Genomic DNA, 62,227 nt, shown 5'->3' with positions numbered 1-62,227 from the left:
CAAGAATCTCACCACTGGCCAGATTTCATTCTGGCTCTTTCAAGCCATGGCAGTGGTACCTACCTCCTCAGTTTCTGGAAGGGCCTCTGCTCTTAAAGAACAACAGCTGGGGAACTCCTGCCACTGCTGCCCAAGGCCCTCAGCACCTCCTGACATGAAGGTTAGACATCATTTCACCCAGAATGTGCTGCTTCTGTTAGTTTTGTTTCTTAAAGAACTATCAAAGCTCCTGAGGTTCGTTCCCATTCTCTCCTAAAGCAGCATACAATGCTGCCCCGTGTCGCCTCTGTGCTGTCCTTCCCCCTCCATGCCAGCCATGCAGTCTTAGGTAAGCCACTATGTCTCTTCCTGTAGCCTCAATCACTACCCACTATGGTCCCACCACACAAGCACCTAGCAATGTTCTATTGACCTTAAAAAATGCATATATGTATGTGTGTGTATATGTGTATATATATATGTGTGTGTGTGTGTGTGTGTGTGTGTGTGTTATATAGACATATGTCCAAGAGTACAAGGTTTCCCTGATATATATGCAATTAGCAAACAGTGGCCACTCTTGCAGTGATGTGGAAAGCCACCCAGCAGCCCCTGCCCTTGCCACACTGCCCTTTAAGCAGAACAATCACAATGCCACCTTGTTGTGCACACCTGGAATACCTCCTCAGTCTTGTGGGGACTAGGGGTAGCTGTGCTAACATCTTACCTAGAGAGAGCAGCCACTCCCTCAGGTGTGAAGCCTCGTGTCTCTGGACACTACTGTGTTGGGGAAGGACTGCTGCTGCTGTTGCTTTCATCCGGCACACAGTCATGTTCTCAGGCCCTCCGCCCTCCACCCTTTGCCATCCCCTGCACCTGCCCATTTCACACCTTACAGCAACATGCCAATCTAAGACAGCAGGCAAGGACTTTTGTATCTTCTCCCTGCTAATCAGTAGTGGCCTTGAGGTGGCAAATTGGAGTGTTCCAGAACTTTTAGAACCTTTCAATTGGAAAGTTCACTGGTGAATTTAGTGGCACTTCTAGCATTCTCAGGAGTTGTTCCCAGAGCCAGAGAGGAGCTCAGGGCACCTACCGGGATGGAGGTGGTGGAGACCCAAGGGGCCTCTCAGACTGTCCCTTAACTGGGGGGTGGTCATGGTTGGTGCCATCGGAAAGGTGATTATGATTACCCTTAAGTTCCTGCCTTTAAAGGATACTCTGGAAATCATCAGAAGGAGAAGTAGGAAACCTAGTCCCTGCACTCTGCCTTCTTAACCCAGCCCTGTCAAGTAGAGTGTGGGGTGAGGATAAATACACTTACCAGTACTGGTCTCTCCTAGAGTCTCCCTGACCATCTACTGTTAGAATCTAACAGACAAGGCTGTGCATAAAATCTCACTGGCAGAGGGGACACACCACCCAGACGTGAGAGGGCCTTTGAGGAAATCCGCTTTTAAGTTCCCTATATATAACTGCGCCACTTAGAAACAGTCGACAAGAAGCTTTGTGTGGAGAATTAGGACAGTTTATTGTTTGACCAACATGCTGAGTCTTTTCCACATATTACACAGTTGAATGTAAAGTCAATATGGCCGCTTTGCCTTCTGAGCCCATTACAGATGGAAATGCCACCCTCGGTGTTCCTCACTTTAAAGAACAAGTGAGGTGAGAAGTCAACACACAATAGGCAGGCTGGCCTTCGTTGCTATGGAGGCTTCTTGCCTCCTGAAGAGACCATCTGAACTCCCGCTGCAAGGTTTTCTTGATATCAAACCCTGTGGGGTGTCAATCAGACAGGGCCCGGAGTCCAAGGAATTTGCACACTGAAACTGCAAGATTTTGGAATACCGAAGAAGTTGATTTCAAACAAGAATTAAAAGGGTGCCCTGACTGCTCTGTGTGTGTGTGTGTGTGTACACAAGACAATGCAATTAGATTTGGGGACCACCCTTTACAGTGAAGAAGTCCCAAATGCACCTATATTCTCTCTGGCTTCTCAGGCTGGGAGTAACCTTATGTTCTAGCCATGGAGTAGAGATGGCTGAAGGGACATGAGCACAGATGCAGTCCTGTCTGTACACCTGGGTCGGAAGAATGCCAACACCGGTTTGGATCATTCCTGGTTTGCAGGAAACAGGAAGGGTTTGGCTCTCAGTGCTGTGGCCTGGTGACAATGCCTCCCATTCTTGGGGGAGAGGTAGTTTGGAAACTAGTGAGCACTGAGCCCTGAGCATTGACACACTCAGACATACTCCTACTCGCTGGCTCTTGTCTCTGTCTCACCATCTCCAGCTACCTGGTCTTTCTGATGGCCTCTCCCCCTTCCATATGGAGAAGGAATAAATGCTCTACCTGTAGGACACTGAAGCCAGCAGTGCTGTCCCCATACTGTCACACCGGATATTGGACGACATGCACTGGTTAGAGCTTGGATAGTAGTTAACCACTGGGTAACTGAGACTCTGTCCAGTTGTCTACACTACTAGCTACCACCTCGCAACCCTTATCTCTGTTGCCTGAGACATTTAACTGATATGGCCATGGCTTCTCCAATCTTGGGATACTGCTGAAATGTTTAAGGATGGTGACAGGAAGGGAGCAGTGAATGGGACAGCAGTGTGGCTCTAACCACCAAGCACTGTAGCCTCTGAGCTCACAGCACTCAGGACACTGCTGTCACACCTTCATTTTGGTGTGCCTGTGGGTATAGCTACGCCACCTGCCTTTTCAATCTTGGACTATCCCAGCAATGCTCACAGAAGTTTTGCTGGCAACTCTCCCTCAGGACTCCTGAAGAAAAGGAAGAGGGCCATGCCCATTCCTTTTTTTTTTTTTTTACTAAGTTGAGAACATGAACTAAGAGGAACCTTCCACTTTGTCTTCTGACTGATCTGGATTCAGCAAAGATGGGGACACGGAGATAATTTCAGGACATTGTTTAAGAGAACCTGACCAGATCCTACCCTAGGAGGGGTGGTGGTGGTGGTGGTGGTGGTGGTGGTGACAGCCCAGGAGCAACACTTTAGGGAAGGAGACGGGCTGAGGAAAAGGCCAGGGCACCACTGGGGTGGGAGAGCAATGGGGCCGTACCCTCACATTCTGAGGCAACTAGGCTGGGGTATCCTAAACTTAAGAGGGGGTTTTACAAGCTGGGAAGGCGGGGGCTCCTTAGGCCACATCAACCAGGAATGGCATCCGCCATGGCTTCTCTGTCTCTAACAGTGGGCCATGATGCCTGAGACTGTGTGCGCTGGAGAAGGGGACTCATCTGCTACTTGGAGTTACAGGTTATTCTTCAGTGCCACGAAGATTAAAATCTATCCTACATTCACCCCTTGAGACCCAGTACAGAGGCCTGCCAGTGTGCTCTGCCAGAGGCTGCCAGCAAAGCCTGTCACTGCCAACCAGACTGCTGTCATCACAGGGTAAGTGCGCCTTCCTTCAACAAGCACCACTTAGGTGGGGTGCCCACGCTGGGGGAACACTGGCCCACAAAGGCATGCACACCTGTGCACACAGGTGCATAAAGCAGTGGTGACGGTAGTTCTGTGGACTGGTTTCCATTGTAGTTCAACACATCTATGCACTATTTTATTGAAGGCAAGACAACCACAAGTTATTTGACAATATTGAGTATTTCTTATTTCAATACACGGCAAACTTTTGAACTTCCAAAACTGGAATCACAATGCAAGTTCCAACTTGAGAGCGGGAGCAACAAGAATATACATTGAGCACATGTATGTGTGAGGATGTGTGTGTGTGTGTGGGGTGTATACACAAGTCTATCTATGTATAATTATGTACACACATATAAAAGCTAAACACGCGACGTTTCAATTACGCTTGTACATTGCTCCTTGCCTTCTGGAATAGGTACCCAGGAGGATCCTGCTTGCTCTCTTCTCCACCAGAACTGGCTCTGACACTCTCCCAGGATGGAGGAACACAGCAGGCCCACTCACAAAATCAGCCCCTGCCATGAAGGCTGCCATTTTGAACTCATTTCTGAGAAGTTCCATAATTCATTCCAACCCTCTTGTTGGAGTCCTGCCCTGTGGCTGCATTTACCTGCTCATCAGCGGTCTGGAGAAAAGCCAATGCTATGGGACTGGGATGTCTGATTAGAGTCGCTGCCCCTGTCTGTCTTTGGGCAGACCTGGGACAGTGAGTCTAGGAGCATTGAGAATGTGAGTTACTTTACTTGGAGGAGAGCACTCTGCTAGAGCCTTTGAAGGTTTTTAAGACTAAAACAGTCTCAGGAATGAGTGGAAATACAAAGAAAGCTTGCTGGGGGCATGTTGCAGTGCCCTGGGCAACCTCCTGGAAACCCCACAGTAACCCCAAGATGCCTGTGGTGCAGCCACAACACTCCCAAAGGTATTCATACAAAGATTTCAAATATACCATGCCAGGGGGTGAAAACACATCAAGGAACCAACGTTTCCACAACAGAACTCAGCAAGATCAGTAGAGGGTCTGAGGACACATACTGTTCAGTCAGGGCAGACAACCCTCACTTCTCCAGTCATATAGGTGGACCAATGCCGTGTGCCCCAGGCTTCAGCATCCCTGAGCCACCCAGACTCACACATTGAGTTGGCTAGTCAGCCTAACTACATGTGTCAACTGTTGGGCCAGTAAGTTACAACATTTGAGAACCCCACACTGCCTCAGCCCTCAGCTGCCAGGAGCATCTCATTCTTCCAGGAACTTCTCACTCTGCACGTCACTGGGTCAGCACAGAGAACACACGGTTGGTTGCCATGTTTTTTCAGGGGAGGAGACAGGCAGAAGCAGTCCTAGGGCTTGCTGCTGATGCTACAATCCACGGGCTTTCATTTCCGAAACTCAGGGGCCAGCTAATGTGTCCCACTCTGTCGAGCAAGGACTGATCAATGCCCCCTCTAAGGCTCTTTTGATAAACTAGGGTCTGATTTGACTGAGGGGAGCCTAGGTAGAGGGCTTGGTTGGTTTGAGTCATGTGACCCAGGACGGGAACCTAATTACTATTGTTCAGTTAATTGCTTTAATTTACAGGGCTGGGGGTGGGAGGAAGGCAGAGATGATACAGTTCCAAGAGAACAGGAAGGAAGAGGTGTGTGGAGAGGTTCTCTATAAGTTTACAAATATACAAAAACAAAACCAAAAAAAAAGCACATCTTTCAAATAAAAATGACTACTTTTTTTATCTGGCAAAAAGTTTGTATACACATGATTTAAATTTTTTTTAATTTTAACAGTTTTTGGCAATCTTAATAAAGTACAATATATTACAACCAAACCAAAAAATAGTTGTTTAGGTAACAGCTGTTAAGAGTGACGTGGTCCCTGATGCCCAGCCTCCCTCCCCATGTCCCACCCTACTCCTAGAGAGAGAGAGAGAGAAAAGAAAGATCCTCCCGTTTGATAAACTCATTTCCCACCCCTTTAGGAAGCTAACCATTAGGAGGCAACACAAGTGAGTAGTGAGTAGAGGAAGCCGAGTGAGCTCTGCATTAGCAGGAGCAGCCACCCTCGCTGGCTGGGGGCTCCTGGGGCTTGTCCAGCTTGATGTCAATCACTGTAGGAGGCTGGCTAAGGAAGATAACGGTCACCAAGATGCCACTCTGTCCCTCTGCAAACCTCCAGACTCAGCTCTTAGCTTAGCTGGAGTGGGAAGGAATTGCCCATCTCCCACCCTCCTCTCTACCTCTGCCTGCCTACATCCCCCAAACTGTCTGCCCAGAGCAAAACTTGGGCTGTGACATAGGCGAGGGAGGGCCTGTCTCAAAAGCTTTCCCCAGTAACTGCTGAATGGTGCTCAAACTCCAGCACCACACCTTAGTCTCAGACTCATTAACTGCTAGCCCTACTCCAAAGTGCTCTGGTAAGGCAGAGTCGCCCTGGCCAGGCTCCGACCGATGTGAACGTCCACATCATAAAGTACAGGAGGATGTGGGGATGTCCTGGTGAGCAAGGGGTGGTCCTTACTTCTCAAGGCCACCACAGTGAGAAGCTGCATCAATGGGGGCCTAAACAGAATGCCCTTTCTCCTGGCATTCTGGGGACCGGGGGCTAAATCACACTTGCCAGAAACACCAGAGTGGATTCAAAGTGTAGGGCAGCCTGTTCCCTCCCATCGTCTCTGGCGGCAAACCAGACTAACTCCTTGAGACTTCAGCTTTGCATCTGGCCAGATCATCTCACTGCTGCTGAGCACCAAGCCCTTAGGTGTTCTGCAGTCTCCCTGATCCTTGGCTGAACTGTGGTGCTGGCTGCACTGTTGTAGTAAATGGGAGTGAGAGGTGGGGTGGTGATGGGGCTTGCTTCTGGCATTCAAAGGGTGCCTCTGTGTCCCCTATTTGGGGATAATAGGTGAGGTTCTTTAGGAATAATATACCCCAAAGTTCACATTGTCTCTCCTTGCCTCAGCTGTTAGGAAGCTCACAGCCAGTATTTTGCCCCTTCTAACAATCACTCAGCATAGTATGTATTTTGAGTGTGATTTTCCCTATATTGTATGTGTGTACATACAAAGCCGTAAGGTCTACCTTGTTGGCGTGTGTATGTATGTTCACCTACACTTGTAACGCCATGCATGGCAAAGGATACATAAGTCAGCAGGTTGTAGACACTAGCTCTCCTTCCCGCTCCCACTCAGCCCAGCTCTGTCCTCTCCTGTTCCACAGTCCTCTTCCACACCCTAAATCTCTACAAATACTGCCCAGACTTTCCCCATGTTCTCTGCCAGCTGGGGTTCTTTGGTGGCCCTCACTGATCCTCGTACCCTCTCGTTCCTAGGCTTGCACTGTTGGCTCTGGGGACAGGCCTCACTGGGGTCTCCTCATTTTCCCAGCTGCCCCTCTGAGCCTTTCCACCCACTCTCTCAGCAGAGTGGCATCCCTAAGCCAGCTCAGTGGCACCCACACCATCACCTCGAGCAGAGACACAGCATCCAAGGTCTCTCATACTAGCATTCAGGTCTTCCCTCAATCTGGCCTGACCCCTGCCCTCCGCCATACATGGAGGTTCCAGTAGTCAAAACTGTCTCCTTCGACACTATACTTTCCTTCCTTCTAGAAATACTTCACACAGCCCTGCCCCATCCAGATTCCCGCCCCTTCCCTTACCTGTAAGTGTCCTCATTCTGGGCTTGTGCCTATGTCACCCCCTTTGTGGAGTATCTTCAGGCTGCAGTGAATACCTCCTCTGATCCTGGTGTGAGGCACAGAAGATGTGTCCTCTAACTTTAGCATCAGACTTCAGAGTGGCAAGAAAAACACCCATCATCCAGACTGGAGGCTGAGGGGTCTGGGTGAAACCCAAGGCTACCTGCCTTTCCCACCAAGAGTTTGTCTACTTACTTACTTGTACTGGGAATTGAACCCAAGGCCTCAGAAACATCAAGCATGTACTCAACCACTAGCTGTACCTCCTGCCCAGTTTTGCTTTCAATGAGTGGGTTTTTCTAAAATCCTTCTTGGATGGGCTCCTCTACATCAATCTCACTCACTTTGTTGTGGTACCCTCTGAGGGTGAAGGATGCTTGCAGTGTCCCTGATCTCTACCCGCCAGATGCCAGATACACCTGCTTCCCAGTCCCCTAACTTACCATAACCAAAGTCATCTGCAGACATTGCTCAATACCCCTCAAGAAGGAGGGATCAGAGTCAATCAGCTGAGAAGCACTGGTCTAGCTGGAAGGCTGGCTGCTGCTACAGTATGACATTCTGTCCCATTCGGGAGTGGCCTGACTACTGTTCCAAAGAAATCTACAGTGCAATCTGAGGCATAATACTTTTGTACACCACATGGTGTTTTTGGACTGTCTAAAATCTCCTGAGAAACCTATTAAAAAGTACATTTTCATGGGTCCCACATTGGTGGATCCGGAGAAGGGTATACAGGGTGAATTATTAAAAAGTTCTCTGGAACATTCCAATGCACGACACCTGGGAAGTCATTCCTATAGACACTGGATAATTCCAAAATGGCACTGTTCAAAAGGGCTTGTGATTGATAGTGGGCACTCTATATTTGCATGTCCAGTGGCCACTAGCAACACTGGCAATTGAGGGCTTGGATAATGCTGGCACAATCAAGGAACTAAACTTTTTAAAGTGTGTGTGTGTGTGTGTGTGTGTGTGTGTGTGTGTGTGTGTGTGTGTGTAAAATGGGCTCTCTCACTAAATCTGGAGCTAGGCTGGTGGTCAGCTGAGCCTTCTCTCTCTGTTCCCCACAGTATTGGGGTTACAGTTGTGTGTGGCCTTGTCTGGGCCACACGAGTGTTGGGGATTCAAACTTGGGTCTTCAGGCTTTTGCTGCAAGTGCTCTTACCCACTGACTCATCTCCACATCCTGAAACTTAACTTTTATCTTAACTCAATTTTAATTAATTTATGTGGAAACACTCATGGAAGACTATAATATTAGAAAGCACAACTTTAAATAATTTGCTGCAAGCTTTTGTACATATTAACATTGAACGTTTCTGTTTTGTAATGCTACGTGCCACTGAAATACTGTGCACAAGGGTTGCTTTTGACTGAAAAGATGGGGACAAACAGGACTGACTTCTCAACAGTCCCCAGAAGAGTGCGGAGATGTGCCATAGGACTTGGGATGAGCATACCCCATGACTTCTGTAGGCAGAACAGAGTGTGGCTGCTCATCCCTCTTAACCCAGGATGGTGCACGGGCCACGCTCAGGACCTCAGGTATGGCCCATCACTAACCACATCAAGGATCACTGTCTAATGGTTCCTGAAACAGTGATGGGCCCAGACGGCCTGTTACCATCTTGTCTCCAACTGCTGGTTATGCTTCTCTGCCCAGCAGAGACGTGCTTCTGGTGCTATGGGGGGCACAGCTCTGTGTTTCTGGGGTGTCAAAGCTCCTCACTGCTCTATCAGAGGACGGTGGCTACAGGATACAAACATTTGGACTTTGTCACAGCTCTGCAAGTTTACCAGCTGGGAGGTCTGGGGCAGGCTCTGCCCTGCTTGGGAGACGTAAGCATCCTCTCTCCATAGGGCACATAGTTACTGCCAGGTCACTGCCAGAGAGGAAAGCTCTGTGTGTGTGGACCCAGCAAGGGGCTCGTGGCTCTATCATTCTGTGGTCCCTTTGCCCAACTCTGTCAGAGTGAGAGCTGCTATGGAGACAGAGCTGGGACAGAGGTGGGGTGGGAGAGGGAGAGAAGCTGCTAGAATGGCTCTAGGGAGGCTTCCTGTGCCGGGTAGAGGTGAAGTGCAGTAACTCTCTGGGGATCCGGAAGCAGGACAAAGAAATGACACATCCACATATCCATTACCCCCCCCCCCCGTCCAGGGAACAGAGCCACACAAAAACCTTTCACACAGCATCACTAAGTGGCACTTCTGTGTGCTTGCTCCTTACGCTGATGCAATCCCAAGCATAACCCCAAGGACACATCCTCAAAACATCTGGGTTTGAACCATCAGTAAGCAGATGTGTTAGCCCAATACCCCAGCTGAGCCGAGTGGCCACTGCTTCCACCTGGTCCCTTCTGGGCTGACTCTAGTCTGTTCCAGGCTGTTCTAGTCTTGCCTCCTAGGAGTCTCCAGCCATTGGGCACCTGGGAAAGGTATGGCTGCATCTGCCAGATGGGATATAACACAGCACAGACAGACATAGCCCAGCCTGCTCTGTGTGATCCACTTGCTATAGGCTCAGCACTCTTCTCTTAGAGCTGAGTGAGATGCTAGGTACACTAGGGTGCCATGCTAGTAGTCACCCTGAAGTGGGAGCCCATGTGACCTGATTGTTGGTCCAGCACAGAATTCCACGTGGACCATGCTCTGGGAGAACATGAATGAATGGCCACCACTCACCCACGTAGGTTGGCTTTGCCTTTGGAATGGGCAGGACAGAGGGCAGCTATCTGTCCCTCCCAGTGGGCACACTGGGGGTCACCACATCTCTTGCCTTCCTGATCTCTTCTTGACCTTACAGGTAGGTTTCTGACTTCTATGGCAACTCAAAGGCCCCACAAATGTCTGGTGACACTGGGGGTGTCTTCCCCGCAGGGAATGCAGCCCAGCTCAGTCATGCAATGAGAGTGGGGAGACACTCTCTGTAGCCTCAGAGTCTGTTTCTGTATCCTTACCTGCAGGTGAGGTTTTGTGACTGACCAGCCGGGTGACACACCTGAGTCTGCCCCCTTGGTGCCCTGTTGGTCTCAGAAGCACACAGATACTGTTTGTCCTCGGGCATTATTGGGATGGATACCTGTTCCTTGGGGGCTTGAGTCTGTCTCAGGCTCACCCTTGTGGCAACTGTTAGGTCCTTATTTTCTACCCCACACCAGGTGCACTGAGCAGAGGAAAGGGACAGGGACAGCAAAATCATCACTGTGGCCTCTCACATCAAGCTAGATGTTTCTTTTGTTTTCACCCTCATCAGCCTGAACCACTACCGGTAAGTGGAGTGGCTGGGAAGCCTTGCAGGGGCAGATCACATTATGAAAGACGTATGCTGGGGTGTGAGTGTCCAGTCTCTCAGCCCTTACTCTGGCAGGGACATCTGACTAACTTCAAAGGACGCCTATTTGTGGGCTTCTAATTGTATCCTCTCAGGTGCCCTTTGAGAGACAGCACCCCAGAACGGAGTAGGGGTAGCTATGAAAGAAGCCTCAGTGTGAATCCTAATTCCCTAGGTTACATACAATGTGCCTTTAAGTAAACCATTCTACCTCTGTGAACCCCAGTTTCAGCATCTGGGTGTTAGCTAAGTTTCAGTCACTGTGGGTGTGCTGTGCAAGCTTGTTCCACAGAGCAGTGGGGAGACGGAGGAAGCACTGACAAGCCGGAAGCAAGTGCTCACCGTATGGAGTCATCCTTGCCTGGGATCTCCAGTGGACTCACGAAACGCACATTGTGTTCACCACAAAGCAAAACAGAGCCACTATTTCTCCTCCGCTCCCCTCACCTCCCCACAACATGGCTGCATAGCCCTTGCTTCTCTTCACTGCTGGGAAAGAGGAGGCAGCCTTGGTTAGAGCTGGGCGGGGAGCTCCAAGGCCTTGGAGCCTATCCTGCTGCTGAACAGAGGTGGCCTGGCTATCTCTGTCAGTCCAGGGAAGGCTGGGCTGGAGGCAGGTGGTATTCGTTTGCTCTACTGAAACACCAAGTGAAGCATGGACTTTGGGAACCGTCTTTTCACCTACGTGTTAAAGGAAAAGGATACTCCCTTCTTTGCTCTTCTCCTGGACGTTCTCCATGCCGGGCAGAGCCGATGCCACACGTCGGAAGAGCTGCAGGCAGGAGATGCAGGGTGATGCTCGCCCAATCCCCCTCTTCCCCTCTCCTGGTCTCCTCCTGCACCCCTCTCCTCGTGTGTATGGATCTTAGGCATTAATTGCCCAACTGTCCACTGAATGTGCCCTGGAGTGCAGGCTGTTCTAAACCCTTTGCTATCACCATAGTACCTCACAATGCTGGGCCTGGCAGGTCTCAAGGTGTTTGCAGGAAGAGGGAACAGGGGTTAGGGAGACAGTTCAGTCAATAAAGTGCTCACCACACAAGCAGAAGCCCCATCTTCAATCCCCAGAACCCACGTTAAAAGCCCGCTACATGGGGGTGGCAGAGACAGGTAGGTTCCCAAGGACTCACTTGCCTGCCACCCTAACTGAACTGGTGCAGTCCATATAAAACCGGACCCTGTCTCAAAATACAATATGGATGACACCTAAGAAATGACACCAGAAGTTAACCTGTGGCCTGCGTAGGTGTAAACACACGCATGCTCACACACATTGCAAAGCTGTGGCTTCTCCCACAGGCAGGCTGGTCAGAGACAGTCAGCAGGTGGCATGAGGACTGTCCTAGAGCAGAAGTCATCCAGGTCCTTCAGTAGGCTTCTGTCTACTACCCTCACATGGGGACTGGCTTGAGAAAACCAGTTTCTGACCTGACTTAAGACAAATGACATGCCCCAGGGGCACTGGGGCAGCCAGATGCTGGGAGCCAGGGGCACAGCCACTGTGAGGGACAAGAACATGCCACCATGATACTGTGGGTTTGTATGGATGTGGAGTGTGCATGATTGTGTTTGTAGAGAGTGTGTGTGTAATACAGTGTGTGTGTGTGTGTGTGTGTGTGTGTGTGTGTGAGTGTGTAAGCATACGAGGGAAGAGGTGTGTGTGTGTGTGTGTGTGGTACTGTGAATGTCATGTTTCTATGTGTATACTAGAAAGAGACAAAGGGGGAAGCAAGCACTTGGAGTGTGGGTTCGTGTGTGTGTCTACCTGAGTGAGCGTGTATGAGAACAGGAAGGGACATCCGGGGAACCTGAAAGGTGGAGGCTGGCGGGGATAACATCTTGAAAGTAACATGTATAGGCAGAAGCCAACAGCAGAGAAGATTCTGGACTGGTCTGGACGGCTGGGTATCCCCACCCCCCACCCCCATACCCCGAGTTCATATGTTAAAACCTGAACCACAGAAGGACTGTCTAAGGATGTGCAGCCTTAAGGAGCCCTCCTGACTGGGACTATCACCTTGACAAAAAGGCTGAGGGAGCCTGCAAGTTCCTTTCATGTGAGGAAACAACTTAGAAGGTGTCAAACATGGGGGAAGAGGTGCTCAGGACACTAAATGTACCAGCACCTTCAAGCTGACTCCTCGGCCTTCAGAGCAGGAGCAGGGAGAAATAGTTTTCTGTTGTCTATCTGCTACATAGTCTGTGGTGATTTGTAAAGCTGGCCAGATTTAACCCCTGCTCAAACTCTTGCCCAGACTCCAGATCATTCCAGGACAGGAAAAGGGACCAGCCTCTCCTTGGCCCAGAGGGCTGTGCAGATGCTACCTGCTCTATGGATGCCTAATGCTGTCCTCGGCTTCCATTTCCCATGACACCACTGGACCCAAAGAGCAGCACCTCCTCCTCCCTGAGACGCCCCGAAGACAGGACCTCGGGCTCACAACTGATACTCACGGAGACCCGGAAGGGGCTGGGATGGATGGAGCTACTGAGGGCCCTCCAACTGGGCACTGGGTTCCAGATGCTGTGGGTCTCCCATATGTGGCCATAACTGCCCCTCCTACTGTCCCTTCTAGCTTGTCTGTCAACCTTATTCTCTGAAGTCACCAGCACTGTCAACCTGGAGTGAACCATCACTATCTCCTAAAGGTCAACTGGTGCTAGGTTTGCCTGGTGTTCCTGGGAAATCTAGGATTACAGTAGACAGCACAGCAAGCCGCTCTCCTTGCTCAAGAGTCCCTTTCCTGTGCTGCAGGCACCCTCCTGCCAGGCCTCTTCTCCCATCAGCCCCACCTGTGGTGCCCTTCCTCCATGTCATCTTGTCCTCCTCATGCTCCAAAATAGGGATTCTCACCTTGCTCGGGCCACGGACCCCTTTTGCAATCTCTGAAGCCTACGGACTCCTTTTCATCAGTAAAGTCAGTTATGGAGATAGTAAAGGAAACTGCTTGGTTCTGAATGAAACTTCCCGAATGTTTAAGGATCATAAATCTGTGCCTTGGTGACATCTGTGTCTCCTTACAGACACATTAAACAGCAGGCTTAGCTAGTGGGATGCTGAGGCTCACAAGGGTGTGAAATGCAGGATGCCTGTCACATGGTGAAGCAACTAGAAGACAGCTGTGGTTTCTGTCAGTGAGAGACTCACTGCACTCACTAAGACTGAGCCTGGCTGTCTTTGTCCGTCACTGAGGATCAGGCGATAGATGAGTGAGTAGTCACAATACAGGATTTTCTTAAGCCTAGGGAGCCCGAACAGCTAAGCTCTGCTCATGAACTACTTGGGTTCTGTAAATCCCAGCTAAACATGACTGCTCCAGCCTGGGCTCCACCTCTTCTCCCTCCTGTCATCCCCAGCTGCATGGGAACCTCTTTTTCCCATTTCTGAGCTGTCCTTCATGGCCTCGAGTTCTTGCCACATCCAAGACATAAACCCAACACATTAATCAGACTAAATACCTTGTGCTCTCATTTGAAGCGAAGTGAGATGCTAGGAACCACAGCTTTCTCAGCCAGGTGGAAGTCCATGCTGGACCCTCGTCCACACACGCCGCCACAGGGACCCACACCTGACACAGCTGTGGAGACCAGTGACTAACAGCATCCGCATGGCTCATCTCACCTGCTTTATCAGCCCTGGCTGACCAGCCTGCCTGGCTGATGGCACTTTATCGGTGCCATCCCCCACTGCTCAGAGTAATAGGTTTATGCACTGGCTAGCTGCCCTGACCTAGTCACTAGCCAACTCAGGGCAAGGAAGGTCCCAGGTGAGGGCTTCTAGACCTGAGCAAGACAGGGACATCGCCAGCTGTGTCCTCACCTGCTTCACGTTGTAGCCGGTCTTCGCGCTGGTCTCGATAAACATAACGCTCAGTTCTTTGGCCCTCTGCTCCCCTTCCTCGATGGTTATCTGCCTAGAAATGAAGGGGAGAGGAGGAGATCAGGTGGCAGAGAGGCAACCCTGGCAGATATGAGGAGGCAACCTGAGATGAAGGACTGCGGGTGGACAGAGGGAGCCTGCCAGCCCCCTGGGTCAGTCCTGAAGACAGGCTCACTGCCCACGGGTCCCTGACAGAATGCCAGCCGTAGTCTGTCTAGTAAGAAGGTGGTGCCTGAGCATAGAGGACTCTGGCCCTTTTCCATATTTCTTCCATGTCTTCTGAACTAGGGAGTGAGGCTACCCCCCCCACATGTGGGGGGGGTAGGAAGGGTCACATGTAGCCGAGGCTGACCTTGAATTTGTGAGATAGCAAAGAATGACACTGAACTTCTGATCCTCCTGTGTCCACCTCTCTAGAACAGGGACTGCAGGCGTATCCCACCGAGCCTGGTTTATGAGTGCTGGGGACTGATCCCAGGGCTTCATGCATGGAAGGCAAGCACTCTACACCTGAGCCACATCCCCATTGCCTTTCTCGGAAGCCATTAGAACTAGAACTCCCAGACACTCACAGCCTTTCTTGGGAGGAATCGTCAGTGACCTTTCCTAAAGCAAACACCAAAATTAAAAGTAACCCCACCCCCAGGCCCCCAGCTCTGCAGAGGAGCCCATTTCCCTCCCCTCTAGGTTGACTCTCATCTCTGACTCAGATTATGTCTTAATGGCAGGGATACTGTAAGAAGCCCACGGGCTGTATCAGAAACCATGACACATGGCCTTACCTGTCCAAGTCAGCACAGAGTTCTGAGAGTAGACACACATGGAAAGGACACCTTAGTGGGCAGAGACACTGAAGCTATGAAGATGCCTCTTCCGGTAACACTCTATGCCCAGACACAGGATAAATCAGGATGACTGGGGACAAGGTCTGTGTTCTGCTGACCTTCCACAGACTCATTCCTGAGGACCTGGGTTTCAGGTCCCATGTTAATGCAGAGCTTTCATGGGGACAGGAGCTCCAGCCCAGGGGGCCACTGTGTCAGAGGCTACTGTAATGGGATTGTAATGGGAACATCTGTGCAGACAGGTCCCTGCCACACCCTGCCTTTGCTGGGCTGAGGAAGATGGAGCTTTGAGACAAAAAGCTTGCAGTGTGTGGGGTCTAACAGGCAGGTCAGTGTTCCTGTTCGTGGAGGCAAGCCCTACTGTTCTCTTCACCTCAGACTTCCTGGGCCACAGACAGGTGAGGAAGCACAGTCCAGCTACCCAGAGCACTTCCATACCTCTTGTCAGCCAGATCCGTCTTGTTGCCCACAAGCATGATGATCACGTCACTGCCCCTCTCTGTCCTGACATCATCGATCCACTTAGAAGTCTGCTGGAAGGAGTTGAGATCTGGAGGCAGGAAGTGGGGACAGAGTGAGAAGGAAAGGTCCCAGAGGCAAGCTTATACCTAGACACTAACCCAATCTCCACATCCCAACTAGGCTGGGGCTATACAGGGAAGTCTGCCCTGTGACCCTGGAGAGCCTCCAGCACTGCTCAGCCACCCAAGGGAGAGAAGTCACCATATCTGGAAAGCTAGGCTGTCACCATTTCTATACAGAACAATGACTCTAGAGGCCACACAAGAGTCCGAGCTGATATGAGACCCACAGCAGAGGGTGGAAGGAAGGCGCTGGGCCTGGCTGAGCTGCAGAGCGCTGAGGAGAGGACATGGCAGCCCCTAGGAAATGCTGTCCCTCCATGGGATGCTCAAGGGAGTCTGAGGAAGGCTGGGCTGGCTTGGGAAGAGAACCTGCAACCCATGGAAGGAAGGCCACCCCAGAGGCACATGAACCCAGAAGCAAGCCATCTAAGGGCAGCAGCATCTTCCTCAGAAGAGTCACAGGGTGACACCCAAGCCCAGCACCTGGAGGAAGGGAGGTGACTGTTCTCCACAGCCAGTGACACGGGTCCTTTAGCTCCCCTATCGCCAGGGCATACACAGAGCATGCAGTCAGGAAGACACGGGGGAAAGCAGCCCTGAGGTGGCAGGTGGGAGCCATGGGTCAGACATGTCCCTACCCATTGTGATTTCAGGAGCCTCATAGCATCCTCTATGAATGAAGCCAGCCTGAGGCCCTCCCAGGTGTGTTCCTCGAGATGCTCTTGGGTAGCTGGCCTCTGCATAAGGCCTGTCCCAACCTCTGGGCCCCACTGAGTCTGTGAAGCCCTAGAGCTGGCACATATGTCAGCCAGGGCCATGGAGGGCACAGAGGGTTAGCCTTGTGAGCGTCTGCCTCCCCAACATGTAGGACCCTGTCTTGTTCAGCCATGTCTGTCACGGGAGTTTGGAGGACAGTGAACCCACTAGTGGTCCAAGGTAACTCCCACACTACCCCCACACTGAGCACAAATATATATATTCACCTACACACAGGTCTGGTCAGAGTCACATTGAACCCCAAGAGCTCCTTCATGCCAACACAGCCCCCAACTCACTAGTGATGTCGTACACCACCACAGCCACTGTGGAGTCCCGGATGTAGCTGGGGATCAGGCTTCGGAACCTCTCTTGCCCGGCTGTATCCCAGAGCTGCAGTCTAACCTAGAGTGTCAAGGCAGAGGCATCAATGGGGTTGAGGGAGTTGGAGGCCCAGACCCCATGACGCTGGCACTGCCAGGTCCACCCCGGCCTTGGCAGAGACTTCCAAGAGTGCCCAACTGGGGGCTGTGGAGGAATAAATCAGACAATGCCCCCTTCTAGGTCAGAGACCGGGAACTCACCGTACGGTCTTCCAAGTACATGGTTTTTGACAAGAAGTCAATCCCGATGGTTGCCTGTTAAAGAACAGCACAGGGAGGTCAAAATGGAAAGGACTCATACAAAGGAGCCAAAAGCCCAGGGACCCCGGCAGTGGCACAGACAGCAGAGGGGACACCCAAGCAAGTCCCTCCACTGGCTACTGACATCCTTTTCCGAAGATGAGAACAGGTTTTGTTTCTGTTTTCAGAGAATACTCTATGCAGAGTGAGAGAAAAATGCTCCAGGAAGGGTGAGAGAGAATGGGGCATGGAAGAGAGGCTCCCCAGGAACAGCCCACCAGGTAGAGCACCCTACTGCCTCAAGCACCCCCCAACTCCCATAGCCTCTCCCTCGAACTTGAGTTCACTGTTGCTCTTGGGAGGGTTTGCAGGGGTGGGGGTGTGTGGAGCTTGCCATTGCCTGGAACAGAAAGCAGTGTGTCCCACCTCGGGTGGGGGTACTGTACACCATCCACAATAATGTCTTATTAGAAAACCCAATGAGCCGGGTGGTGGTGGCTCACGCCTTTAGTCCCAGCACTCGGGAGGCAGAGGCAGGCGGATCTCTGTGAGTTTGAGGCCAGCCTGGTCTACAAAGTGAGTCCTAGAACAGGCTCCAAAAACTACACAGAGAAACCCTGTCTAGAAAAACAAAAACAAAAGAAAACCCAACAAGCTCTTTGCTCCTCATGCTGCCAAGTCAAGGGCTGCCACCCACACCCTGTGCCACCTGGTGCCTCTTCTGTCCTAGTGGGCAACCCCACCTCTCTGGTCCTTACCTGTATCCTGTGTCTATAAGTTGGGACTAAGATACTGTCATTGTGAAATGGAGCCACCACCCCTAAGTAGTAACGAAGTCTCAGAGAGCCAAACAGCCAGGGCACAGCGTCAGCAGTGTGCTCCACCCTACGCCTGGAGTCACCTTGTAAAATACATACAGCTTTGGAGAAACCGCCACCCAGTGAAAAGGCTCAGTATAAAGCAAGGTGTGTGGCAGGGTGCCAGCTTCACTAGAGGAAATAGACGAATGGTTTCATATTGTCTTGGATGCTGAGATGAAGAGAGCATGCTGTGTACTGGCATCTGAATGAAGAGTTGCATCTTGGGCAATTTTTGCTTCCCTGTTATATATTTTATATTTTCTATAATAAACAGTTAATAGTTACAAATTTAGAAGAAGAAGAAAAAATATCCGTGAGCCAGTCACGAGCCTTGTCTGTAATCCCAGCACTTTGGAAGTAGAGGAAGGAGGAACATGAGTGGTGAGTTACACTTGAGTCTTTATTTAAAACAAAATCTCTGAAAGAAAAGCTTTCATCGTGTGTAAGCCTGCAGTGAATGCAGAAGACACACCAAGGAGAGATGTCAGTGTAAATACAGAGATCTCTGTCACCTTGATTTAGAATCACCTAGGAGACACACCTTGGGGCTGTCTGTGAGGGCGTTTCCAAGAGAAGTTTACCTGAGTAGGAAGACCCGCCCTGAATGTGAGCATCACCCATGGGCTGGGGGCCCAGACTGAACGAAAAGGAGAAACTGAGAGGAAGCACCCATGCGCCCCTTTCCTTCCCTCCCCCTCCTCTCCATCTCTTGCTCTCCCTCTCCCTTTGCCCTCTACGGATTGGTTAGGGTTTTTTGTTTGTTTGTCAACTTAATACAAACAAGAGTTTCCTGGGAAGAGGGAATCTCATTTGGCTCCACCAGATTAGAATGGCCTGTGGACGTGTCTGCAGGGACAGTTTCTTGATTAGCAGCTGATGTGGGAAAGCCCAGCCTATTGTGGGCGGGGCCACCCCTGGGCATGTGGTCCTAGGTGCTATAAGAAAGAAGGTTGAACAAGCCCTGAGGAGCAAGCCAGTAAGTAAGCAGTGTTCCCCCGCCGCTCTGCATCAGCTCCTGCTTCCAGGTTCCTGCTTGAGTTCCTGCCTGACTTCCCTAAATGATGGACTGTGATGGAGAAGAGCAAGCCAAATAAACCCCATCCTTACCAAGCTGGTTCCGGGTGGTGTTTTATCACAGCAACAAGAAGAAAACTAGGACCAATACTCTCTCTTCTTCCAAACTGTGGACACGGTGTGACGAGCAGCCTCATGCTCCTGCCACCCCATCTTTGCCTTGATGATCACAAGCCCTTCTCAAACTGTGACCAAAATAAGTCCTTCCTTCCTTAAGTTGCCACTTCTCGGTTATTTGGTCACAGTAATGTATAAAGTACCACATTCTAGCATGAATGTGCAACTCACAACTCAAAAGCTACACACATATGGTAGACACCACCCCATCTGGTCGTGACTGTGGGGATGAAAAGACAAGACACAACCCAATCTGATCGTGACTGTGGGGATGAAAGGACAAGACCGGGGAAGCTGGTGGGCATGCCTAATGACTTTGCCAGTTGGTACTGAGCTGGGAAAAAATCCATGCTGAAATTTTGCCATCACTAGCCCAGCTATGCAGTGTCTTGCCTGGCACAGTCATGGGAAGCAAATCTACAACCGATGAGAACTTGCAAACAGGGCCTCATTCCCAAGTGACCACACATTTTCATTTATCAGCAAGTGGACTGACAACTCCGTGTCCACTCAGAACCTTAAGGAATGTGCCAAGCAGGCAGGAATTTCCACTTCTCTATGTGCCGCAAGATCCTTGCAGGGCGCCATACTCCTCCTTTAGTGACCCAGGAACCAAGACCAGATGCCTGGGCTCCAGATCAGAGCTGGTGGCTGCCCCCATCGAAGGCCACGTTTCCTGTGGCTGCATTCTGATCAAAGGATGAACGAGACGGTGATGAGTCTACGAGGAGTCCTTGGTGGGTTAGTGAGCCCCAACCTGCTCACTTTCTCATTGCTTGGAATGCAGATGGTGGGGTGAGTGACAACGGCTCACCCAGCTGAGGATGATGGGGGCAGGATGACTGCTCAACAGAGCCTGACCCTGACTGCGCAGAGTTACCTCAGCAGCCCTCGCCTGCATACACCTATTCTTGTTGCACAAGAGAGACTCCATCTTCTATTTTGTTCAAGTCACTTCTGTCAACACAGCGTAACCAACCTTAATCAACAGAGTGAAGGACCATGGAAAATCATGTCCCCAAAGGTCATCACCTGCGTGGTGACAAGGATGTTACTGATAATAACTGTGACAATGACAACCCTTTTCCTCCTTGTATGCACATGAGACAGACACCTCACTGCTATGGATGGAGAGAGGTCATCAGATACTATGACAAGGACAACGCCACTGGATCCAGCCACAGCCATGCATAGCCCAGTGACTTCTATGACTTCATAAACACTCACTGAACTACATACTGCATCTCTATTCGGCCTCAACAGAGTCTGACCAAAGAGAGGGCAACGAGGAAACCAATGCTGAGAGGGACCAACTGCCTATTCCCCAGTATTCTCCCACCGATATCTGATCTTCAAGCTACTACAAAAGAGCAGTCCCTCAACTGTATGGGAAAGTCATAGGTGGCAACACCACCAAAGAAAAGTCCCCCGGTTTATACACCCTCAGGAGGGGGCAGAACCTCATTGCCTCCCCACTTCCAGGAGTTCAATCTTGTGAAGATCACTGGATAATCATGAATCTCTGATCTCAAGACAGCAGCACTTACTCATTCACACACTCAGATTCAGATAGACCTGTCCTGGCCACTTGTTAGAATGTCAATCTGAAATGTCCCAGAGGCTCGTGTTTCGAATGCTTGTTCTTCAGCTGGTGGTGTTCACGTGGAAGGGTGCGGGACCTTTCAGAATGGGGCATCCCTGTGGAAGTAGTTGGGGAGGGGTGGGTTTGGAGGGTTACACATGGCCTCTGTCCTCCCTCCTTCCCCAGCTGTCTCAGTGACATCAAGTGCCTCTACTGCATGCTACAACTGCTGGAATTGACTGAAGCCCTTTGGAAAACCAGGAGTCAGAATAAATCTTTCTTCCTTCAAGTTGTTTCTATCAGAACGATGCAGAAGTTAACAAGCACGGAGCTGGCCCTAGCAAAGTGGCACCATTCCTATAACTAATCCCACCACGTGGTTTATTTGCCCTTGAAACTGGCTTGTCAGAGACTCATCCCTCTGGTGAGAACTTGGAGGATCGATCAGAAGGCTGACAATATGGACATCAAAGACTACTCATGTGGTCTCAGGTAGGGACAAGGACTGGGAACAAAGAATTTGTTTACATTCTTTGTGCTGAAAATTTGAGTGATGTGAATTTCACAGGTAAGGGAAAAAATGCAAGGTAACTTAGTACTCAGCCTGTGGGGTGGTTCTGGCTGCTTTGAGCGAGGTTTATAGTGAGAATCGGGAGCATAATGCAGAGAAGAGTTTTTAAAATTGGGATTTGGTCCTGAAAGGAAGGTGAAGATGTTTAAAACTGCGGATAAGAGAAGTGTGGGCAGGGCAGGCCACTGACGTTAAAGTCATGGGTGTCAGTAAGAAGCTGCATATCCGACCCTGGGACAACAGGACAGGTGACCTGAGAGTGAGTTCCCACCCTCTGAAGGTTCCAGGGTACAAAACTGAAGACTCACTTAAAATACTTTCCTTAAAAAGGAGATTGACTTTTGAAGAGTCACCAGGGTGTTCTGGTGGAAAAGGGCCACCTAGGGAAATGGTTCTCTTCGCTCTAGGTCCAGTACTCGGGCTGATAAGAGGTCCAAGTTGGCAGTGGACTTTGGAATTATCCACTGGATGCTATTTTTCAGGTGTGCAGAATGCAAGAGTTTTGGGATCTTGCACCTAGGTTTCTAAAGAATGCTTATGAGTGAGATCAAACGATGTGCCCCAGGTTCTGGACATGGAGCTACAAGGTTTAATGTTTTCCCAGCTGGGTGTTAGTCCAGCTTTGGGTCAATCTTGATATTCTTCTTACTTTACAGGTCACAGCTAAGAGACTATTTTAAGTCTCATTAGAGACTTTAGATTTAGACTTTTTTCTATTTATTTATTTATTTATTTATTTATTTATTTATTTATTTATTATGTGTGCAGTGTTCAGTGTTCAGCACCAAATCTCGTTATAGATGGTTGTGACCCACCATGTGGTTGCTGGGAATTGAACTCAGGACCTTTGGAAGAGCAGGCGGTGCTCTTAACCACTGAGTCATCTCTCCAGCCCCTAGATTTAGACTTTTGAGCCGGGCGTTGGTGGCACAAGCCTTTAATCCCAGCCCTCGGGAGGCAAAGGCAGGTGGATCTCTGTGAGTTCGACACCAGCCTGGTTTACAAGAGCTAGTTCCAGGACAGCCTCCAAAGCCACAGAGAAACCCTGTCTCAAAAAAAAAAAAAAAGATTTAGACTTTTGATCAATGCTGAGACTCTGAGGCCTCCTGAAGTTGTAATAAATACATCTCTATATTACAAGATGGCCATGAGCCTTCGGCAACCAGGATAGAATGTATAATCTGAATCTAAAGTGTCTCTTACAAGCTTAGGTTTTGAGTATTTGTTTCCCACCTGGTGGTACTATTTGGGCAAGTAGGACCTGGCTGGTGGAAACAGGACACATAGGGTGGGTGTTTGGCATGCACACCAGTTTATACCTGGTTCTAGCCTTGCTCTCTCTGCTTCTCGGTCTGTTGTGACATGAGGAGCCTCCACCACATGCTCGAACTGCTAAGAATCTACTAGGCTTTTCCTGTCTGTGAAGGATTGAATTCTCCTGAAACCATCAACCAAACTAAATCTTTCTGTAAATTGTCAGGCACATGACACCATGTGTGTCCTGGGATCAAACTCAGGTCATCAGGCTTGGCATCAGGCACCTTTACCCACCTCATAAGCTTGCAGGCCCTTCCTATGTCACTTTGTGTGCCTTTTTTCTGACGCTGTCCCTCCCCTGAAATGCTCTTCCACAGTCAGTATTTCTTTAGAATTTGAGACACTTTTCCTCTGCAAATCACATTCTGAACTCTCAGGCCAGCCCAGAGACTACTCAATACTTTCTCTACTACCAAATAGGAAAGGTCTCAGACTGGCTGATCTCTGCCACTGGTCAATGATGTGGTGATCCCGAGCTGTAGCTTGCTGACGGTGTGCTTCAGAGTCACCCGGGAGCTTTTTCATTACTGAGATTCCTAAGCCCGCTCAGGTAGACACCAGCACATGCTCTGGATTGTCAGTCTGGGAACCAGAACGACAGACGAGTTCTCAGAACATCCACTTGCTCAGTGAAGGGTGCAAATCATCTGTTCTGTTCTGTGATCCGGATCTGAGGGGGCTGTGCTCTCCAGGGTCACAGACTGATAACAAGGCTTGGGAGTAGTGTGGTGGTGACACAATGCTCGCGGATGAGGTGTCACGCACAGGGACCAGGCTCACTCAGAACCAAGGTCACACAGTCTGGGCAGCAGAGCTGGAATCTGAATCCAGGTCTCCTGACACCAAAGCCTCTGCTACGGGCTACTGAGCTGTACTCCTTCTGCTTCTAGAAGTCCGTTTCTGAAGCTGTCACTGTGCCTTGGAGCTGTCACTGCAGCTCCCTGGCATCACATCCTATCTGGCTCCCTACCGTCAGAAAGTGGTATTAATTAGCCATAACAGCTCAGCAGAGCCCACTTAAGAGGGAGTTCATTTGCATTTTAGTAGAAATAAATAGAGTGAGCCCTCAAAAGACAGAAGGGAAAGGACTTGAAAGAGAGACTTGGCTGGGTCTCCATGACCAGAACATTTCCAGCTCCTGGGCACCGTCTATTTCCCAGATACAAGTCACAGCAGCTGGCCCCACCACACTGCCAGCTGGAGCCTGTCTCTCCCAAGAAGGGCAGATTTTCAGAGAAGGTGGTCATGGTCTCCCTGGGTGGCATCTTCCGTGGCAGATGGCATAAATAATTAATAGTCGAGCCACTTCACTCTTGAGTGCCTACTGTGTGTTACACAAATCCCTGGTCCCTGCCCCCCAAGGAGCTTCTGACTTTGTGGAGAAGATCCTGCAGAGGAACTGTCACTCACAGCAAATGGAGAAGAGCGGTACAGAAGGGCTCCGAGGCTCCAGAGCAGCGGCCTTGCTCGCTTGGTGTCTCAGGGAAATGTGGAGTGAATATGGAAGCCCTTACTTAGTGCATATCAACTTTTCAGTAGGCAGAGGCTGGGGAAGAGCGGAGGATGGGAGATTCGAAGGAGGATTCTGGCTCTCATCACCCGAGAGTTGGTCTAACCTCTTAATGATTACTATTATTAACTGTGAACCAACCAACTACAACAAACAGGTGGGTGAGGCGCCAGAAAGTGAAGTAGAAGCTAGAATGAGTCAACACTCACTTCCGCTCCCAAGCTGGTCTCTAACTATTAGACTATGTTACTGAGGCTGGCTTTGAATTTACCTTCCTACTTCTACCTCTCAGGTGCTAGGATTACAAGTGTGCTCCCTCATACTGAAGACCCAAGGTTCCATGCATGCAAGCTAGACTCTACCAACTGAGCTAAGGAGTCTGATTAGCTTCCCTAGCCCTCTATCCCCTCATCTCTCAACTGAAGACACCAGCACTCTCTGTAAAGACTGTTGGACCAAATGAGTTGGACTCTAAGGAGGCACTTCATTCTGATATATGCTACATAAACAAAAATGAGCAGCTGTTACCAGGAACCAATTGGCCCAGGGCTGTCCAAGCAAAGCTGCAGAGCCAAGCCCATGGAGACTGCCCAGTGTCTGTCTGATGATGTGATATGACCCTCAGAGTCTATGTTCAGGGTGAAGGTGAACCGTGAGCCGGTACTCTGGGGAAAGGATTTCTGTCCCAGCCTCTGGTGGCACATTAAAGGTTCTGTTAAGTCCTGCACTGGAGAAGCAGGAACTGGGTTTTTCCTAACCTGCCGCACCTCCCTTCCCCTTAGGAACCTTTGTGCTCCCAATCCTTATCATCACCCCAAGGGTCTTTAGCAAAGGCCAAGCGTCAGAAAGGTGGGTCTGAAATGAGGCATTGTGCTAAGGAGACATGGTCAAAGCAGCGGTTCTGTTCTTTATCTTGTGAGGTACGGAACAAATAATTCCTGATGGTAGCTGCTCCATGGGGGATGGGATACCAAGACACACCAACTACAGGCATGTGCTTGGAGAGTCTCCTGCCGGCCAAGAAGCCCCATGATCCCATTGGAAGGCTGTGCCTACTCTGCCTGTATCGCGCGATGTCTCCTCTGAAGGAGACTGCAGTGTACTCTACTGTGATACGTGCCCCCCCTCCCCGACCAGGCCATGCTAATTTATTCCTTTGCACTGGCAAGCAGCACGGCCTGTGAAAAATGGCAGCCGCTTTATTTTCTACATGCGAGGAATATTAACAACCACAGATTTCCTCCCCACTGTTTATCTTCCTCTGAGTGTGGTATGAAACAGTATCAACAGGGGTTCAAACGATGGCGTGCTATGTGCATTCCTCCAGAAGGAACGTCCACCAGCACAGCTGATCTCCGAGCAAGAAGATGTTCCCTACGGCACTTGTTGAAATGTTCTTGGCTCTGTGCATGTATTATGAAATATAATTTTGCATCCACATTCTGACAAGATACAGCAATAAAGTCTACAGAGGAAATCGGCATGGCAATTTGCATAAATTGACTCCAGCATTTCTTCTGGGGAAGAGAATGAAAAGGCAAGTATGCGTGTCTTCTTTTAGCCTTGGCCAGGCCTGAGCGAGCCCAGGGCTGGAGAGAAGCATCAGTAAATGGCAGGAAGCAGCTGGGCATGACAAGCCCTTGACAATGACTCCGCTGTTCTCCTTTTGCACAACCAACCATCGGAGGAAAGTATTTGGGTAAAGTCATGCAAATTAGCATGCAAATGAGCCTGGTAAACTTAAAGATTCAGACCCGAAAGTGGGTGCTTTGTGGGTAGGATCCCACAGCCTTTGGGAAACATGCAGGGCCAGGTTGTTGCCAGCCATTGCCAGCCATAGCCAGCCGTTCAGCAAGTACCCTGGAGGAGGCAATGCTAGCTCCTAAGGTCACAAGGCAGGCACCTGGCCTTTCAGTGTCACAAATCTGTCTTCTGGTGGTTACTTTCCTCCATATGAAGAACGACCATCCAATTTGTAATTTTATATATATATATATATATATATATATATATATATATATATATATATATATATGGGTTCTGTTCCTCTGGATAATACTAATACAGGACAGCTACCCCGTCCCTGAGTGGTCATGGCACTCACATCACGAGAAATATCACAGCTGTCATCCAAGTCCTTGCCCAGTCACCCTCCCCTGTAGGGGATGCTGTAGCCACGCCTGCTTAGGGGCTGGCTACAGGTGTGCCTGACCATGCCTGCGAGGGCGTGGTCAGGGTGACATAGGGAAAGTTTAAGGGTGAGGGACCCTCACGCTCACGTGATGCCCCTGCTTTCGCTTTCATCTTCCATTTGCTGTACTTACTGCTGCCCCACGGGCTGGCTAGGTTGCTCTGTAAGTAAGGCTTTTCCCTATTAAATTCCCTCGTATTTTTACCTGACTCCATATTGGTAATTCCCACATTAACGAGAAATATCACAATGTCATCCAAGTCTTTGCCCAGTCACCCTCCCCCACCTGCATTAGTGGTTGAGCCTGTGACACAGTTGGTGGGGTACCTTGGGTGTGTGGTCCAGACAAGCCAGGTATGGATGGCTGCTGTAGTGGGCAGGAAGGCTTCCTGAAGAAGAGTGAAGCAAGAGAGAGATGAGCAGGATCTGATGCAGCCACAATGAGTGCATGCATTCAGTCATGAAAGGTTGAGGCGTTGGGATCCAGCATTGTGTGTGTGTATGCTGCATGAAGCGTGTGTGTGTGTGTGTGTGTGTGTGTGTGTGTGTGTGTGTGTGTGTGTATCCACCTTGAAGAGGAAGCATAGCTTGTCAGATAAGAGGCCAGTTAGTGTACTGTATTAGGGAGAGATCTCTGTGGCCACAGCAGGAGCACAAAAAAAAGGAAGCAGGAATAAAATCCAAGGCTGCTGGGTACCAGGTGACCTCCAAGTGACTAGGCGCTTCTCCCAGAGTATGGAGGCTGCACCATATCCACCTCAGGGCCCAGAGGCGAATCCACCCCAATGCATCAGCCACATCTACTCAGATCCTGCAAAGAAGGACTAGATGGGAATCTTGCAGCCCTACAACAAAGAGCATCTGGAGCCACCAGAAGCTGGCAAGGGCATCCTCCCCTAGTGTCTCTAGAAAAAGCATGCCCCCCTTGTATTTGTTTCATCCTCAGGCCCCGAGGAAGGTGATGAGAGAATACACTCCTATTGTTTGAAGCTACTCAGTTTGTGATAATTTGTTGTGGCAGCCTCAAGAAGCAAGTGTGGGAAGCCTTGGGGCAGAACAGATTGGCGTGGCTTGAGGATGGGCTGCAGGCAAGAGCATCTCAGGAGCCCCCAGCCTGCAGGCAAGGCCAGAGCTTCCTAGGAACCCCCCTCAGAGTCAGAAGCACTTTCCCATCACAGCAGTGTGTCCTCTGAGAACAGCCCTTCAGCACTGGGCCTCTCCCAGAGGCAGCCCATTAGATCTGTTGTTTTCTAACTTGTATCATGGTGTGAATTCCAGGAGGGGCCACTGACTCCTAGCCTTCAGTCTATCTCCATCACCTTTTAGTATTTTTTTTTTTTAATGCTAAGGCCTGAACTCCCAGACATTCCCCAACAGTTGCCTAATACGCAGACTAGAAAGAGAATCTTTGCGAGGACACAAAGCATTTTTTCTCCAATCCCAGCCAGCAGTTGCCTCCAGAGGACCACACCTCCTATCAGGGCTCCTCCACACAGTGGCCCTTCCCAGAGCCTACAGGGGTTTTCTGAGTGTGTGTGTGTGTATGTGTGGGGGCACATCAAGAACCAACTCTTATTTCAGGATTATGTCCAGATTTCCCCTACCATAGAGTTTGAAGGTAACCTCTTAGTTGGGATTTTACATGAAGAAATCACCATAGATACAATTCTCCTCTGGCTGAGGCATGGTTTTCCACTTGTACAAGTGAATTGATTTGTGAGGGGTGACTGGGCAAGGTGGTGAAAGTATGTGGGTCATCGGGGAATACAGTGTGTAAAAAGACATGCTCCCCAAATGTCCCCAGGCCTGGCAAAGTGGCAGCTCACCAGGGCCCACAGACAGACAGAACCTTCTGAGAAGAGGACCCCAGCCTCCCATGGCAGCCCTTCAGGGCTTCATGCATGCTGAGCCCCAGACCAAGGTGAGACTGCCTATCCCTGAGGATTGGCCCCTGTTCTCTATACCCTGCTGAGGGTGGGCCAGGCTCTATGGCCTCTCTGCTAACTTCTACTGCCTTTCCACAGACCATGTACTACACCACACAGACATCTTTGCCAGCGTGAGTGAATGGGTAGAGAGTATGGGGCCTGGAGACGTGGGGGGAAGAGAGGAAGCACTGTCTGGGAACTGTCTGAGTGGATCTACACTGCCATGCTGTACTGGCTGCTGGACATGCAGGATACTGGTGGGAGGGTGACTAGCATGGCCACTGTGCAGTGGGACAACCTGTGAGGAAGAAAATTTCATCCCCTGGAGACTGTCCACTTCCCATCCACCTCTGCTGCTCTGCTAGGAAAAACAAAACAAACAGGCTGTCTTCCTCCATCTCCAGAGGATTCATTAATACGGGTGGTGTGTGCACACACATGCATGTGTATTGTGCATGTGTGTATGTTTGTGTGTGTGTGTGTGTGTGTGTGTGTGTGTGTGTGTGTGTGTGTAGAAATGGAACCCAGCCTGTCGGCCTAATTACTGCTCTAAAGAGCTTTTGGAAAAGATTTCTACCTGAGGGTATAAAAAACAAGTCAGACAATTCTACCATGCATGAGGACAGCATTGTCTACCCTTTGATCTCTCTTGACTCACCATGACAGTGGACCTGGGAGGCTTTCAGTCTGAGGGCACCAATGAACTGCGGCAAGCAGCCGCTACTGTGCCAGTAGGCATCTGTGACACCATCTGTGGCCATGCTTTGTACAGCGATGGCTCTAAGAAGACCCTGGGTTTGGCATATCCAAATTCCAGGTGAAAACCAGAAGCACCCTAGATTCGGGGGCCCAACTAGCCTTAAGGACATGCTACAGGCAAAAGGTCATGAGGAGCCGATAGAGCGGTCAGGGCCCCTGTACTGAGGGCAAACATGTGCCCCAAGCTTCAGGCATTAGAAGAATTTTTCAGAGTAGAGAGGAGACAATGACAAGGCCAGCATTACCACACGGGGAGCAGCAAGTAGAGGTTGGCTTGAGTGACAGCGGTGGGCAGTGAGGGTGACCCTGGGAAGAGGGAGGCAAGGTTTCAAAGGTGACTTGCCCACTGCTGCTAAAAATCTCACTGTGTTTTTCAGTGTGATGTCAATGGAAAACAAGAAGAAGATTACTATTTTAAAGATCAAGTAGCAGCCAGGTGTGGTGCAGGCAAAGAGATCCACGGGTCAAGGTCGTCCTTAGCTACCTAACAGATTTAAGGCCAATCTCTGTCTCAAAAAACTAAAGGGAGCCGGGCATTGGTGAAGCATGCCTTTAATCCCAGCACTCGGGAGGCAGAGGCAGGCGGATCTCTGTGAGTTCGAGGCCAGCCTGGTCTCCAGAGCGAGTGCCAGGATAGGCTCCAGAGCTACACAGAGAAACCCTGTCTTGAAAAAGTAAAAAAAACAAAAAACAAAAAAACAAAACAAAACAAAAAACTAAAGGGAAAGAAGTCAAATAATAAAGACAAGACATGAGCATGTGCGCAGAGCAGGCACACACAGTCACATACGAGGGCACACAAAGAGCACAAAGTGAGACTTTGCACGGGAGTCCCTATGGCTGTCACCTCTGCTCCACAGTGATGCAATAATCCTCCAACTGGGAGGGCAGGTCCAGTGAGACCAAAGTGACACACAGTCCTGGCTTTGGGGAGGACACAACAGCAGGGCCACCATCAATGTGCTAAAGCCCTGCAGGGCCCTGAAGCACCCAGAGTCCCTTGTCCTTCCCCGTGGATACCCCTCCTGGAGTCCACATGATAGAGGATTTTGGTCCACACACTGCAGAGTGAAAGCAGGAACCTGAGGGCAACAGAAAGGGGACCCTCTGAGGGCATCCAAGACAAGGGTGACTGGCGCAGGGTAACGACAGGCTGACAAGCAGACACAGAACTGCAAGCATGGTGAGCTGCCCCACACCCAGTGGTGGGGAGTGACATCTTGGAACAGCTGCCCCAATGGATCTATAAATACTTGCCCTTGAGAATGTGATTACAAAGGGATTCCTCCTTCAAACACACTGTTTGCTTTCAGTAGGCTGGGGCCTCACACTGAGAATATCCCCAAGAAGTCTTGCTGAGAGCAGTCCCTGCCTGAAGAGCCCAGCTCTGCTAGAAGCCCCACCCTCCCCTTTTCGAGTAATACCTACTAACAGCCTAGAGAAATGAATTGGAGAACTGTCTATACCTGAAGGCGAAAGAAAACATTACTTTTAAAAATATAAGAACAGTTGAAATGCCTGAGTTTTACAACTTTGGCAAAAAACAAAAAACAACCAACTTTAATTATGAGGAAAACTCACACCACGGCTACCACCACTGAGGCCAAACAGATATGTCTCTGCTCCCCAGGATTTTGATTTGGGGTCACCTAGAGTAGATCTGTGGCTGACCCCAGACCACCATTCCAAAACCAAGATCCACAGAAGTCATTATGTCCAGTCTCCTGAGCACACAGGGCAGGACAAACTCGCCACCCACGCCTCTCTCTGTGGCAGGATGCGCTTCAGCAATGGGCTGGGGCGCTGAGCGTGTGAAGTCTAGGGATGTGAGTCTGTGAGTGCTTGGGCATGTGAGAGACTGTGTGTGGGGTCTGGGCTGTGTGTATGTAAAGTCCAGCAAACAGAACACGACCACTCCTGAGGTGCACCCTCCTCAGCTGCTTTGTACTTAGGCCTGTCTTCTTCTGCCTACCTCCCAACATAAGCAAACACTGTGATTGTTCCAACTTGGCTATGAACAGCAAGAGATCCCCTCTCTGGCTTTGGGATTTCTCCCTAAGAAACAACAACAACAACAAAAAATGTTTCCTTTTCAATATCCAGATTCTGAGATGGTTTCCTGCATAGGCCCAGTACTCAGGGAAGACATTCCTTCAAAGCAAAGACACCCAATGGAACCCGGACTTGTCCTCTGATCTAGCAATCCCTGGAGACAGGCTGGCAGTGGTCTCCAGACAGGTGCCACAGGCAGAGATGAGAAGCAGGGGGGGAGGAAGAGGAGGAGGAGGAGGAGGGTGGAGTGAGGGATGAGGAGATCTCACCTGGTATGTGTTGTCGAAGCTGTCATACATGAACCTCGTGATCAGAGACGTCTTCCCGACTGCAAGACAAAAAGGAGAGAGATGTTCAGCTAAAAGAAGATGAGCTGGACGGCGGGGTCTTCTAAACTTGGAAGAGAGAGTGGCTTACAAGAACCACGGGAAGAGGGAAGCAGACCCTAGGTAAAAGCCTGCAAGTCAAGGTGCTGAGTTTCTATATCAGGTCAGTCCCAGAGGCACTCTTGTATGCCGGGCTGCCATGGAGAAGGAGGCCTACCCCTTCCCCAATTCTACCACCCAAGTCCAGGTCTGCCCTGACCTCAGGTACCAGCCGACATTCGCTGCCAACAGAATGCTCTTCTCACAGCTGACTGTGTTCCCCAGGCCACACCACCTCACCATGAGGCATCTGTTCCTAGGGTCTCCCTTTGATTCCCATCTATTCAGCCTAAGCATTGGCAAGAAAGTGGCCGGGGAAGGCAGCAGTCCTTTCTTAGTGTCTCTCAAGGGCAAGCCTATTCCCCAGAATGTGCCTGACTGTCCAGCCCAACACTGGGCCGTGAGCTTCCCTAGATTGCACTGTGTAAGTGATAAGAGGATCCCAGATACTGTGACAACTGCAGGCTTACCCACAGGTCTGTAAGCACCCTAATTGGGGCAGAAATGTCCCAATCGAAAACTGCCAGTATGGTTAAGAGGCCAAGAGTCTCTTGGGAGACCCATAAATTCTGCTAATTCCCCAGATTGCAGGATTTGGCTTTTGGCACAGCCCAGTGCAGGTCCCCTGGGACATGGCAGTGAAGGGAATGGCAACCGCTGTACGTCTAGCCATCTGGGAAGGGAAGAAGGATAATAAAGGGACATTTTGTTGGGTCACCACATGGGACACTTCTCTCCTCCGTCCCACCAGGACTCTGCCACAGTCCTGGGAGGTTCGGAAGGGAGCTGTATAGGAAGCAGCTATCTCTGGCAGGGAAGGCAAAGGTCCCTAAGGCCACAAGCTCTCACCATTCTGCCCTTTACATGTCCAGCAGGCCATCCCCAGACTGGGCCTGGAGGTATGGCTAGTCACTGCCAGGCCAGGGCAGGGCAGGACAACCCAAAGACCCATGGAAAGTTCCTTGTTGGGTCAAAATCTACAGACATGTAACACTCCTGACAGCCAACACTGGCCAAAAACAGGCAGCCACCTCACTAGGAGCTCCTGAGAGACTAGGTTTGGGCTGCAGTCAAAAGACTCCGAGTCTGACCCAGGTGAGGTCAAATCCTCCCGGGGCACTTTTTGGCTATGTCACCTTTGAGGTAGGTAGTCAACGCTCCTCTGGACCTCACTATAACATACCGAAGACGGCAGAGGCTGTAATAAGAAGTAAGGCAATAAAAGTCAAAGTACATGGGAAAAACTGAAGAGTAAGTAGGAGGCGTCAGGTCACTTGAGATAGCTGGGACAGGTTCCAGAATGACAAACGACAGGAGGAAAAAAAAAAAAAAAACACCAGCACTACAGTTGTATAATGAACCTCCTTATATGGGGTGGGGGCATTGTATGCTTGGATTGGCATTTTAGGGGGTGACAGGAGTATCTTTGCTTTTCCTAAGCCTTAGTCACTACACCTGAGCCTATATTAATGAGGTGGTGGCTCCCTAGGTGGCCTCAGGATGAGGCTGTCAATCACATGACCAGAGGGGTGGGGCCTGGAGCCAGTCTAAAGTTCAGGGAAGGGAAGAAAGCTGGAGACTGAGCTCCAACATGTGGACAACACTCAACCAGCTCTGTCTACACGGTGATTCCAGTAAGAACTCTAGACACCCCCACCCGGTGGAGGCTGGTGGGGGAGCCTCCTGGGTTGTGAGCACACTGATGTGCCTTGAGGGTAGACAGGCTGTGATTCTGGGGCGGGGGGGGGCAGCCGGAGCGTTGGGGACCCCTCCGGATTTAGAACTAGTTGGTCAGAAGTATAGAGGTCTCAGGGACCCCCAAACATTATCCAGCAAATCCACTTGCAGACAGTTCCTGACAGGTGTGGTACCCCACCCCTTCTCATCCTTCCCAAGGCCATCACTCACAGCATTTGTCTCTGCCTTTTATTTATGATCAATTTCTTTTGTCACAGCCCCACCTTGGCCAAGTGTGGGACTGCAGGATCTCTGTCCTGACCTTGGCTTCTGAGCTCTCTGGGTTCAAGAGTCTTCAGGGGACTGGACTGCCCTGCTCTGGACACAAACCCTGACAATGCTACCAGATGCCAGGAACTGCAGGGAAAGGTGTTCCCCAGGAACCTCCAGGAGGCCTGAGCAGAGCTAATTACAAGACATCCCCTCTATCCACCCCATGGCCCCACCATGGCATCAAATCAAAGAGCTCCAGGGCTCATGCTTGGGGTGTTCTCTGCCAAGCTCATCTAACCCTGAAGGGCAGAAGCCCCCTCCCCTGCCCCTTTCTTGCCCTTTACGACAGCCCAGGGTAGAAGAGGCTGGAATCTGGAAATAGACCTGATTAGGCCCACTGTAGGTCATGGTAGCGCTCAGCATGCACCAGGACAGGCAGTGGGGGGGAGGGGCAAGAAACGCTGGCGAACCTCAGCCTCTAATCCCTGCAGGAACCCTTCAGAGAGCCTGCCTCCCACCCCCTGCTCCATCCTCAAGGTCACCCTGTCGCACTGCCAACAATGGCTCACAGACACACTGCAGCAAAGCAGGGTAGGACTTTATTAGAAACAGGCAGGGAATCGTTACAGCGCTCTTTTTACCCCCAGCTCAGGGCTTGGCAACACCGCTTTGTCATCTCCTGGATGCACAGTCCCACGTTTAAACTGACAGGACTATGGTTCTTCTTTCAACCAAACGAATGCGAGAGAAGTCATCCCTGGGCACTGACCAGGGCCCGCTAGGAAGGAGAGAACACCCCTGCTCAGTGAGCCTCTACTTAAACCAGGCAGTGGATTTGGCACTGTCCTTGGGTTGCCCCGGGAACCATCAGTTCCATCCTATGCATTAGGATACCCAAGGTCACAAAGTGGACAGGCAGTGGAGCTGGGATGGTAGCACAGTTCTGCCGCCAGCACCTTCGCCTCAGCTACTCTTAGGAGCTGCTTCATGTAGAGGTCTGGCAAGCAGCAGATCCTGGGGTCTTCCAGCAAAGCTGCTGGTGGGAAGGTGGGGTGGGCAGCAGGACTCCAGACAGTGGGAACAGTGCGAGCAAATGCAGAGGCAGGGGATGGGGGTGTTCATTAAGAAAAGAAAGGAGAATGCCTGGTGGTGGTTGTGCAAGCCTTAAATCCCAGCACTCGAGGCAGAGGCAGGTGGTTCTCTCTAAGTTCGAGACCAGCCTGATCTACAAGAGCTAGTTCCAGGGCAGCCTCGAAAGCCACAGAGAAACCCTGTCTCAAAAAACCAAAAAGAAAAAAAAAAAGAAAGGAGAGGAGAAGCCCAGGTTATCATGGGATGTTATGTGGAGGCCCCTCAATCTTAACACGCTCTTACAGATATTGGAGCCAGACACAGTATATGAAGAGAGAAGCAAACAGAAAACACTGTTCCCAGAAGCTCTGAGAGGCTGCAGGGTTGACTGAAACAAAAACTCACCTCTGGGGCCCCAGCTGTGGAGGGCTACAAGGGGCAAATGGAAAGGCAAGGCTGGCAGGGGTGTGGTGGCCACAGCTGAAGCTTCCAAGGCAGCGAGAGCTCCATAGGAGTCATCAGCACATGGGGTATGGATGTGAACCGTGATGGTAGCCCAACATTCCCACCACAGCTCAGCAGAGCGGTCCCCATTCCACATGCTCTCACAATGCAAGTCTGACACTCATTCAGGGACTGAGTCTGGGCTGGTGGGGGGGTACGGGTTGTCCTACTCTGATGACAGAAATGGTGCTGTGTGACTCCCGACACCAGGCGAGAAAGGGCAACCCGCCTGCCTGAAGTGTGCTCCTGTCCTAGAATTGGGCTGTGAGATTTCACAAGAGTCCATGCCGGCCCACCTGGTGTGATGTGTGCAAGCAACTGAGACATCCCCTATGGCAGGTGACCTGTGCATGAATGAGCCTTCTCATTCCGAGAACTCTTACCTCAGCCTCCAGGCTGCTTTCAATCCTACATGCTCAGAACCAATGCATCCTTGCCCTGCTGTGTCTTGCTCCAATTATGAACCTGGGAGCCAGGTAAATATCTTCCTTTGCCTTGGGCAGCTGAATTTGGGGTGATTTGATACAGTAATGAGCTATTCAGAGTCAGTTCTGAGCTTTAAAAGAACTCATACTGCTCTGAGAGACTGGCTAGAGAAGCCACCCTGGAGGTGGGGCAGAAGTCTGGTGAGAGGTGGACCATTTGGAAGGACACAGGGGTAACAGGGGTGAAAGAACAGAGGAGGTGACAGGACCCCACAGTAGGTCAGAGTTGAGTGGGAGCCCAGGATGTCTCCAGTCACCTGGCTTTGTAACCAGCAGATGATGGAGCCCATTCTTTGGATTCCAGCACCCAAGGAGAGATCGGGTAATCCGCTTGGATTTGGAGCACTGTAAAAGCCTTCCTTATCATGATCAGGGCACACACATAGGCCCTGTTTCCAGAAAGTAAATTAATAAAAACAATCATTCAGTCTCATGAGCAAAGGATCTATGCCTATTTTCCATGAAATAACTATTTTCTTTGTTTGAACTCTCCTGAGTTGCTGAACCACACACTTCCATACCCACATTCAGTGAGGCCCTGAGTCCCACACACCACGGCAACACCACCAGCTGCTGGATAGACGGAACCCTGGCCCTTGGTGGCCTGCTACCAGTGCCTGCTTGTCTCCTCAGGGTCCATATACTCCAGTGTCCTCTCACAGTCTATGGGCCCCAGTGACTCAGCACAAGTTCCAGTCTGACAAATTTTTGTACATTCTGGTGGCTCCTAAGTAGCTGTAAAGGACAGAGAAGTTTCTGCATTCGGTGAACCTCTACTGGGTGCTGACTCTGCCAGGTTCATTCTGGGCACCAAACTCACAGTGAGAAAGCAGGCTTCCCTCAAGCAGCCCTGGCCGTGCGGAGCTAGACCCCCGCCATGGACACTTGAAATGCCAGATTTCATTGAGCTGGCTGCAGTGAGGCCCTGTTGAGGGAGTCCTAGCGTCCTCTTGGAGGGGAGGTGGCAAGTGGGGTGGTGGTGAAGATGAAGCTCTGAGGGCTGAGTGACGGGGTTATCCGTCAACACAGTCACTCACCCATACTGCTCCATGAGTGCCATGCCTGAGAGTCGGTACCCATGAGGACTCTGGGTGTGACTTGGGCCCAGGTCACAGGATGAGAGCTGAACACATTGCCTCCCTCTGTGAAGGACACATCTCCTCCTCATCTCCACAGTGAGTGTGAGTGTAAGCAAAGAGATGGCTGTTAGGGCCAGGGAGTGAGACAGAGCACAAGACATTATTTGCAGACTTGATTGAGAGTCTTCAAGGCCTGGCAGAAGCTGCAACAACTCCGAAGAGCCTTGGCCTGCAGCCTGCTTGCACGCAGCTCGAGCTCACATTACTGTCCCTAACTGCTCTGCAACACTCTTAGACAGATATGCATTCATCCTAGATCTCATGATGGTTTAGAAAGAGCTCACATCTTGGGTGGCAGTAGCATATAAGTCATGGTTACAGCCAAGTGGATTGTCTGCCTCTCAGGTGTTGGTGTTTTTAGGTGAACAGGGCCAGTGGCAGACGCTAGGCCTCAGTACCCTGTCTACAGCCCTTACCAAAGCAGGTCTGCAGCTCCTAGAAGGTGGCTCCAGGGGCTGAAAATTCTAATCTGCTTCCTTCCAGTGCAAGTCATCAGCCCACTCAGCTGTCCTAACCACTAAGTTTTCAGGACACAGATGAGAAATGCTCTGGGGATGCTGGCAAGGGCCTACAAAGGGGCTGAGCCCAAGACCTGAAACTGGGAGGAGGACAAGCCATCCAAACCCTATGTCACTGTTTCAGTGTCCTTGAAAGATGCCCCCAACCTCCCCTGCAACCTCTGCACACTGGGACCTCTATTATGGGCCCAGCTGTTGTATGCGTGACACCTAGACTCTGTGAGGAGGAGAGGAACAGAGGGAGACAGCAGCTACCTTTGTCTGAGTCTTGTTTCCTTTTGCTCCATGTTAAAGAAACAGAAAATCCAGCCCTCTTTGACTGTGAAAGAAAAAAATATGCCTGGGGCCAGGCTCCCCCCCCCCCATACCCTACTCTGCCACCCTGAGCTCAGAGCAGCTTTGACAGCTCCCACCTGAGCCCTCAGGGCCTGGCTGTCTCACTGTAAGCTAAAAGAGGAAACAGGTAAAAAAAAAAAAATCCTATTTCAAACCTTTCCCCCACAGACCCAGACAGTAATTAAGAAATATGCAAAGCTCTTCATCGGACACTTTAATTAAGTATGTTAATTCCCTCTGCCAGTGGATGCTCGGCTGCCTGGGCCTCACTCAGGGGCCAGTGAAGATAGAACGGGGAGATGGATGGCAGGAAGAAGAGGGAGGCTGAGGACAGCAGGCATGGGGCAGGCCAGGGTGGTGCAGACCTTTCTGTTCCAATCAGGAGGCTGGCCGCGCCTGGCCCTCTGGCCTCCTTACTGAATGTTCCTGCCTCACAGCCCCCCACAGACCCACCTCCTCTATCTAAGCCCAGTGCCCCTGGAAGCCTGTCTTAACTCAGCTGTAGAGCGCCACTCATTACCACCCTTCAAACTTGCTCAAAGTGGGGTGCCTGGGGGTACAGAAGGACGTTCTGGCCTCCTATCTGGCTCTTACTGGCTATAGACCTTGGAACCATTACAGCCCCCTGAGGGTGCAGCCCTTGGAGCAAGAAAGAGCAGGATCAGAGGATCTAAAGCAATCTTGGCAACAGGAAAGTCTCAGGGGTTAGAGAGATGGCTTCATGGTTAAGAGCACTTACTGCTCCTCCAGAGGACTAGGGTTCAGTCCCCAGTCCCCATGTCTGGTGGCTCACAGCTACCTGTAACTTCAGTTCCAGCTCCAGGGGTATCTGGTGCCTCCTTGGACACATAGACATAATTTCAACAACAACAGTAATAATTAACAACAGTAACAACAGCAATAAATTAAAAATAAGATGCTACAAAATAAAGAAGAAACCCCCACTTCAACCATGTAGACAGGATAAAGACAGAAAGCAGAAGGGCAAAAATCAAGGGTCCTTGTTCCACTAACCCTACAGATGCATGCTCCCCTCATCCAGGAACTCTCAGGCCCAGGGTGGTTGGTCCTCCAGACACCTTCATCAAAGCCCTGTGTCCATTGCTAGGGCTTCACATGGTAGTCAGACAGTGCATCGGGAGGCCCAGCCTCAGTTTCCCTTCCTATACACTCTTGGCTTTCTTCCTGATTCTTTTTCAGCAGTTCCTCCTTCAGTAGAAAGGTAAGCGAGAGAAGACCTGTCCACAGGGACAGGTTAGTGAGAGCCCTCCGCAGGTGCCCAGCCTCTGGCTGCCCAGAGGCTCTGCTGCCTTCCTGCCTACGGAGCGGATGCTCATCTTTGGTTTCCTTTTGTTCTCCGACTTCCTTCCTTTCTCCACCTCCAGGTTTACTAAGGCATAACTGACAAATGAAGGTTATATATAGTTAAATCACACAATGTGATGCTTTGCTAGAACCCCCTCTCTGTATAGATACAGATAAATGAGAGGTATGTATACGCATTATGAAATGATATGGCAGTTAGTCTAACTAATGTATTCATCACAACACAGCTACCTTTCAGACACGTGTATATGTGTGCCTGTGGTGTGTGCGTGTGGTGTGTATATGTGGTGTGTGCACATGGTGCGTCTGTGGTACAAGTGTGTGCATGCGAGCATGGTGTGTGTGTGTGTGTGTGTGTGTGTGTGTGTGTGTGTGTGTGTGTGTGCGCGCGCATGAATTCAAGCATGGTGTGTGTGTGTGGTGTGTGTGTGTGTGTGTGTGTGTGTGTGTGTGTGTGTGCATGAATTCAAGCGTGGTGTGTGTGGTGTGTGTGTGTGTGTGTGTGTGTGTGTGTGTGTGTGCATGTGGCACCCAGAGGTTAACGTCAGATATCTTCTTTGACTGCTCTTCACCTTATGTATTGAAGCAGGGATTCTCACTTGAACCCAGAGTTCTTTGGCTCAACTTGTCTAGCCAGCTTGCTCCAGGGATAATCTGTCTCCACCTCCTGAGTGCTGTGGTCATGGTTGGTATGTTGATTCTGGGGACCAGAACATCAATTCTCACACATGTACAGCAAGGGCTTTACCCATAGGGTCATCTCCCCGGCTTCCCAGATACCCTTTTTTGTAATGACAATACTTAGGATTTTCCAGACACACAAAGACACAGCCATGTGGCTTCACCTGTATGTCCAATCTTCAGAAACAGAGTGCAGAGAGTAGCAAATGGCTGCAGGGGCCACAGGGTGGCGGAAGTGGGGAGATGTCAGTCAAAGGCACAAACCTGTGTTTACAAGGTGAGTGCAGGAGACCTGGTCTCCAGCAGGGTGACTCCAGTCCACAGACTGCTGGACAGTACCTCCCACTGCCAGCTTCCTTCTTTCCCCCTCCAAAGCCTGGGAGCTTGCAAGTTAGTCTTGGACTTGGTCCTTCCCACCAGCCTCATGAGATTCCAGGACACTGGAAATCATCCCTGCTCAGCCAGACCTAACTGAGATTTCCTCTTACCCTTGTGGCTTTTGACCTGGCCAATCCCACTGTGAGACTTAATAATTCTGGGTGTATCAGCCACAGGAATACCTCACTCTTTAACCCTAAGACACTAAAACTAAGCTGAAGCCAGCCTCAGGCCGGAACCAGGAAGCAGTCTTGAGGTCTGAACTGGGGTTTTCCCCAGTTCAGGTCAGGGACTGACATGGAAACCCTGGCTCCAGCTTTTATCACCTGAAGTCACGAGGGCACCAAACTTGGGCTTGAAGGAGGATAGGTACAGGACTCAGTTAATGGAAGACAGGAGCGCCAAAAGGGAAAGGTGACATCAGACTCCTGAGGGCTAAGGCAGGGAAGCCACAAACTGGAAACACAGGACAGGTTTTGCCCAAAGGTGGCTCTGCAGTGTAGGCCTCAGGTCACTGCAATAAAGACACCGTGTCCCAGAACAGACTTGAATGCCAGAGCCCAGGACATTCTTACAGAAACACTGCAGAGGGCTAGATTTGGGACAAGAGCCTGGAACTGAGGAAGGCACCATTCATGAGAGAGAGGTCCACTGCCAGAACAGTGACCTGCTCCATCATCAAGACCCAGCCAGGGCTAGAATCCAGAGCCACTTGTCAAATGATGGAGGACTAAGGGGAGAACATGACCAACAATTTGCTATTGTGCCATCCACACATGTCTTGGCTTTGCCTGGGCTCATTGGTATTCCAACGAGGCTGAGTCAAATGGTTTTAAGACCAGAATCTACTTTGCTATCCTGCAGGATGGAAGTTCCAGAAGGGCTCCTTTACTGCTGTGGACAGAATCCTCTTACCCCAGGGTTTCAAAATTTACTCATGTCCCCACTTCATTTATCCAACCCAGAGCCCTGAAGCCAAAGGAGGGGACCGGAATCTGGCTGTCTGCTGTGGTGCGAAGGCAGAGGGGAGCTGGGGGAGCTTGCATGGAGGGAACAGTTGTGTTGTCTGGTTCAGGACTGCTGTGTGCCAAGAGTACTGGCCCTTAGTGAATTACTCAGGTAATTCATCGCCTATGCCAAAAAGATTGTTCATAACTGAAAAATAATATTTGGACGTGTAATTGTTGAAGACAGTGTCAGGATATGGTACCTTCCTATCATCAACACTGAACAACTTCCCATCCCTGTGCAAGGTCACTGTTTGGGGAAGCTCCAGCTTGCCTCTCCAATGGAGAAGGCCACCTTGCAACACATGGAGGCACAAAGTAGCCTCCTCCCTTCAGATACTCACGCAAGACTCTACCGGAGGACTGGTGTGAGCCTAGTGAGATGGAGAACTCACTACAATCTGGATTCTGCATCCAGGGGCAGCCACCTTGGGAGTATTTGCCAGTGCCCAGCCTTAGACCTGCACCTCCCCAAAATCGGCCCTATGGGACTCAGGCTACTGCTCCAAGCCTGAGCTTTTGACTTTTCACCCTGAACTGTCCAAGTAACACAGACTGTGACATTAGGTCTCTTGTTTACATAAATTACAAATTCGGGAAGGCAAAAGGTAGGTCAGTAAAAACAATGTATAAGCAAAGTTTGCTTTGATATATTAAATAACAGCTTCCCCAGATGGTGGCCTCCTCATCTTCCCTGGCATCAATGGAAAAAACACAGCAGGATCAGTTAGAAGATTCATGGTATAGCAGCCCTCACTTATCTACAGGGTATTCATTCTAAGAGCTGAGCGTGCCTGCAGCCATAGATTAATACCGAGCCTATAAACTATGTGGTATCATATATATATATATATATATATATATATATATGAATATATATATATTCATGATAAAGTTTAAATTTTAAATTAGTGTGTGAGATTGATAACAATCATAATGCAATATTACAAGTCTAACAATTTACTATTATTAAAGTTATATGAACAACCTACACCCGCACTCAAAGTACCTTATTGTACTGTGTTAACCCTAAGTCTTCCAGTTGGCCACGGGTAACTGAAACAATAGATGTGTGAGAGAGGGATACCACTCTACTCATGATAAAAAACAACAACAACAAAACAGATATTGAGATGTTTTTATGAGTTATACTCCAAAAGAAAATTTAGAACAGGGTCTAGAGTGCAGAAATTATATAGCCACTCAAAGGGCTAATCTATACAGTTGATACAATGAACTGCACACCATCACTACTGAAAAACCAAGGCTGATGACCAGACCAAGGCAGCATGCAGAGTCATGAGTTCAGGTTAGTGCCCTGACAAACAAATGAAGATATGAGAAACCAAAGGTGTAGTGACTTTAGCTTCTAGTCAAGTTGGAGTAACCGAGATCAGATACATCGTCTCATCCAAATGACAGAAATTTAAAATAATGGCTTCTAGGCAAAGGTGGTCACAGAGAGACATAAAACAAATGACAGATGATGCCTTCAGAGTCAGGGGAACTTGGTGCACCCCTAGGTGGAGGAGATAGAGCTGAGAGCCTGGAGAATTTGAACAACTGAAGTCAACACAACAGAGTTGCAGAGAGGAGGCCCGGAGAGAAAACTATACTATCTACGAGGGTCTCTCACAAATCTCAAGCTGAGTGCTTAGCAGCCAGTGGAAAAACTAGTGGGGGCAGAAGAATGACTCCCCCCAGATCACAGGAAGCCATATTTGGTGCCTACACAGGGATGATGATAGTCCCTGTCCCCACCAGTTACAGTGGAATGCTCATCACTCCAAGGACACTGGGGGAGACCTCAGAAGGGCCATGCTCAATGTGGGTTCTAATTCACTGAGTGTTGCTTAGGACCCAACTAACAAATCTCCAGAGTGTATATAGTAATACAAAACTATGGGGTGCCAAATAACACCAAGTTCATGGTATCTGATACCCAATTAAAAAAAATCACCAGGTGGGGCTGGAGAGATGGCTCAGAGGTTAAGAGCACTGGCTGCTCTTACAGGGGACCTGGGTTTAATTCCCAGAACCCACATAGTGGGTCACAACTGTCTGTAACTCTAGATCTAGGGGATTTCATGCCATTTTCTGGCCTCTCTGGGCTCTGGGCACACATGTGGTACATGCAGGTAAAACACCCATACACATAAGAAATAAAAATATTTTTTAAAAAATCAGGCATGAGGGCTGGAGAGATGGCTCAGAGGTTAAGAGCACTGACTGTTCTTCCAGAGGTCCTGAGTTCAATTCCCAGCAACCACATGTTGGCTCACAACCATCCGTTATGAGATCTGGTGCCCTCTTCTGGTGTGCAGATATACATGGAAGCAGAATGTTGTATACATAAGTAATAAATAAAATCTTTAAAAAAAATCAGGCATGAAAAGAAGCCTGAATATTGGGAACATAAAAAGGAAAGAAAAAAATAAAAATCAACTAGAACCAAACCCAAACCAACACACTAGAATTAGCAGATAGACAATATGAGATTGTTATTATAACTATATTCCACATGTTAAAAGAGTTAGAGACAAGAAATATGTTTTTAAAGACACACATCAAGATTCCAGCGGTGAAAGCTACAATGTCAGAGATGATTACATTGCAGAAGAAAACAGCAGTGAACTTGAGAACAGTGCAAACACTACCTAAAATGAGACAGAGAGGGGGAGGGGGGTAAGAAATGATCAGAACACCAGTGAGCCGTGGGGCAGTGTCAAGTAGTCTTCCTTATATGTGGCTTGTCCTCAAAGGCTGAAGGACAGGCAGGGAAAAGGGAAAGCGTTCATTAAAAGCTGACCAAGAAGCACCATAGCCAGGCTACATACAGTCAGTGGTTAGCAGAAAGAATCTAAAAGTAGACAGAGGGAATGAGGGTAGGAGGGAGGGGTTAGGGGGTGGGGGGTCCTTTATGCACCAAGAATCGGAAGATAGGGGGACAGCAGAGCTCTCCCCTAAAGTGACATCAGCAAGGAGACAATGGAGTACTTGGTGTGCACTGGTTCAGTTCTCAGCTCTATGGCTTTTTTTTTTTCTTTTATTAAAGACATTGGCGCAAATGCCTATAAAGTTCTGAAGGTGAAAATTTACACTAAGTATTAATGTAGCATTCTATGCCCAAGGACAGCATCTTTAAAAGTAAAGGCAAGATAAAGAGGCTAATTCTATTTATTTATTTAGACACATACAAGAGCTAACCATTGGTCACTAGCAGGTAGGTCCTCATGACAAAAACTTAACAGAAATTCTTCAGGGGGGAAGGAAATGATGCTGGGTGGAAGTGTAGACACAAGAAAAGGGGGGGCATGGACAGGACATGGCAAATACCAAGACTGTTGCCATTTAAGTCCCTCTGAAGATAACCACTGAAACAAAAATATCAATAAGCCTGAGAGGACTATGAGAAAAACCCTGTTACTCTGAAATGATGCAACAGGCGCTTGGAAACTGCTTTTCCTAAAAAGCATGGATCCTCACTGGGCCCATGGGGTAATTAAAGCGGGAGAAAACACTTCATCCCACGTCTTTCTCTTTGGTCTTTAACTCAGGGTCAGAGCTGGGTGTTCCAGTGTCCCCTTTAATCCCAGCCCTCAGAGAAAGAAGCAGGCCGGTTTCTATTCACAGTGACAGGCCAGTTTCTATTACTCAGTGAGGCCCTGTCTCAAAAAAAAAAAAAAAAAAAGAAAAAAAAAAAAACAAAAAAAACACAACTTTCCAGGCTGCTGCTTACCTCTGCACACAGGCATGTTAGTCCTTCAAGGAAGGGCTGTGCAAAAATCAGCAATACCCGATTTACCTCATTCCCCTTCAAGGAAGCGGGAAGTCTGCAGATGAAAGCATCTTCCTGTCAGACTTCAGGACAGAATGCCCACCTTGAGTGTGTCCCATCCCCGCCCCCTCCCCAAACAGAGTAGTTGTCTTATGGGAACTGGCTTGCCCTCTCAAGCAAGGACTTCAGCTACCTAGCAGAACCGGAACTGACCCGTTTAACCAAGACTGCTTACTTAGGCATGCCTCTCACCCCTAGTCACACACTTCCTTCTATTTAAACCTAAAGCTTGTCAGTTCCCAGAAGATGGACTGCCTGCAAATGCGTAATAGAGTTTGCTTCCCAGCACAGCTGTGTTCATTAAAATCCTTCTTTGTCTTTTCACCATTATCCCCACCTGCTTCCTTTGGCGTGAGTGACGGGGACCTGATATGTCCTAGGACTCCAGTTCTGATGACATGCTGAGCAAGTGGCATCTTTGAAATATTACCAGCCCCAGATTCTATTCCCAGAAAAAAATATTTCAAAAATTAAAGTGAAATAAAGACAGATAAATGGCAAGATGATTCACTGCTAGCAGATCTGCCTTACACACAAGGGACGAAGGGCAGGAGAGGCTTCTACAGATTCACACAGCCTGGTTGTCAGTACAGCTGCTTTAAGGACCGACAGGCCTGGGTTTTAATCTCGGCTCTGCCTCTGGCTTGCTGTGTGACCTTATGCTAGTTACTACCCTCTCTGGGGCTCAGCGTCCTCATACACACAATCTATCTCACAAAAGCCTTAAGAATTCTATGAGCACAGTAAAAGTTTAGAAATTGGAGCCCTGGGTAAAAGGCAAAAGTCTTTATATTATTTTTGTAACTTTTTATAAGCCTAAAAGTGTGATGACAAAATAAAAAAAAAAACTAAAGGGGAAAATATTTTAGTTATATGTATACACCTGTCTCTGAGCTACCCAGCATATTTAGGAAATGGTGTATTCTGATTCAACAAATGTGCTGGTGAATACGAATTGTTTTTAATGTTTTATTTTAAGTACATGTTCGTGTGTGTGTGTGGTGTGTGTGTGTGTGTGTGTGTGTGTGTGTGTGTGTGTGTGTGTGTGTGTGTAGGGTTATGTGCACATGAGTGCAATGCCTGAGGAGGCCAGGAAAGGGTATCGGAACCCCTGGAGTTTGAGTTACAAGTGGTCACAAGCCACCCAATGTGGGTGCTGGGAACCAAACTTGGGTCCTCTGAAAGAGTCATTCGCTCTCATAATGGCTGAGCACCTCTGCAGCCCCTGGTGAGAATTCCCTAAGGAACTGGAATATCACTGTACATCTACTCCAGCCTCATGGAGGAATGGGACTGAGCTGGGTCGGAGGCTGTTCCGAGCTCTTATTACAGGGTTCCTCCGATCTGTGCACATTTGAAACACATGTTATATATATACATTCAGGTGTGTGCACATGCACAGTCAGTACAACAGGTCTGCGTGGAAATGCCTTGGTTTCCCTGGGCTTCTTGCTGTTAGGACTGACAGTCAAGAATATCACCTTCAGGGTTTCTAAGACCCTCCTGAGCCCTTGGCACCCCACTGGGCTGCAGAACTACTCCCACCCCGCCAGGCTACCCACGTCTGAATCCTTTCTGCCTCACAGCGTGGCATCAAGCATTCATAGCAACTTTAGAAAGATATGGTGTCTTCCATGTAGGGCCAAGTAATGACTCTGGGTGCCAGACACACGGCACTGGCAGGTTCCCATCCACAGCACACACAGCAACCCTTAGCTTCCCAGGAAAGTCACACCGGAGTCGGCAAATGGACTCCCATTCAACTGCTCTGAGGCTCAGCCCAACTCCAGCCAGACACGACAGGCCAGCTGTGCCATGCATCTCAGTAGCTGCAGAATGATTCCACCGTGAATACAAACACACTGCAGAGAAGGGAGATGTGCATGCTGCATTCCCATTGGTCCCCACCCCATCTCCTGAAAAGGTTCCTGTTAATGCAATTTGATAGCTTACATCTAACAGGGTGTCTTGACTCAGCCAGTCATGAGTCTGGTACAGTAATGGACATGCTCATCCTTTTCTACCCAAGACTCGTGGTGTGGATGTTAAAAGCCTCAGTAATAGAAAAAAGAGGAGAGGTGGCAAGATGGCGGCAGAATGTTAAGAGGCATGGTTGCCCTCCCTGTTGTCAGAGTGACTTGTAATAACCTGGAGGTCCCCAAACCAGGGTCAAACCTTGGCATGACAATGGGACCAAGCATGCTCAGGAGTGTGGAAGAGGCCTGCAGATGGCTGATGCTGGAAGGCATCTTCCCAGAAGTCCATTCCCTTCTCACAGGAACTTTTGGCCTGGGTAGCATGGTGCCAACTGGCAAACCAGGATGCTCGCAGCCTCCATGAGAACAGGCGCTGCTTCTGGTGCTGAGTCTTTGGGCCCCAGCTTCTCTTCCTATCCTCCGAAGACCCTCCCACAGCTTCTCACCTTACTTCTGGCTCAGGAGAAGATGAACAGGGGCCCAGCCCTGTTCCCCTCAAGCCAGCTGGAAAGGGAAACAAAAGAGCAAAACTTCTAGACTTCTCATTCAGCCAAAACCAACCATTCTCCTGCTCCTTAGACTTATGTGCATAGGGGCAGGTCTCCTGCTGAAGTACCAGGAGGACTGTTGTCTCTAAAAACATGCACAGTAGACCTCAGGCCCCTGGGCCTGTGAGTAAACATGAGCCATCTGGAACGCAGGAAGGACCTCTGCACCTCCAGCTTTTGTGGAACACAGACCACTGCTGGTCAGGCACCAATGCAGACGAAGAAGCAAGGAAACCAGGGCAATGTCCAGATTCTCGCCCCCACACTGCAAGCTCTAGGACTCTAAGGGACCATTCTCAAAAGCGGCCCTATAATGTTGGAAATTACAGAAGACTCTGGAGCTGATGGTTCAGAATCGATGTTTCTCCTGGACCAGCAGCTAGGTGAGAAGCTATGTGAGATCTGCAGAGGGCAGGATGAGAAGCTGGAGCCCAGAGTGGCAGCATCAGAGCATGCCCCCCTCCCCATCCCCGTTCCCATGGAGACTGAGAGCATCCTGGTTTGCCAGTTGGCACCATGCTACCCTTCACATATCAGAGAAAGAGGGGCCACCTGTGTAACAGGGCCCAGCACCAGGGCCATAACCAGGCACTGTCTCTTCCAATCACAACTGAGAGGTCACCCTCAGAAGCTGTCCTTTTTACTCCTGCCCTTGCCGATGAACCCACAAGGTCACCAATGTGTCATCAGGCCAGGAAGACTCCACTCACTAAGACCCTAGTGGAAACATGCAACGGGAAGTGCCAAGGGTCAGTGGACAACAAAGCATGGTAGCCTGCTTCCTGGGAGGGCCATCGATCAGAGTGGCCTCAGAACACAAGCGCATGGCAAACAGGGCCTACCAAATGTTCCAGCCCTGCATATGACAGCGGTTTATTTGGGGCCACAAGGAGAACATAAGCAGATCATGCATCAAGGCTTCATAGGTCAGGCCTGGGCAGCTGCTTAACCCAGACCAGGTCATGGATCCCTCTGGAGAGCTCACTCCTTCTTTGATGAAGGCACCCTGCCGCCACCCCCCCAACCTCACCCAGGCCTCGAACTCAGAGATCTGCCTGCCTCTGCCTTCCGTGTACTGGGATTAAAGGCGTGAACTACCGATGCCCATTGAGAAATAGTTTTCTAATAGAACAATCGAGAGGGGCTGGGGAGATGGCTCAATGGGTAAGGGGCTTGCCACACAAGCATGGGTGCCTAAGTTCAGACCCCCAGCACCCATGTGAAAAGCCAGCTGCTATTTTTTAGGCAGCACATGCCTATAAATCTTGACACAGGAGATAGAGGCAGGAGAATTCCCAAGCTCACTGCTTCCAGGTTCATTGAGAGACCCTATCTCAAAAATATATGGTGGAGAGAAGTGGAGAAAGACACCCGGTGTGGTCCCCTGGGGGAACGTAAGAGATGCACATGATCAAAGCACACTGCATACATGTATGGCATTTTTAAAGCATACATTTTAATTCATGAATAAAAGACATAGTCAAGGGACAAACTATCCTGTTACCTTTCCCATTAACATAACTCAATTCAAGAGTGGCCTCTTGTCACCTTCACCATACTGTATGGGCTAGCAGCAAGTCCATCTGCACTCAGGGGAAGGATATTTGAGAAGATGGGCCTCACAGTGACAAGCTCACAGAGCGATTGCCTTTCCCTTCCCCTCTGACTGCTGTGAACTGGGCTCACCCCCTGGGACAGTACCTCGAAAGTCTCCTAGCCTTCTGACATCTCTCCCAGCCTGCCGGGATAAAGGCAGAATGAAGGGCTGGCTGGGCCGGGTACTGTTGTACACCTCTGTCCAGCTCTCCCACACCACAGCTGGAGCCCCCAGTCAGCAGACACCAGACAGTGCCACCTCTAGCAGCCCTTCTGTTCCCACACGAGGGGCTCTGCCATTTTCTGATGTGGGTGGGAAAGGACCAGGACTGGCCAGGTGCCTTCCTTGTCAGGCCTCCTGCTCCTTGTGATCCGGGCAGTGGCCTGCAGTACTATGGTGGGGTGTGGGGCAGGAGGAGGAGACCTGATGAATCAGAATCAAGAACAGACAGACCCTAGGGCTTCGTGGAGGATGTGGTAAGAACTTAAAAATAATTTGGGAGTGATTTTTCCCTGAAATGAAGCCCTCCCTGGGGGTGTTCTCTACAGCAAGAACAGAAGCCAGCAGACAGCTCAGTCCCTAGCTGTGACTTCATTACAGGGACTAGGTTAAATGTTAATCTGCAGGGCCACAGTAGCAGCAAAAACCCCCAGGGGAGGAAGAGGTGGAGCTCAGCACCCCCTCCCTTCAGATCCCCACAGCAAGCACTGGAACAGTGGGGCTGATGGAAGTCCTCCAGCAAGCATCAGCCAGAGTCTTCCTTTCTCCCTGTTGTCCCACTGGGTCCTCTTCTTGTCCTTCACAGTCACAATGTCCTATGCCCAAGATTCAGCAGCCATTTGCCAGAACCTCCAGCCTTTGGCTGGACCTAGTCAGAACCCGGGGATGGACAATACCATTACCAAGAGCCATCAAGCATCCTAGCTCTGGAAGCCCCAGGGAAGCCAGCAAGCCCTTTATGTCCTGGTGTGGCTGCTGTGCTGGCCTGTGCTGGAGGCAGTAAGCACACCTTCCCTGACTCAGCACATCCTTGGTCTCTCTTGGTCTCTCTCTCTCTCCCTCTCCCAACTCTCTCTCTCTTCCATCTGGCTACACCTGTGGCTCCCTCCTGGCCTGCTCACCATACTTGAAACAAAAAGAGAGAGGGGAGAGAGAAATGTGTTTTAAATGCCTTCATTGCTCGGTCCTATGCCCTACTCCCTGCTCATCACAGAGTCAAGGTGGAACGTTTCTTTCTCTCTCTCAGAGTTAGCCAGAAGTTTATCTGCCTGTTCCTTGGAACTTGGCTCTGTGTAGGTCACAGCTACAACAATCTATTCCTGAAACAGGTATGGTCTCTACCTCCCACACTTGCCTGTCCCAAAAATGGGGACAAAGAGACCCAGAAGAGACTGAACAAGTGGAAGTTGTGCCTTTTTCCTTTGCTGAACACCAACGCAGAGAAGAGTTCTCACCTACCCTACCCTCGGAGGTGATAATCTGGTGTTGTTGGAGGGGCCATGAGTGTCACTGAGATAAGCAATCAAGGCTACTACATCCATGCTGATGAAATTATACCAGGTGGTGTTACATTGCATTGGAAGACTGCCAAGACAGGAAGGGCAGGGAGCAAAGGTCATGGGCCATCAAGGTTGAGAACCAGTCCCCAGCTGATTCCAACACTTTACTCTTTCCTAGTTAGGGGTGGATTCAAGAGTGGCCTCCACTTAGGCCCCTGGTTCTCAATCCTGGCTTTTGGAGCAAACAGTTTAAGATTAGGTATCTGTCTCCAAGGCAGGGATGAGCACTTTCTCTTTATCTGTGCTGTGCTCTCAAATCTCCTAATCTTGAAGGGGAGACAGCAGCAGAGGAGGTGTGAGGCAAGCACCCCCACAAGAGGAAGAGCGGAGCTAGGGAGGACTGACAGGAGGCTGGCTCAGAGGGCCAATACCCACTGTTCATCATATGCCTGAGCAGCCGGCAGAGGGAAGAGTCTGGGAGGACTACTGCAGCCTGGAACACCCCTGCCCCCAAGGTCAAAGCAGTCAGGAGCCCCGGGCTACTGTGGAGGCAAGATAGATGGGAGTTCAGGGTGGCCACTGCTCTGAGGGCAGTGTGAGAGAAGGCTGGGAGTCCTCCCTATTCCTTTCATTGTCCTGAGGCGTTTCTCTGCAGATCAAATTGAGAGAATATACCTGCCCAACTGAGCAGGCCCGAGCCAGGCAGAGGACTGAGCCTACACCTCCCGAAGCCCACCATGTACTCTGAACGTCCTCTGTCTGATCTAGTTCAGTCTCTCGAGCCTTCAAATGGGCCACGTTCTGCCTTCCTCTCCTAAGCACGGGCCTCCTCTGTCCAAGCTTCCACGGGTCCCCATTCTCTACAGCAGAAGCTCAGATACCAGCGTGGGAAGGCAAGGGAGTCCCCTTAGGTCTGGTCCTGCCATCTTCTGGAGGCTCAACCCCTATACCTGCTTCTCTCCACACCTGCAGGCCACCAGGGTCCAGCAGCCCTGAGAAGGCCCCAAGCCTTCTACTGCCTTGGCACAGGGGGGTCCTTTGTCCCCTGCATCTCTACGCCTGCAGGTGCTTTCCCACTCACCATAAAACCTCTGAGAAGCTTTCCATGGCCAGAGCCTTGCTTCTGTATGTAACTCTTCCTGTTTAGAATGACTGGGGTTTCTTCCTACTTACCTTAGGTCAGGTGCTGCTCTGAACAGTCCATATGCCTCAAGCCACATCACACACAGCTTCTGCCCCTGCAGTTCTTTGGGGAACATAAAGTGCTCTTCCCATGAGGGGCGGCTTTGGTGGCCCTCGAGAGGGTAGGCTGGTGAGTGGCTGCCACTTCCTGCCACTGAGGGGGCATGAGCAGGGCAAACAAGGAGCCAGAGGCCCAGATGTCTTTCTTGCTGAACAGAGGCTGCCTTTGGCCTCTACTGGGTACAGAGACGCCTCCTCCTCCCAAGGCCTCCTTTTCTTTGGCTGTCAAGTGGGATGAGCAACTCTGCCATCGGGAGGCTGTGGGCCGCAGCTTACCTGCGGAAATGCTCCATGCACCTATGTGCCTTCCCTAACAGCTGCAAGGGGAGGAGGGGAGGGGGAGGCTTCTGTCACGATTTTATTAACAAAGCCAGCTGGCAATTGAGCTTTAACCGCGTGCCGTGTACTCACACATCTGATCTTTGTGAAATTCCAGCAAGGTCATGAACTGAGGAAAATGAGCAAGCACGGTCCTACTGCACCCCTAACACCATCTAGACAGTGAGGGCTGACATAGTGACGGCTGGATCAGGAGCTTAGGCAGGGTCACTAACACAGCCTTGGTTCTGCCTCTTTCCTTATCTGAGCCCCGGGTGCCTGAGAGCTGTCACCTTCCTGTCATCTACCTTCGTCTTGGATCATCCATTTGTGGAAGTAATGCCTTCTGGTGACAGGAAGTAGAGGATGAACCAAACACGTCAGGGGAGAGGAGCCAGAGTAGGGCGTGGTCACAGGTGGTGGTGGTGAATATATCACTACAGAGCTGGCTAACTCCTGATCCTAACTGCCATCTCTGGAGTCTCTCCTGCCAGCAGCACGCTCATCTCCAAACTGAAATGTAACTGTATGCCTGCCATCATGCTTGGTGCCAACACAGAAGTAGAGTATGAGCTCCACTGGCCCAAGAAGCCACCCCACCAGGGAGCCTTGGGAAGTCAGAGTGGGGCTGGGGTTCATTTAACACCAGCAGCTGGGGACAATAACATCTGTGTCTCCAGCACACTGTAGACCGCCCCCCCCAGCAGATGGTTTGAGAAGCTGACACTTCATTTGACTGGTTCATCCCTTATTGGTAAATAGTTCCCAGTTGGACCCTGGGCAGTGGGTCCCCTTCAAACCATCCCAAGTAAGCAATTCACTGTGTAGGGAGACAAAGTGCCTGGCACACAGTGCCAGAGCCTCCTGCATGGAAGGCCTTCCTAAAGGCCTGTCATTCATGTACGGGGCTCCGACCTCTTTCGTGGCCTGTTCCATGAGCAAAGCGATTGGCATAGTTGTTCTGAGACCTCATGCTCCTAAGACCTCAATGTTCTTTTGTCCCTGTCCCTGGCCTAGGCCTGACTTTGACAACGACCTGGTCTAAATGCTTGTAATGGGAGTGTGTGTGTGTGTGTGTGTGTGTGTGTGTGTGTAGGTCAGAGGACAACCTCAACCTTAGGTGTCATTCCTCAGACATAAGTCGTCCCCCCCTTTTTTTGAGGCAGTCTCTCACTGGCTTGAGGTTCACCGAGTAGACTATGCTGGTTCTATCTCCCCAGTGCTTGGATTACAAGCATCTGTCACCACACCCCACTTTTTTGTTGTTGTTTGTTAGTTTTGTTTTTTCAAGACATGGTTTGTCAGTGTAACAGTCCTGGCTATCCTGAAACTCACTTTGTAGAGCAGGCTGGCCTCAAACTCACTGAGCTCCACCTGCCTCTGACTCACAAGCGCTGAGGTTAAATGAGTGCACTACCCACCGCCTGGCCATATCCCACTTTTTAATGAGAGTTTTGGGGATTAAAAAGGTCCTTTGTGCTTGACCCAGCTATCCCTCCCGCCCCAGCTCCAAATACTAATTTTGCTCCACTAATAGAAGGCAGGAGCAGCCCTCTGCAAGCCACTGCCTCATGAACCACAAAGTGATTACTACCGAATGTCTGTCATGGGGTAACCAGCAAAGTACAAAGAGCTCCTGGAGAGCCTGGTACAAACAGACCTGAGGCACCCGGAACCACCTGAGGTTAACAGGGGAAGGACATAGACAACCAGATTTTCTATGAACCTCTTGGAGACCACTTTAGTTCTAGAGCATAGCCTTTAATGGCTGGGCCATCTCCCCAGCCTTCTTGGAGACCACTTTAAAGAACCAATTCGGCCCTCGGGGGCCACACTATCATCTGTGTCCTTCAGGAGCCAAGCCTGTCACTTGGGTATGTCACCCCCTGGAGACAGTGCCAGGCCAAGACACGTAGCCCCAGTTACCTGGGCTCCCACCGGTCTTGTTACCAAGAGAACAGGATAAATATGTTTTTATACTAAAAATAAACTGCATTATTAAAGTGATGAAAAGTACTCATGGCAACAAAAATTTTACTTTTTAAAATGACCCCTCTTAGTTTCAAGTAAAAGTTATAGAAGTAAAGAAGAAAATTTGATTTTTGAAGCCCAGGCATATAATATAGACCTCCTCAGGAACCCTGAGATGTGAACCAGCATCCATCCCTTCCCTGGTTCTAGAAACAAAGACTGCCTGCCATTCCCAGTTCCCTTGGGACTTCAAGTCCCCAGGCCCTGCCTGGAGCCCCGTTTCCCAGCAGCCTGTATTTCTGGCTGGAACAAAAGAGCTGCCCATCTCAGGGCGTGTCTGGTACTTCTCCCTGGTAACCTCCACCAAGAGTTCCTCCATCTTCCCTTCTGCATAGTAAGACACAATAAAGGATCACAGACAGGCAGGCAGACAGACAGACAGACAGACAGACAGACAGACATGTGCGCACACGCACACATCCGTCCATCCAGGATAGTAGACCCTATTTATGGCTTTTTCTATTCTACCTAGCCTCTCACTTCCCTCCATGGTTCTGCCCAACAATTTCAGTATTTATTTTGAGACCAGGCAGCCCTGTGTGTCCAGCAACAGTGAGACACACCAAATGGGGAGGGGAGTGCAGGCTGAATGCCTCTCTTGGGTCTGCCAAGGATGGTCTGCAGTATCAGGGCAACATGGACCAATTTTAGGGATGCTGTGTGGAAGAAAAAGGACAGGAAGTTATTTTGTTACATTTTACAATGATTTATAACTATTTAGGGACTATAAATAATGGCAATGCTATTACTCAAAAGCTGGTAATCACTACAGGGCACAGTCATCACACCCTACTTCCTTTTCTCTCTACTGGATAGTTCTCTTATACCTATCTTTGGCACTATTGATACCATTTTCCTCTTGTGCTGCATACAGGTTAACCTTCAAATCTCTGGTCTGGATATGGTTGGCCCTCATGTAGTAGTGATTCTTTTAAGAGGTGGGACCAGGGGACTTAGCTCAGATGCCAGAGTGCTTAATCCAGCATGCAGGAGGTTCTGGATCCAATCCCTGGCACTCGGGAGGGGGAGGTAGGAGGGCCCAAGGTCATCCTCAGCTACACTGGGAGTTCAAAGCCACTGGGGCCTACAGAAGACCCTTGTCCACCATCCTGCCCCCAGACTCCCACTCAACCCTCCACACAAATAAATAAGACAAGAAACCTATGAAGAGGTTTTTGATGCACTATAGCTTGGCTGGGCAAGGATTATGAAGCTATCTAACTTCCTGTGGTAATGTGACCTCATGCTCTCATAATCACTCCCACCACTGTGATGTCATCTGTTAGGACAGCCTCACCAGAACTGAGCCACTTGCCAGCACCCTGTCCTTGACTCTTCAGGCTGTGAGCTAAATAAACCTGCTTTCCTTACAAAGCTAGCCTGCCTGGGGGGCTTCATTGCAGTAACAGCATAGTGACACAGCCTCAACATAGTGTCTTATGTGATTATCTTCCACACACTTCTTTAAACACACAGAAATCAAGGGATCCAGGTCTGTCCCCAACACCCAAGGTTCTCTCTCTCTCGTGCTAGCATTCAAAGGAGGGGGTAGGGAGAGAGAAAAGAGAGAAAAAGTAAGATGGGCAACTGAGGCGCAGAGAATCTTGTTGAGTTAGTCCAGGTCCCCAAGAGACCTGATGTGGTCTGACGTGTCCTTTCCTGCCTCTGGTAGGGTGGAAGCTTCCCCAAATTCCTTCACATATATAAAGGGAGTTGGGGAATCCTTGAGAATCTCAGATGACTGGGCATGACCATGGCACAATGATGCAGTCTCTGAAGAAAAGAAAAAACAAAAAACGATCGAATGTGCCTGGTAAGAAGTTCTGGCAGGAAAAAGTGGCAGGTGCGGGGTGAAGGGAAGCTACACAGAGCGGCTTTGACTCCTTTCACTGTGAAGCTGCTGACGGGCCATCAGCAAATCTCACACATCAAGGATGTCATCATCTTCAAATCAAGATATCTGGTGAGCACACACAGCCCACAGACGGGGTGGGGGGGGGCAGAAGATGACTAAGACACCATCCTTTACAAGTGCTCTGGTCACCCACTTAGGTGTTTAAAACTCGATCGGATTTGGGTACCCCAAAGGTTAATAAACATCTTAAAATCCTCAGCTAACTGAGACAACAGAAGAGGGGTCATGCGATGGCACGTGACCAGTTGGTTTTGCAAATGCTCTTTTTTTTTTTTTTTTTAAATCAAAGTTGTGCCCATTTGTGGGAAGACAGGCCTGGGAGTTGAGAGAAGGAGGAAGCTTCTGGAAGGGCAGCAGTAGGCACATCACCATGCTAGTAAGGGGCAGTTGTGTGCTGGTGAGTGGGGGTTGGCTGCAGGGAGCAGGGCTCATCCTGTGGGCAGCTGGTCCTTAACCATTAACTGGAGAGGAATTGGAGGAAGTGGGGGTCAGTCTCTATTGGGTACCAGCAAAGCAGATCCCTCAGAGTCACTCTTGACATCCTGTGCCTCCATCTATACTTCCTGCAGAACGGGTTAAGGAAAGCAGAGCAGGGGATTTTCTCTGAAATCTTCTCCTACTCCTCGCACTCAGGCTTACAGAAGTACAGGCTCGCCTGTTAGCTCAACCTGGGAGAGCAGACAACTTGCCTCATGTCCACTCTTCCTTTCTTCTCTCCTCACCACACACACCAAGATGTGTCTGGTGAAGTCTAGACGCCCTTGAAGGAAGACAGAAACCCTGCAGGTCCACTCCCCCTCAGACACCTGCTCTTGTCTGTCTTTTCTGGATGCTATCAAATGTCCCAGACCAGTCTGGTATGTGTCCTCTGTGTGTCTCCACCATTGCCATCCATGTTAGGTTTAGTTAGGAAGACCCAGAAAGTTACCTGAGCACCAGAAGGACTGCATGACATCCCTGGTTCAAGGAAATACCTCACCATAGGTCCACAGCACCTGCCCAGGATCCTACCCCATGTGGGGCTCGCACTGCCAGCCAGACTATAGTCCATAGGCCACATGATACCATGCACTCCGCTGTCAAGCTCTCTTCCAGGCTGGAGGTATGTTCCAGAGAGGGGACACTCAAAGGCTTCCTATTTGAACCAGTTCCTTGATACCTTTGAAGGCCTCATGCCTACCTGTGATATCTGCCCCAGGGTTTTTTTCTTCCTTACCCTGCTCCAAGCCTGCCACTCATCTTTGGAGTCCAGCCACCTCTGCCCACTCAGGTTATCCCTGAGTGGACCTAGAGGGATAACCACCGCAATACCAGGAACAGAGATCAGGAGGCCCGTGTCCTTCCTCCCCCACCACCAGCAGACTCAGCTCAGACAGGCAAGCTTATGCTTCTGAATTTTGCTGCCTCAAGTGCCCTGGTATAGAGGGCAAGGGGCCTCCTTGATCACAGAAGAAGGGAGAGCTAGGGTAGGGGTTGGATCAGACCCCAGAAGCCTGCCTTCACAGCACAGGCTGCAGAGGATGCTAGCATGCAAAACTGTGCAGAGTTAAGGGCTTACAACGGCAGCAATCCTTGGGGATACACATAACCTCTGCAGCTCACAGATACCAAAAGCTCTGTAAACCTGAGGGAAACTCACGAATGACAGAACTAACTGTGTCAGGGGCTTTGGACTGTCTTCCAGAAGGCGCCAAGGTGGCCAGCAGTCAATCTCACTGATGGACCAGGTACCAAGGGCCCATGAACCCTACCCCAACCAACTAGCCCAGCATTCCCACCAGGTCACCCAAACCAACTATCCCTGAGCCCATATTCCCCCTCAAAGAGGTTCCGGGTGCAGCTTCCCCCATTGAAGGTCATCTTATTTCCCAGTGACATGCTAGTGAGGAATGGCAGACTGGAAAAGGAAAGTGGATTCCTGCTTCCAAAGTGTTCACAACTCACAATGGGCCTCCTGGCAAGCCCGCCCCATTCCCTGGAGCTCCCTTTCCACACAAGCATGGGTATAAAGGTTGACTCTCATTTTTGGGACTTCAGACTTGGAGGGGATTGGAAGAAGTCTCCGCAGGGGTTCCCACCCATCAGCACTGCTTGTAAGGGAGCCCAGAATTTTCATTCAAACTCACCGCATATGATTCTTTATGGAACCGTGTTCAGACTCGGAATAAACAAATATTCTTTGAGACTCTAGCATAGTCCAGGCACTGGGGAAAACATGAGGCACAAGGGCTCCTTCAAGCCACCCACTTTTCAGAGACAGAAACTGAGTGTCCCAGAGGTCTCAAATTAGGCAAAAGACAACACATTGAGACTTCCACCTCAAGGATGCTGTCCACCTGCAGGTTCCCTCTTAGGGCTGAGGTGCACCCAAATCCTTTCCACACAGCAGGGAACGGAGATGTCCTCTGTGACACTGGGCTCTACAAAGGACAGGAAATCAGCCCCAGCTGACTACCTAGCTGGGCTGGTCTCAATCTGGAATGTCTTAGGACAGGTAAACACTTTTTCCATCCTCATCCCAAACCTCCATCTCAGGTACTGAGCATCAACAGACAGAAGGTGGCCATGTGACCACCACAGCACACGTCATAGCTGCACTGTGCCTGAGCCCACTAGGTCCTCCCACAGCCTTCCTTCTCCTGGCCTCCAAACCAGCTAACAGGACTGGTTTACAGAGCTAGAGCTGGAGATCCCGCCCCCTGGGGATCCCCTTCTCCTCCAGCAGAAATGCTCAGAGCCCAGCTTGTCTCTGTAACCCCCTGGTGATGAGGCTCCAGGATCGAGGTTCTCATGGAGCCACACCTTCTTACAGGTATCAGAGAGGTCGCTGCTCTACAGTCTGGGTTTCCCACCTTGGACCAACCTGGGTTTCATATACTTGGGGTGGGGAGACTCCTGGGCAGCAAAGAAACCTTCAGTCTCTCCCTCCTTCGGCTCTGGCTGGCTGTCACGGTGACCTCCCCTCCCCCAGGAAGGGCGGTGAGCTGGGAGATGGGGGTGGGAGAATCCACCGGCTTCACTGATGCTCTCTGGAGGGGGCAGGGAAGCCAGGCAGGGCGTGTCGCTTAGGCCTTTCTCTGCCCAATGCCAAGCTCCTTGATATGAGATGCCTCTGTACCATCCCCCAAGTCACCTGCTATAGAGAGAATCTTCACTCTCATGGTCCACACCCCTGAGCCCCAAAGAGGCTAATGCATTAGCTAAGGACAGTGGGTCTAGAACCTTCTGCCCAGTCAAATGTAAGCCAGGGGAGCTAAGTGCTCTGTTCCCCTACCAACTGCACCTACTCTTTTCAAAAAGGGACAGGTGTCGTGTGCTCCATTCCTCAGCGGCCATCTGCTCCAGGGCTAGATGTCCTTTCCCTGGTTCCGGGAAGGGTCCACAGGGAACCCCTCGGGCGCAACCTTATGGGGTGGAGGCATCTAGTCCCCAGCCCCACCTCATTCTCCCAAGAGAGGCTTCTGTCCCTTCGCCCACACCCTTGCCGGCACCCAGACACCTGCACCGTGCTCTGCAGCCGGTGCCGCAGTGCGAGCTAGTCAGCGAGCCCGCGAGCCCGGCGCCCAGAGCCACCAAGCGAGCCAGCCGCCGCCCTCGGTCCTCCCGAACGCACCTGCACAGGGTACCCCTATCCAGTTCCCATCCTCACCCTCATCCCCTGACCCCGGAGCGCCTCCATCCTTTACCCCGGGTCCTCCCCAGCCTGGCCCCACCCGAGCCGGCCCCATATCCCCATCTACATCTCTTTCCTCCTCCGCTCGGGCGTGGAAGGGCCTTGGCGAGCCGGGACTGGGAGGGTCCCCAGTGGGGTGACTGAATGGGCGGCGTGGGGAAAAGACTCGGTTCCGAGCCGAGAGAATAAGCCGAGTACTCACCGCTCTGCTCCCCCAGGAACACCAACTTGAATTTTCGCAGCGGGTTCCCAAAATCTCCCCCTGCGGACATGGTGCTGGCAGCTGGGGCCCGGAGAGGAGGAGGAGGAGGAGGAGGAGGAGGAGGAGGAGGAAGCGGCGAAGGAGCAGGGAGGGGAGAGTAGGAGGGCGAGGGGAGGCGGCGGGCGGTGCGGGAGCCGGAGGGGGAAGGGTTGGCTGCGCGCGCCCCTGACTCCCCAGCTGCGGCCCGGCCCCGGCCTGCGGCTGCGTGTCCGACGGCGGCGACGGCGGAAAGGGAGGAGGCAGGGTGCGCGGCGCAGCCGAGGGCGGCGCTGGCTGCACGGGCGACAGTCGCGCTGTGGACGCCCGAGGCTCGGCGCGGGCAGCTAGGCGGGTGGAGCGGGGCGCAGGGACCGAGCTGGGCGGAGGAGCGCTCTCCGAGCAGCGCCACGCGCCCCCTCCCGCCCGCCTGCTCCGCCCGCCTGCGCTCTGCGAGCTCCCCTGCCTCTGATGTCATGCGGGGCTCGTGGGCTTGCAGGGCTTGGGGGGCGTGCGCCAGCCCCCCCCCCCACCGCGCAGCCCTCCCGGGAGAGCCACCTCGCCTTGTGTCTACGAGAGTGCCCCCCCCCTCCCCGGAGCGGCTCGCTGGGCCTGGCTACTTCTGTTTCTCCCACCCACCTAGGAAAAAAAAAATAAAGATACTACGTGATCAGGGGGACATTTGCTGCTGGTCTTTGACACCTAATGCGGGTCCCTTCCTCCGTCTCAGACACAGATGCGCAGAGCAGTGGTCGGATAGGGTGGGGAGGTAGGAAAGGGCCAGTGCTCTGTGTATTGGCCAGTAGGGAGATGTGAGGATACCTGGTGCAGACCGGGGGTGGGGCTCCTCTGTAGCCCCTGGTGGCCTCTAGCTTGCCCTCCCACCTAGGTCCAGACTCTCTATGGGGAGGGGGCTGTGGTTGTTCGCAGCAGATCTGGCCAGTGGGAGAGAAGATGCCCTTATAGGACGTGCCTACAACAAACCCACCGATTTGAATCCTAATCTTCTGATGGAAACCAGCTCCACTAACTCCAGGACAGTGCCCAGCATTTTTTGACCCAGAGACTACCAATCTACACTCTTCTGCCCTGCTATTTGGGTTTGTTTGTATAATGAGCTCCTCCTATCCTCCTCTGCTTGCTGGGCACACACAGCAGGGGGAGAGCAAAGGGCAGACTCCAGAATAGGACTAGACGCACTCCCAGGACAGCCCAGTCTAAAACATCCGGTTAATAGAAGCTTTACGAAGCTCCCCTCTTTTTGTCTTGCTGCCCACTGGCTTTGACCTCTGGCCATTCAGGGGATACTTTTTGGGAAACGTTTTGAATGTGTGGTGTGTGTTACACAAAGAGAGCCAGGAGTGAAATGCACCCCACTCCTGTAGTAAATTTGTGCACTTACCCAGAGTGTACCCACTAGAGTCTCACACCGCTTGGTAAACCCTCACAGTGAAACTCCATGGAAGCAGCCGCTGCCCAAGGATCTCACTCAGAGCTTCGGCAATAGTCGCCGAAAGCTCGAACTAATGTCTAGAACGTAAATCATTGTAACCGTTCTATTCTCACCCTCTTCTTTGGTTTGGAGGTCCCGTGGCTGGAGATCATGCCCCTGGGATATAAATATGCTGTGTTTGGCACCAGACGGGATAACTCTCCCAGGTTTCACCCAACTTCTGCCCTGAGTTTACTGCCATCTCAGGATCACCAAGCAAGGACTGAAGAAAGTTCTGGCACGTGTATCCAACCTGCTGTCCACAGGCCATATGCCATGCAGGATAGCTATGAATGCTGCCCAACACATTACTGTAATCATATGTAAAACATTGTGAGATATTGGGTGTGCTTTTTTTTTTACTTTTATTTTTTGCAGTTTGTTGTTGTTGATTCTGTCTCCTGGTTCTCCAGTGTGAAGTTTGTGCCTCAATAGCAGAAAGTTAGGCATCCCTACAAATACACCTAAGCCACAGTCCTCTCTGCCTATGAGCTAAAGGCCAGTGGAGGTCAAGGCATCCAAGGAGATGATATCCTCCACCCCATACCTCCTGGATGGTACTATCTCCCCACACCCTCTCATGCTGGCCTGAAAACCTCATTGAGGCAAGAGAAAGCAAGGTAAGGTATGACAGAGAAAGCATGGTCTTCTGGGTGAGGCTAGCTCAGCCCTGCCCACCCTTTTCTGATCATCTGACACCATACCTTCTCTCTGAATGTCTGGTCTTTCACAGTCAAGTAGTGCAGGCATTTGGGAAGGAGGAATGGGGCAGAGGACACCTGGGCACCCCTGAGCCTCTGAGTCAGGCATAAGGCTTAGCACCAAGTCCAACTGGGGTAACCATGGACCAGAATATATTGCACGACTCTTCCAACAACAATTCTTCTAATTCAGATGAAGAAAGCTGGGTTGGCTCCCATAGCC

At 50.5% G+C, this 62,227-nt stretch overlaps 1 protein-coding gene across 2 annotated transcripts; it reads right to left on the bottom strand.

The window, feature by feature from the left end:
• Positions 1-5,392: 5,392 nt before the first annotated feature.
• On the bottom strand, positions 5,393-59,845 carry Rab6b (RAB6B, member RAS oncogene family). 2 transcript variants are annotated; one of them, XM_027414332.2, is made up of 8 exons: positions 59,776-59,845; positions 31,386-31,444; positions 17,117-17,170; positions 16,832-16,937; positions 15,631-15,742; positions 14,288-14,381; positions 11,173-11,239; positions 5,393-5,545 (listed from the first exon to the last, which is right to left on the bottom strand). In XM_027414332.2, exons 1-8 carry the CDS (start codon positions 59,843-59,845, stop codon positions 5,481-5,483), a joined length of 627 nt encoding a protein of 208 aa, XP_027270133.1. In that variant the 3' UTR covers positions 5,393-5,480. The 2 variants fall into 2 exon arrangements, with proteins under 2 accessions (XP_027270133.1, XP_035299790.1); XM_035443899.1 differs by lacking the exons at positions 14,288-14,381; positions 15,631-15,742; positions 16,832-16,937.
• Between the last annotated feature and the right edge of the window lie 2,382 nt (positions 59,846-62,227).

Source organism: Cricetulus griseus, chromosome 4 (assembly GCF_003668045.3).
Source record: "Cricetulus griseus strain 17A/GY chromosome 4, alternate assembly CriGri-PICRH-1.0, whole genome shotgun sequence".
Taxonomy (NCBI): Eukaryota; Metazoa; Chordata; class Mammalia; order Rodentia; family Cricetidae; genus Cricetulus; species Cricetulus griseus.
This window is presented reverse-complemented; position numbering and strand designations above follow the sequence as displayed.

What these genes read in the sequence shown, in the direction of transcription:
- Rab6b (XM_027414332.2), bottom strand. Translation starts at nt 59,845, where the DNA reads ATGTCCGCAGGGGGAGATTTTGGGAACCCGCTGCGAAAATTCAAGTTG. An exon ending in CCGGCTACAACGTGAAGCAG is followed by an intron (nt 11,240 to 14,287) that starts GTGAGGACACAG and finishes TCCTGCCTGCAG; the next exon opens with CTCTTCCGACGTGTGGCATC. An exon ending in GGAGAAGAGCAAAGAAGGGA is followed by an intron (nt 5,546 to 11,172) that starts GTATCCTTTTCC and finishes AGCCTCCTACAG; the next exon opens with TGATTGACATCAAGCTGGAC.